A 72,089-nucleotide genomic window follows, 5' to 3' on the forward strand; every position below is an offset into this window, starting at 1 on the left:
AATAAAGTTTTATTAAATTTAAAAATATATAATAATGACATGGATATTAAATTTGTCCACATGAATGTTGCCACATCATTAGTTACAAGGCCACATCAACAAAATTAACCCTAAAATAGGATGGGGGATCAAAACTAAAAAAAATGAAAATAGGGGGACTAAAAAACTGGTTTTTAAAATTGGGGGACCAAAACTTCATTTTTTTGAAAATAGGGGACCAAAAGTGCATTTAAGCCTATTTTCTTTTATTGTGTTTGTTCTTTTTCATTCCTAGGTCAATCCAGTCTGATTTATTTCCAATTTTTTTCCTGATCTGTGTTGCTGCATTATACAGTCAGAATTACACAATGAAGTGTACGATTTCAATAAAGTTGTTTCTGTTTGCACTTTAAAGAAAATAATAGATAATAATGGTGGTGATTAGGAGTGATCGTATCCGAACAAATCCAAAAGTCAAACCGCAAACTGATTCAAACCAACCGCAAAACCGCATTTGTTTTGGTTGGATGAATTCAGATGATTTTTTTACTTAATCGCACAGTTTGTTTTGATTTGCAGTTTTCATTTCAAAAAAACGAATCAAACTACAATGTGTTATATTTTGAAATTATAATTTCTAAGTTTTTTTGGTACCGTAATGTTATTTTTGGTGTTGTAATGTTATTTTAGATAAATTTGTATCAGTACTGCAATGTTATACTGTAATGTTATTTTGGAACTTAGACTATCTCCAATGGTAGTACCTAATAAGTACCATAAGTACTTAATAGGTACTACCATTGGAGTACCACTCATTTGAGTATCTATTAAGTACCACTTCTAAAATAAGAACACTCTCTCCTCTTTGACCCATCTTATTTTTTATTAAAATATTATTTTCATGGGACCCACTATATTTTATATATTCAATTTGAATTAATGGATATTTACACAATAACACAATTTTTTTTTTGTACATCACAAAAGCACAATTTTTGAATAGGCAAGCTCATCTTCAACTTCTACTTTGTCGAGCATATTTGGCAACATTTTGGGCAAGATGGTCAACAAAATTAATTGTTTTTAAAATTATGTAATGTTATTTTAAATTATTTTTTAATTATGTAATTCTTAGGGTTTCGGGGAGTGAGTCAGTGTGTCTGTCCGTGACAGGAATCGAAAGTATATATAATTTTACTCAATTTGGATAGTGGCCGGACGGGTTAGGCCCAAAATATTCGATATTAAGGCCTAAAGTGTATATACCTCATACGTATGTCAATCTAAGGTTTCAAAAAGGTTTCAAAAAAAAAATAAAAAAATCTTATGTTAATTTTGATTATGATACCTCCAAAATATGTTGAAAAATATTCTTCAAAGATTAAGTTTGTTTGGTTTATTAAAAAAAAAATTGTTTGGTTATGCATTGCGGCATGGCAAAATCGTTGTGAAGATCTGCAGTGAAGAAGTTACGTATTGGAGCTTCTGATTTTCACGATGAAAATTGTATCAAGTGCGGAATTGATTTGACAGAAGAAGTTCTAAACATTTGTTTTTTGCCTAATAAGTCAGTAAAATACAATCTTCTATATGCATACCATAAATGAAGATTTTGACATTGATTAAAATAAGCTACAGTAATAGTTAAAGAGAGCAACTATATATGTATTTGCAATAAAATATTAACGAAAAAGAAAGCACGAAATAATAAGACTTAAATATAAGGAAGAAGAAGAAGAAAGATAAGTTAACGTTGATAATATCATCATCATCGATAATGTCTTAATTTTTTAAAGTAGAAAGTTTCAAAATCATAGTCTATGAACAACAACTGAATTAGGAACAAAGATGGTGGGTCGAGTTTCCTCGAAGGAAGATTGGTTGTCCTCAGTAGAAACAATTAAAAAATTGTCGCAACATGAAACCAGTATTAGAGCGGTATACAAAAGTAAACAATTTATCATTATATCTTTCCAAATCATCATTATTGGTCAACACCATGTCATTGTCTGTTTTAAAAAGTTAATTTGTTTAGTGAAATTCTGAGTCTAAAATTATGAAAAAAGTTGGTATTTCTATCATTATATAGATGCGAAATCAACTTGGACTTTTCTTGCCAAAATACTCCTTATAGATGCGAAATTTGGACTTTTCTTGCCAAAATACTCCTTCACTATGAAGTATAGATGGAGAATTAGGGTTTTAGTAGACCTAGACAAGTGTAAGCTGATAATCTGTATGGTGCAAGATCCTCTTAATCTATGCTGATAGTTTGTAAACTCAATTTTGAAAAGTACAAAACACTCAATTTTTCATTAAATCTAAATCCCAATTCTCTCTTTTGCTTTTAGTCAGCCCATTAGTTGTTTGCATTGGCCGCGCCTGACATCATTGTTGCCTAGATGAACATCCATGGCATGTAAACTCAAAGCAATATATTCGAAGAAGCAAATACAAATATACATGATTTTTTTTATCTATTTCGGTTACTTTTATAGGGCAATCATTCCCTCCTTGCGATTAGGAGAGCAAAAGGATGTTTCATCATTCATGGCTAAGGTCGTTCAAGAAAGACGAAAGAAGATGTGAGGGAGGTCGATTGGTCAGCGACGAAGAAGACTGTGTAGATCAGACAACAATTCTGCTGACCAACAGAAAAAAGTAAAGAGAAAATTGGAGTTTATTATTGTAATAAATTTAATTATAATTATATCCCTTCGATTTGATTTTTCTAAGAAGGTAAAATTGGGTGTTTTGTACTTTTCAAAAGAGTGTAGCTTACTATACCTTCTAATTTTTTAGTGGTGTCTACTAGCAAAACCATATATACCAACAAAACAAAACACAAAAGTAGTTTATATCAACGCAACAACATATTTATAAGGTAATTTCGTTTTTTTCTTTGTTTTGTTTTACAATTCAAAGGAATGTGATCAAAGTATTGGCTTAGTTTTCCCAAGATGATTGATGATAGTATTACGGATGTCTCCCTTTCTCTTTATTCTTCTTTGTTCTCCTATTGTTTATACACAGTTTCATAACAATAAGAAAATTATTACATAAGTTCTAATTGAATGTCTAGAATAGTACATTCTGTTTATGTGTTGTAGTATGTTTTCATTGGATAGACACATATGATACACGGGTACTCCATTTTAAACAGAGTATTGGTACCGGATATCGGTAGGCGTACGGTACTCCCCATATATCTATATATGTTTGAATTTAAAAGTGAGTTGAATAATATATTTGAATTTAAAAGTAATAATTTACTATATATCAAAAAGCTAACAATTTTATAAATAGTGTGTATGTTGGCAAATCAAAAACTCGTTGGCATATATATGGTGAAAAAGTAAAACATAAAACATGTTGGTGTTAATCGGAGCGAAACTGCTCAATTCCTTGCACTTCACGGTTGGTGTTAATCAGAGAATAGAACCCTATTTTCTTCTTAGAATACTTTATTATCATAGGGAACAACCGGATATTAGTATATATAATTACATATTTAATTCAGAGGAATGCGATCAAAGTAAATATTTTTTACTTGGGTATTGACTTAGTTTTCCCAAGATGACTGATGATAGTATTAGGGATGTCAACCTGATTGATATTTTCGCACTATGAAACTTGATTTGGGTGATTGAATATTCTTCAAATAAAACAAATCTGCTCAAAAAACCCTCTCATTACTCTCCCATCCAAGGTTTTAAATTGCGGTTGCGGTCGTGGATGCGGTTGCGGTTGCAGGTATTGCGATTGCGGCTAATGCGGACACTGCGATGCAATTGCGGCCGTTGCGACGTGAAATAATTTTTTATCCGCACAAACACAGAAAAAATACTATAATTATTGTAATTCCTTATATATCTTTTACTTATAATTCTATATAAATTTTAATTCATTTTTAAGTCATCGAGACATAAGAAGACAGAAACTCTAAAATGAAAGGACATAAAGGAAAAAATAAAGGTGAGATTCTCTGAATTTTTACGAAAAGGAATATTGGATTGAACCGTTGCGGCCGTTGCAGTCAAAACTCTGTTGTGTTGCGGTGAAATGCTGTTGCGTTGCGGTTGCGTTGCGGCATCACGTGTGATTTGAGTTCACACCGCAATTGCGGTCCGATGCGGTTGCAGTGCCTACCGCATCCGCAATATTGCGGCCGCATCAGGTGATGCGGTCCGCAATTTAAAACCTTGCTCCCATCCTTCCAACTTCGCAAACAAAGTCTAAGGATAATAATAACTTGACATTTGATTTCATTAAATTTTATATTTTATGTTTAGATTTAAAATAGAATTCAATAAATATAATTAATTACCATTTAAGGTACATTTAGACAGACTTATTTTTTTAACTTATAACTTATGCAAATAAATAACCTTTTAGATATTACTAATAAGCTCGTGGTAATTTATAAATAATCTGGAAGCAAATTTGGAGGCTTAAGGTTCCGGAACGAGTTCGTCATTTTATGTGGTTGTTGTTTCATGACAGGTTGTTAACTAATTTTAAAAAGAGTAAAATGGGACTTGGTAGTTCCATGTGTGGCTACTGCGGAAGTATATGGAAGATATTTTGCATGCTTTGAGAGATTGTCCATTAGTGAATGATGCCTCTTTGGTTAAATTCGGTGCACGTCACTTCGAGGTCTGACTTTTTCTCTAGTAATTTGAATCAGTGGATTAAATAAAATATAAGTGGTATTGTGGGGTGGAAAGGGGTGGACAACGGGCCGGTTTGGGTCGGTATGGGTCCAAAACCAGCAACCGGTCCAATCTACAGGTGAAAACTAGTGACCCAAATCAACCCCTTTTTGGGCCTCGGTTTAAGCGGGTTCGGGTCCAACGGGTGACGGGTCAAACGGGTAACTTATTACGGGTTTGCCAGGTCTGACCCAATTTGTTTTTTTGCATTTTTGTTGGCCCTTTTTTTAAAAAATATATATTCTATTAAAACTGGGCTACTTTATTCGATTTTATCCAGATTTTTTGTGTTATGCTTATTGGCCTTTTTTTATGTCCTCTTTTAATTTTGGCCCAATTGATTCAACATATACATTTTATTTTTTATTATTTTTATAATATACATTTAAAATTTTAGTTTCAGTGAAATATAGTAGAGACACACTAAACACCTACTATTTTTTTCAATTAAATATTACAATCCATTGTTTCTTTTGATTTTTTTCAATTAACTACATAAAATGAAAAAAGTAACTACATTAAATGAAAAATCTGAATCTCCATCAATTGACTTTCACAATGCTCCTTGAACATTAAGAATTGTCACCTGCATAATAAAAAATACATGGGAAAGAGACAAGGAAAGAAAAACTCATACAAAAACTAAAAAATACAAAGGAAAATACTAACACAAGAATTCACTAATCAAGAATTTAAGAACAATCTTTTTTTTTCTATCCTCTAATCATGAAGCTTCTTACATGCCTTCTTGCATACCTGCATTCAATAAACATCAATGTTTTAAAAGTTAGAGTTTTTCTAGAACATGTTCAAACCAAAAATTCACTAAAAACTTAATTTGTCCATTCTAATAATTTACCTATGAAAACCAAAAATCCAGTCAAGGTCATAAGATTAATATGAGTTCAGATAAGTTAATTGTATCATATTCTAGTATTTTTTCAAAACAACCTCAACAACAACAGCAACTACAAAAATCAAATCAAATAATAAGAAAAGCAACAACTTCTTGAACTACATATCAAAATTAGAGATTTAGAGGGCTTACCTTTCAACTTTCACGGCAGATCTGGAAAATGAAACTAAAACCCTAAATCAAGAACAAAAAAAATTATTAGTAAAATACAAACATAAATAACCCTAACTTGAATAGGAAACCAAAATAACATACTTTAATCCAAAAAAGCCCTAAAATTAGAAAAGTTTAGAAACTATAAAATATTTCAATAGATTCAAGATAATCTGAAAACAAACAAAACAAATTGTTAGGAAATTGAAAACTAACAACAAGAATAAGAATAAGCGAATTGGAACAATCAAACCATTACCTTTGTTTTGTTGAACTGGAGAGTAACGTTCATATGCTAAACAAAAAAACGAAACAAGGGTGAGAAATGATCGATTAATATTTGTGGGTGGTGCTGAGGCGAGGAAGACAGGGGGTTTATGGTGGTGGTGGTGGTCTCGGCGGCGGCAAATCCATTAGATTAGGGTTTGAGTTTTGTATGTTATTTGAGAGTGAAAGAAGAAAGAAAAGAAATGGCTGAATGAGAGAGAGATAGAGGAGTAAGTGTGTAGTGTAACTGAGATCTAACCCTAAAAAAAAGGCAAAACGCTGCGTTTTTAATTTACAATATTAAAATATTATTTTATTATATCTATTTCGGTTCGGGTATCCGTGGTTTCATTTTAGTGAACCGAACCCGACCATATGTAGTCACAAGAACCCGTAAAACAGACCCGCGGGTCTAGAAAACCGCCCAGATCCGTACCATGTCGGTTTTTTTTTGCGGTTTTAGTGGGTTGGGCCGGTTTTGCGGGCCTTGTCCACCCCATGTTGATGGTGATTGGAAGAATTTTTGGGCTATGGCATGTAATTGCTTGTGGTGTTGGCGGAATAAAGAAATGGACAAAACTTACATGCATTTCCATACATGCATTTCTTACTTTTCCACTCACAAAGAGGTGGTTATTTGTGTTTTTTCATTTTGAAAAAATAAAATAAAATTATTTTTTAATAAAAAAAACTACCTCTTTGTGAGAGGAAAAGTAAGAAATGCATGTATGGAAATGCATGTAAGTTTTGTCCTAAAGAAATTCATGATGACAATTTTCGTAGACCTCCTCAACCGGTGTCTTTGGTGGCGAAGTTTGTTCGTGATTATATGCATGCTGATCTTATTTTTAGTAAGGTTTTTCGTCACAATAAAGAATTGATTTTAATCGGTTGGAAGCCGCTGTAACGACCCATTTTTCGTATTTATATTTCTTAAATGTTATTTGATTTATTAATTGGCTCTTAATTATTTTAGTATTCGACGAATAATTAGTAAGCGCGAAACTTTAGTTTTGGGCCAAGATTGGGGCGTGGAAAGGCAATGGGCCTAAGCCATTGGGCTTGGTTCAAGACCCATAGAGAGTAGTATAAGTAGCAAGTCAAACCCATGAATAGTATCACAACTTATTTTCTTTGAGTTAGAAGTTTGTAAGCTAGAGCAAAGCAAAAACCTTAGGCAAGAACAAGGAGAGAATCACGAGCAAGAGAGAAGAGGAAAGGCTTGGATCATCAACTTTGCTAAGTTAAGAGATTAGAATTCATGATTCTTGAGTGGCAAGGAGAGGGGAGATTGTCTATGTCCCCATTCCCGAACTCTCCCACTCAATTTCTTTTTAGACTTTTGATTAAGCTTTTGTATGTGAGTGTGATGTTCTTCATCATCACTTTGTATGTGTTAATCACTAGCTTGATTCCATGAAAAATATGTATGTGTTTGAATCATGTTTGAAAAGTTTATGAAAGTTGCTTAAAATCCAAGAAAAGGGCATGATCATGATTTTGTGAGGTATTTGGAGGTTTGTAAGGGATGATTAATGTTCCTCGATACCATATATGCTTGAAATTGCTGTTTAAGAGAATTTATAACATGTTTGAATGAATTTTTGAGCTGATCCAATGTTAAACCGCCTTAGAAAAACTCAAGAACAGATATTTTTCTGGTGTAGTTCGCTAAGCGACCAGGAGATTCGCTACGCGAACCTGCTCGCCACAAACTCGCTACCTGTTCGCCATGCACCTGTAATCCTCTGACGTAGTTCGCTGCAGCGAACTGAGCTTCGCTTAGCGAATAGTTCGCTACTGCTTCGCTTAGCGAACAGTACTGAACCTGCAACTTTTTGTTAATGGTTGTAAGTGTAATTAGGCACTTGTAACATGTTTTAAGGGTATCCTTACATGATTGTTGATACATGTTGATGCTTATTGTTAATCGTTATATGATTTGTACGTGTATGCAATAAGTTGCAGTTTAAAGTGAGTAATGTGATGTTTTGACATTAATTTGTAATGTTAAGTGAATGTGTTAGGATTGTGCTCCCGTATTCATAAAAGAGTAGCTTCGAGCTAAAGAATATCATATGGTTGATATGTGCATACATACATGCATTCATGATTGTATGTGAACATTGGAAACTTGGGTTCCAATAACGAAAATGGATTATGTGTCCATAATGAAGCCGAGGATCGGATTAGATGAATCCATGAGTCCAGAGCTGCTATCCAACATGATATAAAACTGTGTTGGCTTATCCAAGGGAGATAAGATGGTTCGGTAAGTTCCGACATATCCAGCAAGATATAAAACTGTTCTTGGTCCACCGTTGGTGAGACGCCTTGGTACCACATGCATTTAGTCATGTCTAGGGATGGCATGACAGTGAATTAATTGGCATTAGATTGCATTAGGGTATATGCACATTTACTTGGTAATTGTTATGTGACATTACTTGACTGGTTTTGACGTGTTTGCTGTAAGTAGTATACTAGGTAAATTCCTATGTATTTAATACTATAATTGTATGGCGTGAGTTAGATTATGTATGATAGTTCGAAAGTGTAAGGCCTTTCTTATACTCGTATGATATGCGATTATGTTTTCTAACTCTCTGCTTTGTGTTATTTGCTGGACCTTTGGGGGTTCAGATATTCAGGCTGAGGACTGTGCCGACGTTTAGACTGCTGTTTTTAGTTTGCTGTTGAAGTATCTTTTGGTGAGGAGACTTAGCATAGATTTCTCCTTTTAGTGCTAGCTTTTGGGTAGAGTTTGTAAATAGTAATTGCTCTGGTAATGTAACATCGAGTCGGGGATTACGCTTGGCTTTCATCGTATATCGGTGTTACCTTTTGTTATGCTAGTTCTTGTATAAGTGACATCCTTAGGGATGAATATGGCTTATGTATATATATCTATATGCATGCTTGGTTTTTATTGAATCCGCTGTTGCTTTTCATGTTAAACTTCATGACGCTCTGTGTGTATGCTTGTGCTTTAATTACCGCGTGGCACTCTGCCTTTACACTTGTTAAAAAGTTTTTAATATTACGTTTTTAAGGGTAGTATGGGTTAGGGTGTTACAGCCGCCGCCTGTTGGTTGGGTTAAATTGAATTCAGATGGAGCTTGTAAGCATGATGGGAGCGCTGGTTGTGGTAGAATTATAAGAGGCAGTGATGGTGAGTGGTTGGGAGGTTTTGCTAAGAATCTTGGAATTTGTAGCGCGTATGTGGCGGAGCAATGGGGAGTTTATGCAGGGTTTCGTCTTGCTAGAAGGCTGGGTTTTAAAGCTGTTGAGTTAAATGTTGACTCTTTATTAGTGGCTAATGTTCTAAATAGTAACCAATGTAGTAGTCGTGCGTTGGTAGCTAAAATTAGATCTTTGATAGCAATGGATTGGGAGGTGGTAGTGAAGCATTCTTACAGGGAAGCTAACCGGTGCGCTGATGCATTAGCTAGCTATGGGGCTACCTTGGAGGATGGATTTTGTTTCTATGAGACTTGTCCGGCTCATCTTAGTCAATTGCTTGTAGCTGATGTTATGGGGATTTCTGTGCCCCGGTTAGTTATTGTGTAGTTTCTCCATTTCTCGAGCTTTTGCCCTCTTTGTAATAATAAAAAAATATATTAAATTTAAGTGGTTAATGATAAAAACCAAAAAGAAAAATTTATCGCTTGTATTGTATGACATCACCATCTTTTTAGCAAAACTTGGTGACATTTCAAATCTAAGTATAGAAAAATGGAAAAGCTAACATGTGCCCTTAAAGCCCTTGTTAGTGTATAAAAATAGAAGTTTTGTATTGAAAATTGTGCATTTTATCACTTTAAAAGTCAAATATTGTTTTATCCAAGACTTAATTACTATCTCAAGTATACTTAATGTGTGCCCTTAGGACACATGTTAGCATGACGCTGAAAAAATTTGGTGATCCTAAACGAAAACGGCTATTATAGGGCTAGGTGTTAGTAGCGCTTCTTCAAATAAGAAAATATTAAAAGGTCCACATAACACATTCAAATTCAATCACAAGTTACTAGAATACAATGAATATTATAAAAAATAAGGGGGTTACTTTTGCCGCCCTACTGGTTACTCAAACAATGTCCGCTACTTAAGTAGCGGACGGCTTTTTTTCCCAAAATTTCTGATTTTTACACATCCGTTACTTAAGTAGCGGATGTGTAAAAATAGGGCGCGTGAGTAACGGATGGAAGTTCTTCTTCTTGGTTGTGCTGGGTAGTGGAGTGAATGCAGAATGATAACTACCCTCTCCATTCCCAGCCATTTTCATACAGCCCAAGCTAATGGTATCTTAATATTACAATTACAAGGCACATTTAATCACAGAAATTGAAGTTTGAATCTATACTAGATGCTGCAGTTCTTATAATCAGTGTACTGTTTATTTATTCAAGTTTGGTTAAGTCAAGTTGTAAGTAGTAGCTTGTAAATAAAAAAAAAAAATAGGCGTGTTTCCAAATCTTGCTACTGTACCTGAATGAAAGATCCTTGCGTGGCAGCATCTTTCTTTCCAACGGCAAAACAGAGTTAGGGAGACGGAGGTGATGTGAGAGCGAGGGAGACAGGTGTTGAGAGCAATAATTTAGGCGTCTTCCTGGGTTGGGGGTTTTAGGGATTTTACTAGGTCGAAACACGAGGAAGATGGAGGTGGTGTGAACGAAGAGAGTTTGGTGACAAGGTTAAGAGTTTACACTGAAACTATCAAAATGCCATATTTATTTCTCAAACATGTTTTCAAGTTAAAGAAGTGTTTCAATAATAAAATTGAAAGATGCAGCAACATGATGATTCCCATTATGGTTTACCCAAACAAAATAAAAAACATTCCTAGTGTTATAGTTACCTTACTTCAACACAGTCAAAGAAACTAAGTTGCAAGGGCCTTGAAATCATGCCCTGATACAACAATCAGAAGTTCACCTTGCCTGCATATTCAACATGTCTCTATTTTCCTATTTAAATATGAAGATCTTATGAAATTGTAAAAATTAAAAACATCCAGAATCTACCAAGAATCATAAAACTGAACTAACATATTCAAACATGAAAAGAGAAACCTTTAAGAAACATGATATGAAAAAATCTTAAACAAAGATGTTTGGACTCCTTTAGGAACCAGTAAAGAAACAATCTCTAGTTGTTGATTAAGTGTCAGTCCCTAAAATCATCATTGGTTATTTTTGGAGGCAAACCCTTACCTTGTTTTCATGAGCCCCTAGAACCACATTGAAATCACCTACAAAACTTTGTTTGATGACAAAACTATGCTTCAAAAAATGACAAGCATATTTGTCATCAATTATCCAATCAACTACTAGTTTTGAAAGACATTGTTGATTTTTTTCGAATTAGTGGACTAAAAATGAAGTATCCAATCAACGTCTCAGATGGTGCACGTGCACCTAACAATGAGTATATCCAACAGTTAATTGAGAAAATGGGAAAAAAAATATATGAATGAAAAGAAAAAACAGTTGTTATTATATATTTACAAAATTGAGAATCTTCAGCTTAAAGGGAACAGATTGTAATAAGTGGTGGATGCATTTCTGGATTACAAATGAAAACGCAAGCTTATTACAAGACTATTATTGGCTAGGGAGTTGCAGCGAAAAATGAGAACCCTGAACTACAAATACAGGAGGAACTTACAAACAAGATTTGGAAGGGTAGAAGAAAAACAAAACTGGGTTTATACACAACTCTAGACATGAAACTGCAAATATTCTCCAGGATTCAAAGGTACAACAGTATCTGGAAAATCGGATCTTTGGCCAGCAAGAGAGTAGTATGCAAGAATATGAGCTGGATGATCAACAACAACCATAGGCTCATTGATATTATTATTGATAGCAACGCATCTAGAAGGAATCAACTCAATATTCCAAAAGGGGCGAGCCATCGCCAAAAGATCACGTCCAGATGGAGATGCACCATACCCTTGAACCCACAAGTACCTAAGAGAAGACAATTGTGTTGCAGCAACAGCGAGTGCATGCTCACTGAAAAAGGAACACCCTCTCATTTCAAGTTTCTGAAGATTAGGACAGCCCTTTGCGAATTCCAAAAGACCTGCATCAGTTTGCCCCACGTAACCTAATAGCATCCACCTCACATTTTGACTGTATTGCCCAATGTAACCAAGACCAACATCAGTCAAACCACCACGCCGCAGATATAGTGCAAACCTTTTAAGCTTGTCACACCCTGTCAGCAAAGCCCTCACCCCGTTATCAAGCGGCAGATCAGATATTTTCTCTTCATGATCAAGCAATACAAGACGAAAATCACAAAGATTCTTCAAGTGAGTGCCAATATGTTCCAGAGATGCATTTGTAATATCGGACACGTAAACAGCCATATATTCAAGTTCTGTACAGCCCTGTGATAAAGCAATTAGTCCTCTGTGGGAAACAGAACCATCTACATCCTCCATTCCTTGATCATCATCACCTCGTTCAATCCTAAGTCTTTTTAACTTCTTACAACAGTTACCAAGAACCGTCAATCCTCTATCTCCAATTACATTCCTTGTCTGTTCATAAAGGAAGATATTAGTTCATAGTAAGAGACTAAGTATATATTAATGTATCCAATCATGAATAAAACTCAACCATATATACAAGACATGAATGATCAATATTTTGAAATTTACCTCAAGGACTTCTAAATTTGGGCACTTTTGGATCAACATACAATGATCCTCTGTATCTAGCAAAGCATAGAGGAGATCCAATTTTTTCAGTGCAGCTGCATACGTGAACGCTATTGGCAACTCATTCTTCCCAATATACGTTAGACCCAATCGACATAACTTTGCTGGTAAAGATACAGCAGTGTATCTTTCAGATTCCTCATTGTAGGTGCCTCCAGAAAATTCTTCCAGAGCAGTTGCATTGCGGAAAAAGTTCACAAGATCCAAGATTTCACAATCAGTAATTTTCACAGACACCAAGTTTGGGCAATTTTTGGCTAAGAGCTCGAGGTCCTGAACTTTGACATGAACAATATCAGTCAAGTAAAAATTTAGAGACTCAAGAACCGTATTATTCAAAGCAAGCTCATGTAGCCATTCGCCATCGTTTTCCACAATTGTACTTTCCTCCAGAAGAAAAACTTTTAAGTTCCTGCCAAAAACCAAAATTTTACGGTTACAGCCACAATAACCGATAACTGCAGACATAAACTTACGTAAAACAATGTCTCAGATCAATGTACTTAAAAAGATTATACTACATAAGAATTTGTTTACCATACCAAATTTTATTCATAAAACACGGGAAAAGGATGATGAAAAGTTATAGGTATATTTATCCCTTGTGAATCATAAAGTATGGGAATTATTCTATTTATTATAGATAAAAAAAATTACAATGAATTATGTGATTATGTTCCTCACAACCAAATACTGCCTTATGATATGTTAAAATATTGTATCCTACATGTCAAAAGAAATTGGTCAACAAGGTTTTAGTGAATAAATGTATAAACTTGCTCCATAATGATCAATCATTACAAAGTTTGGAAGTGGTTATGTAGTTGAATGAAGGGGTTCAGGTATTCTCTAAATCAAGGGATTTCATTTGCAGGCAACAGCAGGGAATGTATCATCAAGGAATACTTCCTTTGATTAAGTTGTATCTGAGCTAGCTGGGAGCACATGTCTCTTGTTTAATTGCAGGTCACTTTCTGGATGTCGAAGGAGTTTTGGTGGCTTGGAGCGAGATCCTAATAGGTCGTAAGTTCTGCTCCTTCTGAACTAGCTTGTTATATATCATGGTGAAAATTCTTATCAGCTACTGAATGGTTGGGTTTGTTCTATATTGTACCTTTCAGTTAGCTGTATACTCAGATCATGTAAGTCATTTAGTGTGTGTGATCAGGGTGGAATTTTTCTGTATCTTGATTGTTTTGGCCTATCTTATGCCTCTTAAATTTAATAAATTCTTTTGACCTTTTTCAAAAAATAAACTACAAAGTTTATCAATATATGGCAAATTTCTTAACCAAGAAACAAGCCTACCCTGTAATGAAATATTTTGAAAAACCATCAGAAAAATAACAATAACATACTCCCTCCTGTTTCATGTATAAGTCAAAATTGACTTTTTAGATTCATCGAAAAAGTAATGTATCAGATGTGACTAGATATATTATTGTTTCAGGATAATTATTTTTTCAATGAATCTAAAAAGTCAATTTTAGATTATATAAGACCGGAGGAAGTACATTAGAACTATAATTAGAAATAGCAAAGTACGTAGTTAAAAAAAGAAAAAGAAAAAAGGAACTACAACAGGAAAACAAGACACAACACTTGGCATTAAACATTGAAAACTCAAAAAGCAGTTCAATTTTTGAAAACATTCAGTTCAATTATACCTGCAAAAGCGAGCAATAAAGCCAAGACCATGAGTAGAAAAGCCAGAACACTTATCAAGCTTAAGAGACTGAAGCACATGACCACGTGTATGAGCAAGAATCTTAAGATCGGAATCTTGAACAATCATACGACGAAAGTGAAGATTCTTTAAACAATCAAAATACTGAGAAATTTCTTTAATCCAAGGCGTAACATGACCACCCCAATCTTCAGGAATCAAATTGAACATCGCAGCTCTAGGTTTCCCCTTCAGTTTCAGCGATTCAAGATGCGGAAACCTACGCCGGAGACGCCACGGCGTCGTGGTGTAACACAGAGCAATCGTCACGTGTTTCCGAGTTGATGAGTCGAGTTCGTACCATCGCCGACACACTTGAGAAACCGCGTCACGGTCTTTTGGATCGTCGATGTATGGTATTACACAGTCTAAGACTACATCCACGACGCGGTTTTGTTTCACGCTCCGATCTTCTTCCGTCATGGATCTGCCGGAAAATTTAAAAAGTAGATGAATTTGAGAGAGTTAGTTGCGTTAGTGTGTGATGTAAGAAAATTGGACGGTTATGATTGAAGAGTGAAGTATGAAAGAAAATTGGACGGTGACGATGGAGATGATAGTGGAAGGGATTAAGATTTAGATTGGATGAGGAAGAGATGAGACGGTTGGAAAGGATAGAGGCGCGGAAAAGGTGCGGAGTAATTGGTGAAGTAGCGGAGAAAGGAAAGGGAAAAAGGATGAGGATTGAAGATGAAGATGAAGATGAAGATAGTGTAGTGTGTGATATTTTTGTTTTGTTTTGTTTTGGTTGGGGAGAGAAAATGGTGGGGACGATGAAAAGAAAGGAAAGAGAATGGTGGAAACGACAAAACTTGTCCCGGACTTTATTGGTTAATGGTTACGTGGACTGATGTGACACGTCACCTTTTCTGTTATTTAATACTGGTGGTAAGTATTACAGTCGTATTTATTCGAGATTCAACGCCTTTGGTGATAACTGGTAATGTGTGCGATGAAAATGAAAAGAAAAAAAAAATAAAATTGATTTTGAGATACTTGATTTATGTTTGAATACAATAATGCAGAATTGATTGTTGTCAATTTATGTTGTTTGAATAATTTTGAATAAAATTGTTTTTGAGTGTATAATTACTAAAATGGGCATAGATAAAAATTATACATCATTATAATACTTGTTAAAACATAAATTAAATTGGCATAATACTAAATATGAATTTAAAGTGCAATATTATAGTACTAAAATATTATTATGACGCTAATTTATGAAGAAAAAAAATCAGTAGAGGATAGTGAAGGGTTCTCGATAGAAAAACTGAAAGACATGAGTATTGATGTTGATGAGATACAAAACAGAGTGTTGATAAAAAAAAATCAAAGAGGGCAGTTAAGGAAATAATAAAGGAGTTTGTATGTCATAAATGTAGAATTGATTCTCCCCACCATAAAAACTAGAAATTGTGACTTCAACTAGAATTGATTTTACTCACCTTAGAATGGATTTTGGAGAATAGCCAAACACTTTTTTTTTTTTTTTTCATTTTCAAGGTAGAATGGATTCTAGGGTGTGTAGAATGGAAACCAAACACACGGCTTTTATTTATCTTCTTTTTTTTTCTCGCTAAACCGGAGGTCGTTAGACCGGATTACATAAGGATTATGCGGTTAAAATGAATACTAGCTAAGTCTTGCCATAAGAGGTTAACACAACCCGGTGGCGGACTACTAAGATAATGAATACACGTAGGTAGTTTAATAGCATAACATGTCAACCAGTTCGCAACTTAGTTAGCCTACCTATTGATATGAGATATCAAAACATGTCATTCTCTCATCTTAAGGCGATTGATGAGAGTGACAATAGAGTAGCAAGGATTAGTAGGAGGACACCCTTTTACAACCAACGACACGGCTAACATCGAATCGCTTTTTATTTATCTTCTATACCTATATATAAAGATGATATAAAAAATTTTGGTGTAGACTTTAAACTTTTCATAATATCAACAATATCCTTGACCTTTTTTTTAAGTAGCAAAATTTTTTTATTAACAAACTCACCATAAGTTTTTCATAAGGCATGTCTTTTTTTTAACATAAGTTTGCATAATAGACACAGATAGGCGTGGAACGCGCCTTATCTGACTGCTAGTTTTTATAATAGTTAGTAGCTTATACGGTAAAAGAATTTATTACAGCTATTAAAAATTGAGTAAATTACCCTTCGATCCTATATATAAGAAAAAAGAAAAAAAAATTAGTTTTTAAATTCATTATAGAATTGGATGTATTTAGATAATATTATAGTATAAATACATCATTTCTATAATAAATCTAAAAAGTAAAATTCTTTTATATATAAGACTAGAGAGAATATAAATATATAATTTATAGTTGAAGTCTTTTTAATGGCTATTTATATTATATTGTAGTTGATTATAGTTGAAGTATTTGATAAAATTACCGATTTAAGTAATTAGTTGATAAATATAAAATAATTTAAAAAAATATTTTTAATTCATGATAACATTTATGGTCATATTAATTAGTGTTTGTTCATGATAACATTTAAAGTTTGTTTTTTAAATTTATTTATAGAATGATAAGATGTGGGAAAATGTCATTGATTCTGACCAAACTGTGGTTGAACGTGCTAAACATTTAATCACGTCTTGGCGAAATGCACAACAGATCCGTCAATCAGTCAATATAACTCAGCCGAGTCCTCAACAAACGGTCTAGACCAAGCCAAGACATGAAAGGTACAAGTGTAATGTAGATGCTTCCTTTTTGCTAGATCGCAACAAGGTGGGACTTGGTATGTGTTTAAGGGATGATCATGGTAGGTTTGTGGCTGCGAGAACAAAGTGGATAGAACATATAGTCAACGTGGAGATTGGTGAAGCCATAGGCTTGCTGCATGCTCTCAAGTGGGTAGAAGAAATGCAGTTATATGACACTGACTTTGAAATGAAATTGCAAAAAGATAATCGATAGTCTTTACAGCAAAAGAACCTACCTCTCTGATCTTGGTGCTATTTTAAATGATTGTAGAAATATTCTAGCTTCTAATCTTGTGAACTCTGATGTTAAATTCATTAGGAGATAAGCAAATGAAGTTGCTCATAGGCTTGCCGGGGCGGCTATATCTCTAGCTAGTTTTCATAATTTTATCGCTATACCATCTTGTATTTACAACATTATTATTAATGAAATGAGATGACATGTATAATTGGATAAAACTTAATGTGGTTGTTAATCATGACCCTCCTTTCTCATTATTTGTTGTTGGATGATTTAGAAATCTCGTAACGAAAAATCCTTCAAAGACAACAGTCACTCACCTTAGAAAATGCTTAGAAGTATAACTATGAACTTTTACACTCTATCAAGAAGGCTTTTGGTGGTTCTAATAAGATATCAATCCATATACTTATTTTTTTGCCCCTTCCCCCAAGAATGTGATAAAAAGTCAAAGTTGGCAATTCACTCTCATTTTGCTTTAGTGGTCTTATAAGAAACGCTTCCGGAGGTTGGATCACATATTTTGCTTGAAGTTGTAGTTCCACTTCTAATATTAAAGTGGAACTTCAAGCCATTTGTCGTGGTCTTGATATTGCTTGAAATCATGGTTTCATAAGTGTAATTTGTTGGTCTGATTCTCAAACTGCTCTGAAATTTATATAAAAGGGTGTGCAGTCTATTCATCCTTATGCGCCTTTAGTGGGTTATATTTAATCTCTTAATCTAGTATACATAGAGTGACAGGTTGTCCTTGTTCACACCTTATGCGAATGGAGTACTAATGTTGATTGACTGTTGTAGAATTTCTAGTATATATATATATATATATATATATATATATATATATATATATATATATATATATATATATATTCGAAATGATGCAATGGTTAATTTTAAATTGACTGTCGGATTAGTCTTAGAATCATTTTATGAACAATAGTGAATCATAAGCAATTTTTCGTATTAACATTACAAAAAACTTTTCTGCTTTCATTCATCAAGTGGTATGAATTTCTTATAAATAGGTTCACTCTAAAGACAACAACAACATACAAAAATCATGTTTATGTGATGCTAAACTTGTCTAGATTATTTCGAAATATTTTCTTATTTTCCCTAGTGTAGAGAGTAATTGAAGAAATTTTATTCTGTAAAATATCATTGATTGATATGCTTAATATAAATGTGCAAATTCATATCATGGTTTGTAAAGTATCATGAAGGAGATTCGCAGACCAGTTTATGTAAGAAATAAATGAAAGTATTCTAATGTCACATATTAGAATATATATATATATATATAGCATATATATATAGCGGAAATTATAAACAGTATATCATGTCATGATCAATTAGCCTTGGATCTAGTTGCATGAATTTAGGACACCATATATATAATAATAAGAAAAAGAGTGATAAAATTTATATCTTGAAGTCATTATCTTCAAATTGCTTTGATGTCTCGTAATGTCTCTAGTCGATGATTATAAGATAAAATATTCATCTCTTTCTTTCTCAAGTCTCATTGGGTAGGTATACAATGACTTCTCTCGCAAGAAGAGTTACTAACGTTATTATTGTCATTTAAAAGTCATTAGAGTCATATCAAGTCATTGTCCATATGTACACACAACTTAAAAATTTATGTGCAATTATCATATTCATTTCTTCTAGTTGAAGTTAATTATTTGCAACAGTCTCTCAACAGAACATCTAACATTAACTTGCTAAATTGGGAGTGTTGTTCAATTGGAATGTCTAAAAATATTTTCAATTTGTCATGAAGTATGAGATGTGAAGTTAATGTGTGGCAGTACAGTCTATGTTCCAACCCATTTGGTGCCACCAGAGTAACAGCTAAGCGGAGGGTATCACAGCGACAAAGACCTCAATGATGAATATAAGTGGTCCTCCATATGGGACACACTAACACCAATTATTTAAATCTATATTAATGTTACTGTTAATTACTTTACCTTTCAGTGGATTAAGAGTTAAGGCATCATAATTCATAACGTGTAGTCTTATCCTCCTCTCATATTATATTCATGTTTCTTTTATCTAGAAGGCCAACTTGTCCAAAAATATAATCATTTTTTATTGGGGGAGGGAGATACTATTCTTTTGTCCTAAGTAAATAATTATATTGTTTTGTGCAGGAGCATTATTTATTGAGTGGCAAAATTTTAAACAGATACAGACATTAGAACTTGCAACCTTTTCATATTTTATTCAGATTTTTTAATCTAGAAAGCTACTTTGCACAAACTATATTCCAATGCTCTACCTCTACCCACCACATTCTTTAGCCCAATGTAAAATATAATTGTATTTTATGCAGGAACATCTTTTGTTGTGAGAGAAAAACTTGGTTTTGTAGTGGCCAAGATCTGAGAAAAAACAACAATAATGGTTGATCTTTCCCAAGACATTTAAGGATCAATGCTTCATGATATGCAGGGGGCACCATAATCTTCACCGCAGAAGCCTAGTGAAAACTGCTCCTAAGTATTTTGATCATATGATCAAGAAAAAGCATAAGATCTTCTTAGGGCCGGTTATTGGGGAGTGTAAAGTGGCCAATAGCACATTGTCTCAAAATTTTGATAGTCCTTTTTGGTGCTTTATATTTAGTAAAAATAAAATATTTTGAAATAATTTTTACAACATATATATTATATAAGAGGTACAATTTTTAAAATTACAATAGAACCGTCAAATTGTCTGAAACAATCCTAAATGCTCTCAATTTCTCAAAAGAAATAGATTATTCAATTTGGAGAGAGATAGAGAAATATATATATATATATATATACAAAAGTTAGATAATGGATCACACATTATCAAATGAGTTCCACATAATTTATTTTAGAATGATTTTTTTTAACTACTCCTTAGAATGATGTCTCTTGTGATATATAATTTCGTTTCACAAACATAAACCTAAATTGAACCTTTCGATTGCTGATACAATAAAAAAAACATGGATAGTTGGATATTTATGACTAAGATAAGTAAATACTATTTTGATAATCAGTTAAACCACTATTTTGATGTTCGGCGAGCGTAACTCGGTGTCACATTGTCTTTTAGTATATCGGAATTATAAATATAACTAAAAATGTCTATTTTATTAATCATGTTTTGTCATTAAATTTGTTTTTAGGTAATCAATTTAATTCTCAAACATGTTTTTTGTTTATCAATTTAATCCATAAAATTATTAAAATTATGCATTTGCAATTTAAACACATTCATAAATTAATACATGTTACACTTTTAGAGACCGAAATAGGTGTTTGTCCATTAATAATTCTTTCTCTTTACTTTTTTTTTTTTGTTGTGATAAAGTTCTTTCTCTTTACTCTATGACTTAATAACATTGCAATTTGTTTATTTTGCAGTTTGGTGCTGCATATGGAGTTTGACTTTACTAGTATATGATATGAGTTTGCCAATGAGTTTACTAGTACTTGAAGAGGCAAAGAGAACTCACACACCAAGCCTATGAGTTTGCCAATGACAGCATGACTAGGCCAATACAGCAATATGATAATGTTGCATACTTGCATTACCAAAAACCAGCCACTATGCACAACCAATACTAAGCAACATAGACTACTCCATTAGTAAATGCTGATTCACAGCCATAACCATGTAGAAAACAAGGCTTTTAGCAGCTACATCATGAAAATATATCCTGTCCTTACAGAAGTGTAGTGACCCTGGCAGAGGGTAATCTAGCAAGTATCAACTTCAAGTTTAATAAGAGAGTAGTTTATTTTGCAGTTTGTTACTTCAATGATGAACACTTTCACTTGCATAACAATTCACATATTCAGGACCCAAAGTTCACCTGCAATTCAAAATTAACAAACCAAATAAATATACTCTTTCCGTCCCAAAATATAAGCAAAAGTGAGTCGACCAATACATTCACTTTTGTCGACTCACTTTTGCTTATATTTTGGGACGGAGGAAGTATGTTAAAAGTTATCACAAACATATAGCAAAAACAGTTTAAAACTCTTACCCCCTAATAATTTAAGTAGATGAGTTAGCTTCTTCCTCGCTTGTTTTCAGCTTGCGCGCAACTTCTTCGATTATATATGACCAGGTTCTTTACATATTTGACAATTGCGTCTTTTTCCTGCGAGTCATTCATGGACAACTCTAGACTACTTTTGATTCTTCCAGATTTGGGAAGTTTGGCATCATCCTTTTGTCTTCCTTTGGTTTGTGAGTTTACTGGATCTCTAATAGTTAATTCAACCTCTTCGTTTGCTTGCTCTGGGAATAACATATTTAGACAACTTGTCTCAGAAAGAAGTCCATCCTTACTAGTTTGCATTTCAGAATTCATCTTTATTGCCTCTTTGTATAATTTTTCCAACCCTGATGATATAAAATTGTAAACTCTCTCTGATTTTGCAGCAAGATAGGGAAACCTGCTTACTTGATTGATTATGCACGTGCATACTGCGCAAGGCTGCTGAATTACCATTATCACATACCAAATTTGTTTCACGAACACTAAATCCTAAGCTCCTATTGGCATCCTTTGACCAACGATGTAAAATGAATTTCAAGAATATTTTTTGCTTGAAAAATTACCAAGATGTGCCTACATAATATCCCCATAATTCAAAAAGTAGACTCAAAATCTTTTTTCTTCTTTTTCGTAGCGACTATTGACAGCTTTATCAAATTTCACTACAAAATCTTGCAATGTAGTTGAAGAATTTACAAAAGAATAAAAAAAAAAAGCATTGATGCTCTCGCTCCTCTGTGTAGTAATCATTCCAGCAAAAACAGTATTTCTATTATAAACTGGAATTCATGATTCTCTTATACTGTATAAACCCTGAAGCCATTCGTTTTTCACCAAATCATACTCAACCATTATACGATGCCAATAGTCTTCAAAGTCTTTTATACATGATGAATCATGTATATGTATACACCTTTTTAGATCACGCTTAAAAGTTGAAATTTTAGGGTAAATGTGTGAAAGCTTCTCAGGAAATTTCTTCCTAATGTGCCATAAACATAACTGATGCAGAGTTTGTGGAAATACCTTGGATATTGCGACTTTCATTGCCAAATCTTGATCGGTAATTATTGATACAGGACTCTTTCCACCCATTGCTTTAAGCCAATTTTCAAACAACCATGTAAATGATTTCTCTGTTTCATCTTGCAACAAAGCACAGCCAAATAAAATAGACTGGTGATGATGATTCAACGCGGCAAAAGGTGCAAATGGCATACTATACTTGTTGGTCTTATAACATCACCAAATATTTTATAGGCTAACCTTGATCTTGCGTCTACCCAAAAAAAGTTAATCATTCGTGTCATTATCACATTGTATTGCATAAAAGAAATTTGGATGCGTGATCACACTATTAAAAGCAAACACACCACGCAGAACCAAAATTTAGTGAATGTTCCAACATGATTTTTAAATCATGCAAGCAAATTGAAGGAGGTGTTAACTTGTCCATTATTTCCAGCTAAATCAGTCATATTTTGGTCACTTGGAAGTGAAACATTTCTGAATAATGATCAAATCAATGGGTTGGAACTCACTGGTTTTACCATTCATTTTGGTTCTAAATTTTCCATCCAATATGTGTACCAAAACTGAATTGAAAGAGTGAAAGATAGATGAATGATGCACACTAGTTGGTTTCAACAACAGCTTATCATGAAACACAAGTGTTAATGTTATGTTTGTCATGGTGGATTTAGTTATGTGATTTAAACTATAGTCAATGATTGTTAACTTGTGTCGTTACCTTTCAAAGGTGACCAGTGTTTCAATTCAAAGCTGAACCGAACAACATACCATGACAACAATCGCTAGCAGCACCCATCGGCCATCTCCAACACCACAAACAACAACCAAACAAAATTTTCATAATAGGAGCTTTCAAACAATAATTTCATCTCATACATGCCTATGAATTTAGTAGATACCCGAGTAACCTGTCTGATTAATAAACCATGCTGAAACATGATATCTGAACCAGACATTCCTTGCACATAACCAACTCCAGAGTTTCAATTTAACTTACCTCAAAAATAAACAAAACTTGTAAAGGGACATATTTAAATACCTTTTGGATGCGTGATTACCCATTAGTCGATGTTAGAAATAATATAAAACCATTGATATAGCTTCATCCTAACAGCTTAAGCTTTTGGGATAATCAGTTATTTGACATGGTATCAGAGCCTCTATGACTAAGAGGTCTTCAGTTCGATCCCCGCTCCCCTCACTTTCTAATTAAAAAGTGGAATTTAAGCATATGATAGGTGGACCTATGCATTATCCACGCTCTTGCGTGAGGGGGCGTGTTAGAAATAATATAAAACCATTGATATAGCTTCATCCTAACTGCTTAAGCTTTTGGGATTATCGGATATTTGACAGTCGAGATAACAACAAACCATATAGATCGCCGAGCATCCCGATACTCATCCCTAAAGTGAACAACATCAATAAGTTGGTTCACAATTTTAGAGAGCATGGTAGACCGATGGATACTCCCATTTGAAAACACCTCATGTTGATTTCATTGAATAAGTGCCTCTCGGATCGACTAATCATTTCAACCGGTCCCAACCTCCAAAACTACTTTAGTAAGCAACACGTTCATTAAAGTAAATCATACGCCCACTGAATTAATTCCCTCGGCTACTTCTTCACCCAAAGCCATTTCCCCTGCTTCCATTCATCCAAATCTGCCACCATTTCATATGGATCAGCAACAACCCTATACATCCCATTCAACCTTTTGCATTATTTTAGTCATTTGATGAACTGCAATTAAACAGTATAAAACAAATTAGGGGTGAATTTAGGCATTTTCTTAAAATACTTCCATCGTACTCATCAACATGTGCTATAAGCATGAAAACATACATATTGTTGATGTTTAACCTCTATTTACTATCTCAAGCCTCTCTCCCAACTTCAATTTAGAGCCAATGTCTTCCAAACAAGCACTTAACTCAATCAAATAAGAGTTTTGTTACTTTTACTATGTTGTTTAATCATACACTAAATTATTCTTCCTTAAGAGTTTGTGGTTGAGATTGTTGCCCTTTTTAGGACAGAACAAAAACAAACTAGAATTAATATTGTAAGAATGCACCTTTTTGTATTACTCTCCTTCTGCAAAGCACTCAATTTGTAACACACCTTGCCTACCTACACAGCTGGTTTCCCGAAGTATCATCATCCTATACTAGTTGATTCTTCACCCTCAAGCTAAGAGTCTTCTCTTGCTTAGTCATATAGATTCTATATTACCAACTAGAACTTCCCCTTCTTCTCAAGTCTTTTTCTCTTCTATACCTTGATACTTTAGGTCAATTTACCCTAGACAAACCAGTATAGTTAAGCAATTAAGCCATGTCTCAATCAAACAATTCTGAATAGAAAGATGTTATGCACATTTTGAGAACAACTCAGCAACTATTAAAGTGAAATAGTCATATAGTAATTTCTGTCTACTAAATAGGAACACATTCAGTGGTACTGATAATAGTATAAAGGCTTAACTACACATTTGGTCCCTTACGTTTATTTTAGGTTTCAATTTGGTCCCTTACGTTTAAAAAGTATCAATTTGGTCCCTTACGTTTATTTTATGTTTCAATTTGGTCCTTTCCGTCAATTTTGTCACTAACACCGTTTAAACAGTACACGTGTCAGTGTGTCCAAGTGCCACGTGTCAGTCCACATGTGCAAATTGACTGCCACATGTGACAAAATTGACGGAAAGGACTAACTTGAAACCTAAAATAAACGTAAGGGACCAAATTGATACTTTTTAAACGTAAGGGACCAAATTGAAACCTAAAATAAACGTAAGGGACCAAATGTGTAGTTAAGCCTAGTATAAACAACATTTCCTACTATTTTTTATATGTTACGACCTCCGTCAAGCAAATAGCACCTGGTTTCAACATCTGATTAACAAATAAGACTGATAATAGCACCCTTCTCGAATTATTTGAAGAGTTGATACAATAACATTTATCACTTTACTGTAATATTATAAGATGTACTTTGTGTACCTGCAATTTTCTCAAGTTAAATTGGATAATCTGACATCACTCCAATAGCACCAAACTTCGAAATCCATATCCTAAATTATGTTGTTATGAAAGAGAACATCAAATATAACAAAGACATCATATATTTTTAAAACCATTTGTTTAGCTATGGTAGAAGTTTGAAACAGGGGTCATCTCAAATTACATTTAAAGTTATGAGTAAACAATTTATAATAAAATTGCAATTAGGCCACCAATTAAGACTAAGAAGGCTCAAATACCAAATTTTTGCATTCAAAGTCATCAAAGACATATGTTCAATTTATACATCTAAGGTTGCCAAGGCACACTAGTTCACTACCATCATCCGAATTTATGAAAAATAAACATACAACCATCTTAAATTATTAATAAACATCAATAATTAAATTGCATTTAGGCCAACAAGTGGTTATCAAAAGCTCATTATCAAGGGTGATCTTGACTTTCATTTGAAGTTATGAATAATACCATCATATTCAAATTGCATTTAGATCATAAAATAAGAATTCATATTGTAAACCACATTTTTCGTAAAAAATTCATCTCGATGGGGTCATCTCCAAACACATCATCTGAATCCTTGTCTTAAGAATTCTTTTAGCCATTATACAATTTCTTTCCAAACTATCTTTCTTAGGTTTGCATAATCAAGATTCACCAATTTAGCACATTGTTGGACAATCAAGATTAAGCATTCACATTTAAATTGCATTCCGACCATAGGAACATATATTCAATTTACGGACATTGAGGGACATATATTCAATTTTGCATCTAAGGCGTCAAGGGTCTTCTCTACTTACATTGGTGGCTATGGATAACCATTCACATTGAAATTGCATCCAGACCATCGATTTTAGGGACGTCAACAGACATACCATCATTTTAGGGACATATACTCACCAAGAGGTCCACCAACATCCACTCCACAAAGAAGGGCAATCCATCTCGTCTTTGAAAACACAAATTGACCAAGTTCGTCATGGATGCATATTCCAATTCCAACTCTATTTAAATGCAACGCAAAGAATGCATCAATATTACATTTGAATCGCCCCAGAGTTAGACTTTTCCAATTAACAACCGCCGAATATGTCTGTGCCGCATCAGACTCAGCTGCTTTAGCATTCTGCAAAGCACCAGCCCTTATCAGACCTGAAGCAGTCACAGGTTCTACCTGCATACGACTGGAAACAAAACACAATCGCTGCGCTAAATTCCAACATTAAAGTCACTGATGAACACAATTTTCAACTATAAAGCTTGAGTCTAACACTTGTTCTCATATGTTGTTCCCATAAACTTCATAATAGACAACAAACAGAGCAGGATTATGCACATCTAATTTAGGGACATCGATGGACATATATTCAATTTTGCATCGAACGCACCAACGGCATTCTCCACTTACATTTTGAAGTTATAAAGCATTCACATTGAAATCGCATTCAGACCATCAATTTTAGGGACATCGAGGAACCCACTCTCAATTTAGGAACATTGAGATACATAAACTTGCTTTAGGGACACCGAGGCACATGAACTCAATATAGGGACATCGAGGGACATATACTCAATTTCGGATCGAAGGCACCACAACACACAACCATCTTCCTTATTTACTGTTATGAGAAAATAATTATTAAGAGTCATCCCGACTTGCATTTCAAGTTATGAATAAAACGTTCATATTCAAATTGCATTTTGACCATACAATATTATTTAATATTGTAAACCACATTTTTTGTTAAAAAAATAATATCGATAGGGTCATGCAAATACATCATCATCTCAATAATTAACTTTAGCCATTATACAATTTCTTATTTTCCAAAACAGCACATTGTTGGATAATCAAGATTAAGCATTCACATTTAAATTACATTCAGACCATCCATAGGGACATCGAGGAACATATATTTAATTTACCGACATCGAGGGACATATATTCAATTTTTGCATTTAAGGCGCCAAGGGTATTCTCCACTTACATTTGTAGTTGTGACTAAGCAATCATATTGAAATTTCATTCAGACCATGAAAAATAGGGACATCGAGGGACATAAACTCAATTTAGGGACATCGAGAGAGATATACTCTATTTTGCATCGAAGGCATCAAGGCACACACAAAACCATCTCTGTTAATTACTGTTATGACCAGAATTAGGGACATCAAGAGACATATAATCAATTGTTCTCATACGCTGTTCCCATAAACTTCATAATAGGCAACAAAACAGAGCATAATTATGAACATCTAACTTAGGGACATTGAGGTACATATATTCAATTTAGGGGCATCAAGGGAAGTATATTCAATTTAGGGACATCGATGGACATATATTCAATTTTGCATCAAAGGTGCCAAGGGACTTCTCCACTTACATTTGCCGCTTACATTCACATTGAAATTGCATTCAGACCATCAAATTTAGGGACATCCAGAGACATACTTAATTTTGCATCAAAGGCACCGAGGGACATCCAGAGACACATACTCAATTTAGGGATATTGAGATGCTTATAATTTAGGGACATTGAGATGCGTATATTCAATTTAGGGATATCGAGGGACATATACAATTTTGCATCAAAGATGCCAAGGGACTTCTCCACTTACATTGAAATTGCATTCAGACCATCAAATCTAGGGACATGAACTCAATTTAGGGACATTGAGAGACATATACTCTGTTTTGCATCAAAGGCACCAAGGCACACACAAAACAATCTTTCTTAATTATCGTTATGAGCAGAATTAGGGACATCAAGGGACATATATTCAATTGTTCTCATACGTTGTTCCCGTCAACTTCATAATAGGCAACAAAACAGAGCAGAATTATGAACATCTAATTTAGGGACATTGAGGTACATATATTCAATTTAGGGACATCAAGGGGCATATAATCAAATTAGGGACATCAAGGGAAAAATATTCAATTTAGGGACATCCAAGGACATATATTCAATTTTGCATCAAAGGTACCAAGGGACTACTCCACTTACATTTGCAGCTTTCATTCACATTGAAATTGCATTCAGACTATCAAGTTTTTTGTATTTATACCACTAGTATTCGAATTTCAAATTCAATATTTTATTGACATGTAGGTCACATATAACAACTTCATGAACAGTCTCATAGATAATGAATTTTATGTATTCAAAAATCCATACATAACGAAGATATTATTTATAATTACTCCAGCCGATCCATGTATCAATTTTAGCCTACTAATGATAGCGATAAATGATAAATTAGTAATTAATATAATTAATAATAAACATATAATGGTTACATACCTCTCTTCCGAAGTAACGCTTTATCAATGTTTCATTCCAATCAAGTTTGTCCTGACAAATAATAATCGACAAAAATGTGACAAAAATCATCAATGTGGTCCAGTAATAGCTATACAATGTGGCAAAAATCATCAATGTGATACAAGTAGTACAATGGATATTTCATTAAGTTTTTTCAAAACTAGGTCCACACACATACTCCAAATATCAAGAAGAAGATTCTGCAACACATGCTACTTATTTGACAACTAGATCACAAACAGGTCTGGCTTCAATCATAGGTCCTTCATACAAGACTAAATCAAAAGTGCATCAGATCATATACAATAAATGAAATAAATGAGAAAAGCTATTACCTTCACTACTTGGACAATATCAGCATTATGACCATAAGATGCAGTTTCTTCTGCGTAACTTTGGTCCTCCGCAATTTTCTGCAGTAGCCACTGCAATATGATGGATGGAAGCTATGATTGTCAAGAGCGCTAAATCTCAATCAAATCAAATAACGTATTAAATTTCTTCTTACTCAAAAGGTGTATAAATTGTGTAAACTATAAGAATCAGTATCTGGATCAAACAAGTAAATCAAAACTTACACTGCGATAATGAAAGCAACAATTATCAGAAACGTGCAGTGCAGCCCAACTTCTGTATTGCTTCATTTCATATAGCACCCAAATAAGCATATCTTTAATTTAGACTTCATGAGAACCATTAAGCAAATCATTGACAAGTCATTTCATTTGGAGTGAATAAGAATCGTATATTTAATTACTTGACTTAATTCCCTTTTTATTTTCACTATAATTTTATATAATTCACTATGAAGCACGAACACCGACACATACACCGAACATGACATGGACACTGACACGTCAACACTGGTAATAATTTAAGAAAATGACATAATTCAATGTGATCATATGTGTCAGCATTGCGACAGTGTCACCGAAACATGCCTAATCTGATGACTGTCTATGCTTCATATTAATTCATAATGAAGAATAGTTTATGATCTTTTTGGTTAAATAGAAATTACTATGTTACTACAGATTTAAGATAACATGCACAACACCACAACCTTTTCACAATTTATTGCTAGTGGATTTCATTATTTTTCTATGTAATTTAATCCAGAATTATGTTGCGATGCGTACAAGTTACAATTTGCAAAAACAAAAATACCATAGATCAATACCTGTTCGTTAGTCGTGTATGAGATTAACCAGCAACGATGATTCCATGCACGATAATTCATCTTTGATCTCTGAAAATGAAAGGGGCAAAAAATGAGGAATAATGGGTGTTTACTCAAAATATGCTGGTTTGTTTGTTTTGTATGTAAGTCCCTTATATCTATCAGAAAAAGGTGAAGCATTACATAAATCAAGTAAAATAAACAGTAGATGTCTTGTTTTTTGGCCCTCTATCTTTTCCCTTCAGTGCGATGATGTTTTGTAGACTATTTACTGTTTTCAATGCAAAATAAAATGGATGGACATATCAAAGGTTGTTAAATAAAAAATGTAAAATGATATATATGCCAATACTATATATATAGTAACTAACAATTATCCTTCACTTGGGTAAGAAAACCAATCAAGTAAACGAACATTAGAAAACATTTCCAATTTGAATAGTAATGCAATTCTGAACTGAATTTAGACCTCACCTATTTTTTCCACCAGCTCAGATTCTTTTCCTAAAATCTCTTTGAAATTTGAACAGTTTGCGGAGATTGACTTGATCACCCATCACCTAGATAAAATACTTGTATGCATTAGTTGGTTATTAATGTTCCAAAACCTTAGGATCAATCAGTATTCAAAACATTTGTCAAAAGAAAATTCTGTATTCAAAATTCGAGCGTATTATTAGTACTCCTCTGAAAAATATTTATCCTGCATAATACCTATGACTCCAAGCTTGTTCACTTTTGGGTGAGCATGAGAGCACAAGTTCTGACAGTAGATGTTCGTCTACAAACATTGAGATTTGCTTCTTCTTGGACACTAATAACTTTCTGCAACATGCACACACCGAAACAGAGGAATTTAATAAATATCAACTTGATATTTTCCATTAGTGTAATTTATTTGGAGATAATGTGATCTTGTAAACAAAATATAAAGTTACAAAAATCACAAGATCTCCAAATAAATCACACTAATGATTTCTCAAAACCAATAAAGCAAAGAAAATCATGAAATAAGATCAATTCAGAAAAGCCTAAAGAGATATTTTATTCACTTCTGATCCACAACAAAAAAAACAAAATCATTAGAATTAACTATCATTTTCATGAACCAGTCCAGAATTTCTAATATGTGGTGAAATATACTTATTGAGGTACGGACAGAGCTAAAGAGAGCAAGGCATAAGATGACAATTGAACGAGGGACATATATTCACTTTTGCATCAAAGGCACCAAGGCACACACACAACCATCTTTCTTATTTAACGTTATGAGCAGAATTAAGGACATTAAGGACATCAAATTGTTCTCATACGTTGTTCCCATAAACTTCATAATAGGCAACAAAACAGAGCAGAATTACGAACATCTAATTTAGGGACATTAAGGTACATATATTCAATTTATGGACTTCGAGGGACATATATTCAATTTAGGGATATCGAGGGACATATATTCAATTTTTGCATCTAAGGCGCCAAATGTATTCTCCACTAATACTTGCCTAGCTTACAGTCTTACACGCATTCCTCCAAAAGTACACTTTAATTTGCCTTGCACAATTAAATATGCGGAATTACACAACTTCTCATGCAAACCTTGCACAGTTACATAGGTGGAGAGAGACACGTTTTCTACTTCCAGGTTCCGGCACATAAGAGAATAGAGATAATTAGATTCCAAATACTATCATTTGCGGTCGGTCTTGGTCACCGTCGAAACACTTTAGATAGGACAGAACCGAACCCACCCATTCTTAATTGTTCCAAACCAATTTTGTTTATTTAATAAACTGATTACCAACCCAAAACAACCCATTTGCACAATTTTAGATTCGGATATACCAGTTTATGGTCGGGTGACTGGTTGCTGCTCACCCCTACACACAACCATCTTCCTTATTTGCCGTTATGAGCAAACTTAGGGATATCGAAGCACATATACTCAATTGTTCTCATACGGTATTCCCATAAAATTCATAATAGGCAACAAAACAGAGCAGAATTAGGAACATCTAATTTAGGGACATTGTGAGGTACATATATTCAATTTAGGGACATTTTTCGATTTTGCATCAAAGGTGCAAAGGTACTTCTCCAATTACATTTGAAGCATTCACATCGAAATTGCATTCACACCATCAAATTTAGGGACATCCAGGGATATAAACTCAAATAAGGGACATCGAGAGAATATGAACATCTAATTTAGGGACATTGAGATGCTTATAATTTAGGAACATTGAGGTACATATATTCAATTTAGGGACATCAAGGGAAGTATATTCAATTTAGGGACATCGAGGGACATATATTCAATTTTGCATCAAAGGTGCCTTGGGACTTCTACACTTACATTTGCAGCTTTCATTCACATTGAAATTGCATTCAAATCATCACACATTTAGGGACATCCAGAGACACATACTCAATTTTAAATCAAAGGCACCAAGGGACATCCAGAGACGCATACTCAATTTAGGGACATTGAGATGCGTATATTAAATTTAGGGATATCGAGGGACATATATTCAATTTTGCATCAAAGATGCCAAGGGACTTCTCCACTTACATTTGAAGCATTCACCATGAAATTGCATTCAGACCATCAAATCTAGGGACATAACCTCTATTTAGGGACATCGAGAAACATATACATTATTTTGCATCGAAGGAACCAAGGCACACACAAAACCATCTTTCTTAATTACTGTTATTAGCAGAATTAGGCACATCAAGGGACTTATATTCAATTTTGCATCAAAGATGCCACGAGACTTCTCCACTTACATTTGAAGCATTCACATTGAAATTGCATTCAGACCATCAAATCTAGGGACATGAACTCAATTTCGGGACATCGAGAGACATATACTTTATTTTGCATCGAAGGCACCAAGGCACACACAAAACCATCTTTCTTAATTACCGTTATGAGCAGAATTAGGGACATCAAGGGACATATACTCAATTGTTCTCATACGTTGTTCCCGTAAACTTTCACACTGAAATTGCATTCAGACCATCAAATCTAGGGGCATAAACTCAATTTAGGGACATCGAGAGACATATACTGTATTTTTCATCTAAGGCACCAAGGCACACACAAAACCATCTTTCTTAATTACCGTTATGAGCAAAATTAGGGACATCAAGGGAGATATACTCAATTGTTCTCGTATGTTGTTCCCGTAAACTTTCACATTGAAATTGCATTTTCAGACCATCAAATCTAGGGACATAAACTCAATTTAGGGACATCGAGAGACATATACTCTATTTTGCATCGAAGGCATCAAGGCACACACAAAACCATCTCTGTTGATTACTGTTATGACCAGAATTAGGGACATCAAGGGACATATAATCAGTTGTTCTCATACGCTGTTCCCATAAACTTCATAATAGGCAACAAAACAGAGCATAATTATGAACATCTAACTTAGGGACATTGAGGTACATATATTCAATTTAGGGACATCAAGGGGCATATAATCAAATTAGGGACATCAAGGGGCATATAATCAAATTAGGGACATCAAGGGAAAAATATTCAATTTAGGGACAACAAGAGAAAAATTTCAATTTAGGGACATCGAAGGACATATATTCAATTTTGCATCAAAGTTGCCAAGGGACTTCTCCACATACATTAGCAGCTTTCATTCACATTGAAATTGCATTCAGACCATCAAGTTTTTTGTATTTATACCACTAGTATTCGAACTTCAAATTCAATATTTTATTGACACGTAGGTCACATACAACAATTTCATGAACAATCTCATAGATAATGAATTTTATGTATTAAAAAAGCCTTACATAATGAAGATATTATTGATAATTACTCCAGCCGATCCATGTATCAATTTTAGCCTACTAATGATAGCGATAAATGATAAATTAGTAATTAATAATTATTAATAAACATACAATGGTTACCTACCTCGCTTCCGACGTAATGTTTCATTCCAATCACGTTCGTCCAGACTAATTATAACTGACATAGTTAACTACAAGAACCAAAATTACATATACAAGTAATAGCTATACAATGTGGCAAAAATCATCAATGTGGTACAGTAACATCAAACTCCAAGTAGGCAATGGATACTAGTACAATGGATATTTCATTAAGTTTTTTCAAAACTAAGTCCACACAAACTCCAAATATCAAAAAGATTCTGCAACACAAGCTACTTATTTGACAACTAGATCACAAACAAAGGTCTGGCTTCAATCATAGGTCCTTCATACAAGACTAAATCAAAAGTGCATCAGATCATATACAATAAATGAAATAAATGAGTAAAGCTATTACCTTCGCTACTTGGACAATATCAGCATTATGACCATAAGATGCAGTTTCTTCTGCGTAACTTTGGTCCTCCACAATTTTCTGCAGTAGCCGCTGCAATATGAAGGATGGAAGCTATGATTGCCAAGAGAGCTAAATCTCAATCACAACAAATAACGTCTTTCTTAATTATGAAACTCTATTTTGCATCAAAGGCACCAAGGCACACACAAAACCATCTTTCTTAATTACCATTATGAGCAGAATTAGGGACATCAAGGGACATATACTCAATTGTTCTCATACGTTGTTCCCATAAACTTTCACATTAAAATTGCATTCATACCATCAAATCTAGGGACATAAACTCAATTTAGGGACATCGAGAGACATATACTCTATTTTGAATCAAACGCACCAAGGCACACACAAAACCAATTTTCTTAATTACCGTTATGAGCAGAATAAGGGACATCAAGCGACATATACTCAATTGTTCTCATACGTTGTTCTCGTAAACTTCATAATAGGCAACAAAACAGAGCAGAATTATGAACATCTAATTTAGGGACATTGAGGTACATATATTCAATTTAGGGACATCAAGGGGCATATAATCAAATTAGGGACATCAAGGGAAAAATATTCAATTTAGGGACAGCGAAGGAGATATATTCAATTTTGCATCAAAGTTGCAAATGGACTTCTCTACTTACATTTGCAGCTTTCATTCACATTGAAATTGCATTCAGCATCAAGTTTTTTGTATTTATACTACTAGTATTCGAATTTCAAATTCAATATTTTATTGACAAGTAGGTCACATACAACAATTTCATGAACAGTTTCATAGATAAGGAATTTTATGTATTCAAAAATGATAAATTACTCCAGCCGATCCATGTATCAATTTTAGCCTACTAATGATAGCGATAAATGATAAATTAGTAATTAATAATTAATAATTATAATTAATAATAAACATACAATGGTTTACTACCTCTCTTCCGACGTAACGCTTTATCAATGTTTCATTCCAATCAAGTTCATCCTGACAAATTATAACTCTGACATAGTTAATTACAAGAACCAAAATTATGTATACAAGTAATAGCTATACAATGTGGCAAAAATCAATAATGTGGTAGGTACAGTAACATCAATCTGTAGAGTTCTTATTTCCCTTTCTAAGTTTCTGTGGAGGATACAAGTAATACAATGGATATTTCATTAAGTTTTTCAAAACTAGTGCACACAAACCCCAAATATCGAGAAGAAGATTCTGCAACACACGCTACTTATTTGAGAACTAGATCACAAACAAAGGTCTGACTTCAATCATAGGTCCTTCATACAAGACTAAATCAAAAGTGCATCAGATCATATAAAATAAATGAAATAAATGAGTAAAGCTATTACCTTCACTACTTGGACAATATCAGCATTATGACCATAAGATGCAGTTTCTTCTGCGTAACTTTCGTCCTCCGCAATTTTCTGCAGTAGCCGCTGCAATATGAAGGATGGAAGCTATGATTGTCAAGAGAGCTAAATCTCAATCACAACAAATAACGTATTAAATGTCTTCTTACTCAAAAGGTGTATAAATTGTGTAAACTATAAGAATCAGTATTGGTGTGAATGAGAATCGTATATTTAATTATTTGACTTAATTCCATTTTTATTTTCGCTATAATTTTATATAATTCACTATGAAGCACGAATACCGATACATACACCGAATATGAAATGGACACTGACACGTCAACACTGGTAATAATTTGAGAAAATGACATAATTCAATGTGATCATATGTGTCAGTATTGTGATGGTGTCACTGGAACACGCTAATCTGATTACTGTCTGTGCTTCATATTAATACATAATGAAAAATAGTTTATGATCTTTTTGGTTAAATAGCTCAGCTTAACTCGATTTTGGCTAACTAAAGTTACTGGTCAGGTAGGGGTAAGCCCAGGTCAGTCCAACACACAATTTGACCTCAACAGAGATTTTGGACTGAACAAGTAATCAAATGGGGGCTGAGCCATTTTTTCACGTTTTTGGTGAAAGGGGAAGTAGAATGTGCTACTGATGATATCACGATGCCAACTGGCTCCAACAACTATGGTAAACCAACAATTACACAAGACAGAATGGAACAAAATATTTTCAAAAAATAAAACAAAAAATAACTGTTACTACAGATTTAAGACAACATGCACAACACCACAACCTTTTCACAACTTATTGCTAGTGGAGTTCATTATTTTCCTATGTAATTTAATCCAGAATTATGTTGCAATGCATACAAGTTACAATTTGCAAAAACAAAAATACCATAGATCAATACCTGTTCGCTAGTCAGGTATGAGATTAACCAGCAACGATAATTCCATGCACATACAAAGCTTGCCTGTTGAAACAGCAACCAGTTCCCACATAGACTGGACCCTGAATACCATCATGACCTTTCATGTTGATCTGACGAATGAAAAATGTGAAGTTTAGCCAAAGCAGTGGAGAGTAATGCAGGGAAAGAAAATAATTTCTTGGTTAAAAATTGGAAAATTACAAAAGAATAAAGACGTACATCGAAGAAGACAATATTGTGATTGGCATATAGATCGTGCAAATCAATGCCATCAAATCTCTGAGGAAATTGCACATAGCATGTCTTCTTTCCATTGCTTCTTTAAGAGCTTTGCAATTATTGAAATAGTGATCACAATCAACATTCAAAAGATATGCACCATTGGTCAATACAGCAGAAACTCGAATCTACATTGCACAAGATAAACCAAGGTTAGATAAGTTCAATTCAAACCTATCTTTATAATAAATAAAAAAGCACAACCATCCTACTCCTACCCAACCATCGACTAGCAACATCATTTTCACATCTTAGAGAAGCTTATCTTTCTAATAAATAAAAAAAAAAAAAAGCACAACCATCATACACAATCATCGACTAGCAACATCATTCACATCCTAAAGAAGAAAAATAAACCACTTTGTACGTTAAACATTGTTTATCATTGTACTATGTTGACTCACAGCACCACTTTGTAAGTTATTTTTCATATAGATTCAGCTTGTTGACATCATCTTTCAATAGGAACAAAACAAGACACGGGACAAGACACAGCGATTAAGAAGACCATAAACAAGACAATGCCCTCAAACACATAAAATAAGAAGCTTCAGTGTGACAAACCATTCATAGCTCCAGCCTTCTTGTGATGTTGGAAACCTGGTCGCTTTTCACGAGAAACATAAACAAGCCTAGGAAGCTCATTACCATCTGTATCAAGTCCTCCACTATGACCTAAAAACACCTGCATACCACAAAATAAATATAACTAAACTGAAAATATCAATAATGGCATAGGTTATGTGCATTATAGAGAAAATTGTAATACCTGAATCATTCCACGATGATCCCTAGAATTATTTCCAGGCCAAGGAGTTCCATCCTGCATTGTCCAACCTTCCTGTGGCGTTTTCTGAGCTTTGGCCACATAACTATTGATCCTTACTTTGAATTCTTCATATTCTCTCTGTTATGCACAAATATCCATATTTAATATTTCTACATGTCTAGATATAAATATTGAGCTGGAAATTGAAACATCATTGATGCCTCAAGAACAACCTTCATTGCCAAAACAGAAACAACGGACCATTTTAACATGAGATGAAATTCAATCCGAGTAAATATTTAAAGTAAACTCAACAGAAAATTTATCCGCATCCCAAAACATGTCATAATTAGAATCATACATAATATTATTAGGTTTGCTATAATTCAAACGTAACAAAACCAAAAGTCCACCAAAGAAAATACTCCAAGCCTAGATTTTAGATAAAATCCCTAATGCGCCAATCAGGATAGTCATCCTCCGTAACATTGACATTTGCATCTTTTCCATTTCAAATCAAGCAAGGGCAGAAAAAAAACATGAAACCCTAAACAAGAATCTTAGAATTATTTTCGATTTCAATTCAAGCAAAGGCAGCAGAAACATGAAACCCTAAACAAGAATCTTAGAATTCTTTTCCATTTCAAATCAAGCAATGGCAGCAGAAACATGAAACCCTAAACAAGAATCTTACATTCTTTTCCATTTCAAATCAAGCAAGGGCAGCAGAAACGTGAATCCCTTACGCTTCAACCTAAGCCACAAAAATCAACAAAAAATTGAATTAAAAACCTAATCGAAATATTCAGATCTAAACCCTAAAAATCAAAATCAGAAAATTGCAAACGGATAGAAACGATTTACCGCGGTTATCAACGACTTTGGAATCAGCTTTAGCCATCGGCATGATAAAAACAATCGAAAACGAAGAGAACGAGACTCGGAGCGAGTTACACGAACGTGTTGCATTGTGTCGTGAGGTTTATGAGCGAGATAATCAAGATTGACGGAGAACGTAAGAGTGTCGCAAACAGAAAACAAATTATGAATTGATTGTTGACTAGAATGAAATTAAATTGAATTTAGGGTTAGAAAGATTGATAATTGATAATGAAATTGTAGTAACAAGAAACTATCTCTTTCACAGATAAAGAAAGCGTTTGATGGAAAAACAAAGAAAAGTATGCGTTTTTTCTAACGGGTCTCTTTTGAAATAGTTAGCTTCCAATCTTCTTATTCAAAAAAGAAAGAAAAGAAGGGAAAAAAAATACGATTTTTTTTACAAAAATACAAATTTGATCTAGCCTTCTAACTGGTCGTATTTACTACTCCAGTATTTTTTTATTGGCTTAAATGCAGTTTTGCCCCCCTGTTTTGATTAAATCGAAATTTTACCCCCCCTGTTTTAAAACGCGGACTTTTACCCCCCCTATTTTATAATTTGTTGGATTTTGCCCCCCCTAAAATTCTGCTTTCGAGTCACAACTTTAAAGCTTCGCACACAACTCAATTTTGATCAATAATTTACCAAAAGGATACCGAAATGACCGTAATCGAGTTATCTTTCCACATAATCAAACCCCACTGAATTTGGAGTTACAAAGAGAGATTAATTACCGTTTTAGTGAAGGTATGTCCCCCAAAATTCTGCAAAAAAATTGTTTTCGAGTCACAACTTCAAAGCTTCGCATACAACTCAATTTGGATCCATAATTCACCAAACGGCTACCGAAATGACCGTAATCGAGTTATCTTTCCACATAATCAAACCCCACTGAATTTGGAGTTACAAAGAGAGATTAATTACCGTTTTAGTGAAGGTTTGTCCCCAAAATTCTGCAAAAAATCTGCTTTCGAGTCACAACTTCAAAGCTTCGCATACAACTCAATTTGGATCCATAATTCACCAAATGGCTACCGAAATGACTGTAATCGAGTTAGCTTTCCACAGAATCAAACCCCACTAAATTTGGAGTTACAGAGAGAGATTAATTACCATTTTAGTGAAGGTCTGTCCAATTACTAATTCTGCAGAAATCTACTTGTGATCTTCAAATTCAACATCGTCTACCGAACACATCGTAACTCCAAATTCGACGAAATTGAAATGCCAACAAGGGTAATTTCGTTAGATTTCCATACATGTAAATAGTATTAAAAAATGAGCTACAGGGTGAGAGGAATGACGAGAATACCAGTAGTAGTTTCATACGATAATTAATTTGAACAGACCTTCACTAAAACAGTAATTAATCTCTCTCTGTAACTCCAAATTTAGTGGAGTTTGATTCTGTGGAAAACTAACTCGATTGCGGTCGTTTCGGTACCAGTTTGGTGAATTATTGATCCAAATTGAGTTCTGTGCGTAGCTTTGAACTTGAGGCTCAGAAGCAGTTTTGTGCAAAATTTTGGTGGGGGGGCAAAATCTAGAGCCGGGTATACGGACCAAGGTCCGCGGGCCGACCCGTTTAACCCGCAGCCCGCACGGACTTAAGACCAATTTTTTTTGGCCCGTTTACATTTTTGCCCGTGTGGGTTGGACCGTTAAAACCGCGGGTTATGCGGGTTAAATCCGCGGGTTCGCGGGTTAGCCCGTGGCCCGCCTTCTTTTTTATATATAATTAATTACAAAATTTATTAAATATAAATAACTTGATCCATGTCCAAATTCAACTTTTTTAACCACAAAAAAAAAAAAACTTAGTCTAAACCCTAATTATAAAAAGCAACAACACACTCCAATTTTAATCAAGTAGACAACAACACAAAACATCAGGATTCAGACATGTTCTTCTACTTATAATCTTTTGTTCTTTTTCACTATCTTTTACTTTGTCTTAGCTTTATATACATTTGCTAGTATTTAAAAAATGCATGTCCAAATGGGTAGTTATTTTTCTTGGGGGTATTTTCCGCTATTATGTTTTGAATAATTTGGTTACCTTGATGTGATTTAGTTAAGTTGAATCTGTTAATCTTTTTATGTTTTTTTGGGTACATGTAGAAAGTTTTTCTTACTAAAATGGACGGTACAAATATGACGATAAGAATCGGTTGAATTTGATTTTAGTTGCATTACTTACAAAGAGAAGATAGATAAACTCAATGATATCACAAACTTTATTTATTTTTATTTGTTAGTTACAATTTATATGTTATAACATATAAATATTTTACTAATATATTTATTAACAATATATTTTTAATATATTTTTTTAAGCTTTCATTATATCAATATTTTACTAATTTAGTTTATTTTTTGAAAAAAATGATTTTTTTTTTTTTTTGTAATAGTCCGCGGGTTAACCGTTTAACCCGCGGACTTATGCGGACCGGACTCGGGCTTAATATTATAACTCGTTTATATTTGCCGACGGGCTTGTTCGCCCCGTTTAATATGCGGGTTTATGCGGGGCGGGTTAAACGGGGCGGGCTAGCCCGCATACCCAGCTCTAGCAAAATCCAACAAATTATAAAATAGGGGGGGTAAAATTCCGCATTTTAAAATAGGGGGGGTAAAATTCCGCATTTTTCAAAATAGGGGGGGTAAAACTGCATTTAAGCCTTTTTTATTTTTTTTTATAAGCTACTACTCCAGTATTTATTTGTTTTTTATAATATTTACTTATCCGATTTATTTTTTTAATGAAACAACGGATTTATTTATCCTAAGTAAAAAACAAAAAACGAATTGTTGGAAGAGGTCAACCCCTCAAAAAGATAATGGTCAAAAATATTAACATAAGAACAAACCATTATTTTGGTCTTTGAAAATATATCTCGATTTTGCATTTGTTTTTGAAACGGTTAAATATGTTTTTGTCCCTATAGTTTTTTATAATTTTCGTTTTAGTTCCTGAAGATTTTTTCACTTCACACTTTTTAGTCCTGATGTTTTTTCTATCAAGATTTTTAGTTCCTACTTTTTTGGTACAATAGCAAAAAGAGGAAAAAAATAATAAAATAAAATAAAATCAGGAACGAGGGTGAAGCACCCTTAAAGCATCGGACTGAAGGATGCTCTCCATCTCCACAGGCGGAGATTCCCAAAAGGTCAATTTATCATCATTAGCCGATCCTATCTTCGCCAAAAAATCAGCACCAGCGTTACCTTCCCTAAGAGAATGAGAAAGGCGGACTTCCCAATCCAACTGAAGAAGGTCCTTGATGCTTGCTATGACCGCCGCATAACGGTGGAAAGAGTTCAGATCCTTTGAAATCGCATCAACCACAGTTTGAGAATCAGAGTAACAATGAATACGTCTGTAACCACGTTCCCTTGCAATCTTAAGACCGTGGAATACTGCCATAAGCTCAGCAAAAGTATTATTGGAAATACCCAAAAAACCACTAAAGCCAATAATCCAACTACCGTCTCCTTCCCTTATCAAACCGCCAAAATCGGCCCTACCAGAATCCCCAAGGCAACTACCATCCACATTAAGGACAAAACCAACATATCTAGAGGGGTGACAAGTAACCCATCTGGGAGGTTTAAGGGCTGAAGGCACAATGGAAAAACAAGACAAAATAAGAGAAGCAAGTTTTCGTACCTCAATAAGAATTTGATACATATGGATAGACTCATTTCCCACATAAACAATATTCCTTGCCCTCCAATTCCACCATAAACCAGCAAGGAAAAGATTGGCAGCAGGGCCATAAGAATGAATTTTTAGCCAACTCTCCAAATTATTGGAACTAAAGAAGCTAATATTTGAATAACCCAAGGCCTCCCAAATTCTCTTAGCAGTAGTACAATCTCTGAGACAGTGAATGACAGTTTCCTCATTATTTGAACACCTGGTACATATGTTAGAAGATGTCATGTTCCTATGATGCAACATATACATGGTAGGGATGGAATGATGACAAGCACACCAGATAAGAAATTTTATTTTTTCAGGCGCCTGAAGTTTCCAAATCCAATTCCAAGACTGAATAGAAGGAACATTATATTTCTGTTGTAACAACCATTTATAACCTGAAGAGGCATTATATATACCATCTATATTCCCCTGCCAAATGAAACAATCTATCGTACCATTATTAAGAATAAACTTAGTGCTGGTAATGCGCTCCTTCATCTCAGAAGATAAAGGAGTATAAAGTAAATTTAGGTGCCAAGAGTCGTTGAAATATATGTCTTTGATTCGAATTTGGTTGTCTTGTATTGCAACGTAGTCCACTTCAGTGTCAAGCAACTTATGAGAGAGCCATGGAGAGTACCAAAATAAGGAACTTCCATCACTAACACGATATTTAAACCCATCAGCCAAGATCATTTTCGCCTTAGAAATAGAATTCCAAATTGGAGAGCCAGGTTGAGTAGGAGCATTGATGAAGGGCTGGTGCTGGAGATATTTCGATCGAAGCATGAGTACCCATGGCTTAGGAGAATTTTGTTGAATGTCCCAAACCAATTTCCCAAGCATGGCTGTGTTAGCTTCCCTTGCAAGGCGGATTCCAAGTCCTCCATCACTCTTAGTTTGAGTAATAGAGCTCCAACCAACAAGATGAATACCTTTGTTCGACGAGCCTTTCCAAATAAAATTTCTAGTCATCTGATCTATCTGGTAGCAAATAGATGAGGGAAGCCAACTAATTTGCATGTAATAAGTAGGAATAGAGTTAAGTACTGACTTTGCCAGTGTCACTATACCTGGCTTGTTTAACAACTTATTCTTCCAAGAGGCTAGACGACTATTTAATTTGTCTAGGATGAAGTTAAAATCTTCCTTTCTAACTCGGCCAGAGATCATAGGAAAACCCAGATAGTTTCCAAAAGAATTAGTGCTCCGGATAGATGATAAAGACGTTAGTTTCTCCCTTTTCCCTCTAGTCACACCAGCAGAAAAAAAATGCTAGATTTTGTACAATTAATCTTCAAACTAGAGGCCTTACTGAAGTTATTGAACAAATTGGCCATGAGCCTCCCTTGAGAACAAGTAGCCTTTGAGAATAGGAGAACATCATCTGCAAAAAAAAGGTGAGAAAAACAAGGACCATTTTTAGAAACTCTGATAGGTTTCCAACAATTGTCCTGCACAGCCTCAACAATAGCAAGAGAGAGTTTTTCCATACAGATGACAAAAAGATAAGGGGAAAGAGGATCCCCTTGCCTTAAGCCTCTAGTCGGAGAGAAATTAGGGAGTCTATTGCCATTCCAAATCAGGGATAAGGAAGAAGAGCTCACACAATGCATAATCAGCTTAATGGTAATAGGAGGGAACCCAAAATCACGGAGGCAGGACCTCAGATAACTCCAATCAACATTATCGTATGCCTTTTCAAGATCAATCTTGTAAGCAACATCACCTTTCTTGGACTTTGACTTCCGCATGCTATGAATAATCTCTTGAAGAATTATTGCATTGTCACAGGTTCCCCGACCAGGAAGGAAGCTACTCTGGAAAGGTCCAATGATACTGTCAAGCATAGGCCTTAATCTATTTACCAGCACCTTTGTAATAAGCTTATAGAGGGTATTACACAAGCTTATTGGTCTAAACTCCTTAAAATTATTGGGACAGTCCACTTTAGGAATTAAACAAATAAGTGTTTCAACCAAAGAAGGATTAAAGTGACCTGTACTAAAGGCTTGATTAATCATAGTGTAGATATCTTCACCCATAATATGCCAATATCTTCTTAAAAACACCCCTTGGAACCCATCTGGACCGGGAGATTTAAGAGGATGCATCTGATTGAGAGCTTGGTAAACTTCCTCTTTAGTAACTTCCTGAGTTAAGGCAGAGGCTTGAACTGAATCAAACTTCGGAGTATATTTGACATCAAAAGAGTGACTATGAGAGCTTCAAGTAGCAGGGGAAAACAAATTTTTAAAGAACTTGAGAGTCTCTTCTTGCAAAATAGAATCCTCTGTACACCAAGAACCACAAGGCAAGGTAAGGCCATGAATTTTATTCCTTTTTCTTCTAATGATAGTTTGAGCATGAAAAAATTTAGTATTTTTATCACCAAATTTAATCCACTTTTCTCTTGATTTTTGGTACCAAAGCATTTCCTTCTGATAAAGAACTTGATCTAACTCTTGTTGTAATTGTTGTTCAAGAAGGATAAGTCTCACAGAATCCACTCTTTCCATTGTTTGTTGAATGCCTTTGAGTCTGTCCTCTAAATTCCTTTTCTTCTTGAAAATGTTTCCAAAGACCTCTTTATTAAAAATAATGGAGTCCTCTTTTATAGTGTGTAGGGCTGAAATAGGGCAACCTCTTTCTTTAGTCCAAGCACTTTCCACCACATTTTCATAATCTGAATGACTCATCCAAGCAGCCTCAAATCTAAAGGGTCTAGTACCTCTTGCTATAGGAAGGCCACCACATCTCAAAATGATAGGATTGTGGTCCGAATTGGACCTACAAAGAGTTTCTAGATAGGCTTCCGGAAAAATAAGTCTCCATTGAAGATTAGTCATCCCTCTATCCAATTTATTTGCAATGCTTCTTTCACCTCTACAATTCCTGTGCCATGTGAATTTGCCTCCAACACTGTTCAGATCAACAAGATCGCAATTATCCATAACAGAGATCAAACCATCAGCTCTACTTTGAGTAAAAATTCCTCCTCGCTGTTCACTAGGAGCAATAATCTCATTAAAATCACCTATGAGAAACCAAGGACCAGAGATAGTTTCTTTCAAGTTACAAAGATAGTGCCAAAAATTTGCCCGAATTGTTGGAGTTGGGCTTGCATATAACCCAGTACAGTACGACCACTTATTTACTCCCAAAGCAATGCTAAAAGTTATAGCATTATTATGGATATCTTCCCACTGCACAACCAAATTATTACCATCCTGTTTAAGAATCCAAACACCACCAGAGTGACCTTGAGCCTCTACAATAGCTACTTTTATATAACCATGGACTTCAAAGAAAGATTTCATGTTATCAAAAGGAGAGTGAGTTTCCATAATAACTAGAAAGGTGGGGTGATATTTATTCATCAATTCTTTTAGATACCTCTTGGTCTTAGGGTTATTGGCTCCCCTCACATTCCAAGAGAGCACACTAACATCATTGAAAATAATCATAAAAAACAAAGGGGAAAAGAGAACCTGGTTACTCGAAGGCTAAGTAACCATATTTTCATCCTCCAAGTTCTGAGTTTCTAGAGCCACTTCATCTTCCTCACCATGAATTGTTGAGCAAACATTCTCTTCCTTTCCATTTGCTTCTAGAGGACGATTAGGACTACCCAGAATTTGAGGTGAGTCTGAAGCACCCATCGTCGGAGCTGGAGGCCAGAGAATCGTCGAAACGCCGCCCATAAACGGAGAAGCAGGGTGGAGCACTGTCGGTTCAGTAGGTTGCATCACTGCTGGAAAAATGTTCACCACCTCCCTATTTTCCTGTAGCATCGTGAGTTGAATTGAAGGATCAATATATTTTCTTTGTGTTGGCTTTTGCTGAGTTGTATCCCTTATCTCTAAAGTTTGGCCCATATCTTGTTTTCTTTTTTTTTTCCTTCAATTTTTTGGTGAACTATGTTCAAGGCCCAAGTGTAGTTGAGTGGACCCATCCATAGTAGGCCCAACAACTATTTCTTTTCCTTTATTTTGATTTTCCCCCATGTTATTCAAAGGGTCAGCAACGAAATTTTCCTTTGGTGGAGGGGCCACTTGTTGTTTTTTTTTTATTTTTTTTCTTCCTTGTAACCACCATCCATTCCCCGTGTGTTTTCGTTTGCACATTATAGTCTTTAATTGTGCAATCATTTTGCTTTGAATGCACAATATTATTATTATTAAAAATTTTCCCTAAAACGGTGATCTTCTCCACCATGTTTGCGACCACATTAACTGCGCCATTTATTGCTCCAACTGATCTCTCATGGTTGACCCTTTCTTCCACCTGCGGCTGAATGGGGCTGTTTGTGCAATTTCTTGCATGATGACTATATTTTCCACATGAAGAACAAATAATGTGAAGTCCCTCATACTGAACCTTGTACCAATAGCCCTTGAGCCAAACCTTACCGACAACAGGTTCGTTCAAGTCTATCTCCACACATATTCTCGCGAACCTACCACGTTCAACATTTAACGTGTTAGTATCGACTTTGATAGGTTTTCCCACCGCTGATGCCATTGCTAATAAGAAACTTTCATCATAAAAGACTAGATTTAATCCAGGAAAACGAATCCACACTAACGTTTGATTGACTTTTGCTGCTGGAGATATGAACTCTGGACTCCAATGAGACACCGCCAAATAACGGTCATATATCATCCAAGGACCTTGAGATATCACCTTTTCTTTGTCGACAACCATATCAAACTTGACCATGTAGAAGCCGTTATCAACATCTCGAATATCAAAGCCTCCTGTGAGTTTCCAACATTTTTTGAGTCGATCCTTCATGACTTGATAGCCTAGAGTTTTCCCTAGTAATGTCACAACTAGGGCATCATTCCAAGAAGAACACATTCCTTCAAAGACTCCATCATCAAGATAGACTTTCGGAAGAAGACGGTTGCCATTTTCATGCTCAATCCGAACTAAATTCTTTTGTATGAGATCCACTTTTTCTCGTGGCTTGGGAACATGTTGGTTTTCCCCAATCAATTTATCACGGAACGACACAGATACGACCGTGTCTTTCTTTTGTGCCTCTAAATCTGGTGGTTTACGTGGGATGGCTTGCTGATCATTGTTTACTCCTGCGGAGAAAATCATGCTCTCAACCATTGAATACCTTCTACAGTCACAATTTTGTATGTAGTTCCTACTTTTAATCAAACTATTGTATACTTTCACATTTTTTAATGATCTTTTATATTCGTGTTTATAACATTATAAGAACATCTCCGATTAAAATTTAGATTTTTTTAACATAAGATGAATTATTTATAAATTTTTATGTGCAAAAAACTAAAAAATTCATATTTAATTCATCTCTTGTTAAAAAAAATTAAACTTTTGTAAGAGAGATTCATATAATGTACTAAACATGACCACAGAAAAAAAAAATTAAAATTTCGAATGATATGCACGAATTGAATGAAAAGTATGAACTAAAAACCTTGACAGAAAAAACTTCAGGGACTAAAAAGTGTGAAAAAAAATCTTCAGGAACTAAAACGAAAATTCTGGGAAACTATAGGGACCAAAATCATATTTAACCCTTTTTGAAATATATTGAAATTGCAATTATATTCATGTGTTTCTTCTAGAGTTTAAAGATGATAAGCAGTCAGTGTAATGAAAGTTTACACAAACACCGAATGAGAAACTATCACTCTTCCATGTCATGTAAGTAGTTTCAAAATAACCATACATGAGTGGGGTGATGTGGCAGAAAGATGAAACATTATTAGTTGTTTGCGTAACATTGTTTTACTCTATCTGCTTATAGTTTTGGTTCTCAAATATGTTTTTAAAGGATAATTGGTACTCAAATGCATTTTTCGTTAGTCAATTTAATGATAAAAATACTAACAAAAGAGACACTAAAAATTCATTTGCAATTTTCCTATATTTAAAACTAATATGACAATAAGTTAGACATCAAGGGTGTGGCATATGACCTTATGCCAGAGTACACCATGTGACCACTATTGCCAATAGACGTGGACAATACGAGGATGAGACTAGAACTTTTAGCCTCGTTTGGACTATCAACTGATCGAATGGACAGACATAGTTGTTACATTTTTTAAACTTTTTACATTCATTTTTTTACTACCATAATTTTATTCTAGCAATTGTTTTTACAAGAGCAATTACTCCCTCCGTTCCTTTTTACTTGTTATTTTAGAAAAAAAAATGTTTCAAATTACTTGTTTTTGATGATTTGAACTTAGTTTGTAATATAAATTATAAAACACCGTTCGCTACTTAAGTAGCGGATGAATAAAAATAGGGCACCCAAGAAACTCGTAGGTAGCAGATGAGTAAAAATAGGTTACGTGCTAGAAACTCGTAGGTAGTTGATGAATAAAAATAGGGCGTGCGAGAAACTTGTACGTAGCAGATTTGTAAAAATAGGGCGCGCAAGAAACTCATAAGTAGCGGATGACTAAAAATAGGGCGCGCGAGAAAGTCTTAGGTAGCGGATGAGTAAAAATATGACGCATGAGAAACTCGTAAGTAGCGGATGCGTAAAAATAGGGCGCGAGAAAGTCGTAGGTAGTGGATGAGTAAAAATAGGGTGCGCGAGAAACTCGTAGATAGCGGATGAGTAAAATTACGGCGCGCGAGAATATATATATGGGGAGGGATCTAATTACACCGGTGTAACATTTGAGTAATGTTACACCGCTCAATAACGCTTCAACGAATATAAATTTTACAAAATCCACCGTTGGATTGAAAATTTATATCATATAGATCATTCATGTTCAATTCTATAAAAATCTAAAATCATTTGATATGTTATTGAGATTGATCAAACTTAACGGTATTCAATAAAAACACATAAAGCGTTAATCTTGATCGGTCTCAATAACATATCAAACGATTTTAGATTTTTGTAAAATTGAACATGATCTAAATGATATAAACTTTCAATCCAACGGTGGATTTTGTAAAATTTGTATTCGTTGAAGCGTTATTGAGCGGTGTAACATTATTCAAATGTTACACCGGTGTAATTTGATCCCTATATATATATATATATATATATATATATATATATATATATATATATATATATATAGGGAGTGTATCCGGTGAGAACTGATAATTATTGTGAGAAACGATAACTATTATTAATAATAGTCATCAGATTCAATTAACGTATCAGATTAAAATCTACACACTCACTTAAAATCTCATGTGATTCTATTTTTGCAAATTGAAAAATCTTCCTATATGTAATTTTTCCTAATTTATCGCAACTCCTTCAAAACTTGCCGAAATAATTTTTTCCCTCTCTCTTCAATAAAAAATGAAGAAAAAAAAACCATGAAGGGTGACTCCTAGCATTGGATGTACATGAGTTGAGGTGGTCTCATTCGGTTTGGACTCTAAAATGCATCATCGAACATTGTTATTAACATGATTCATTGCTATATATATATATAGGGGGCTGCTAACTTAGACCCAGTTGGGTCTAAGTTAGCAAGATGCACCTTTTCAGTTGGACAAAAATACCCATTCTTTTTAATTAATTAACCAAATTACCATCAATGGACGCGGATCCAGTGTCGCGCGCGTACCGCAGGACCATGGTTACAAACCGTTGATTTCCATCAGACAGCCAAGATCTGATCTCATCAAGACTGTCTGATCAATCAGACAGCCCAGATCATCCGAATCCATCAGATTCCAGCGCGTGCACCACACTGGATTACACCCTGGAGAGAGAAGAATCTACTTTTTAAAAGCAGGACACGTGTCGCTGTCTGATCGGCTGGGCGTGATTTTTTTCCATTTAATACTTTGAACTCAATTATTTCGTTGTAAATTAATTTTTTTTTTTTTTTTATACCAAAATTCATAATTTTTTTTTCCCTACAAATAGAGACTTGGTTCGTTTGATTTGGACACAGAAAAAAAAAACCCAATTTTTCACTACCTTAATCTCATTTTTCACTACCTTACATCAACTCACTGAAACCATTCTACCAGCAAAATGGTTTCAGATGACAACTCTCTGAAACCATTGTACCAGATAAATGGTTTCAGAAGCAAACACAATTAATAAATTACTCACTGAAACCATTCTACCAGTAAAATGGTTTCAGAATACAACTATGTGCAACCATTCTACAAGCTAAATGGTTTCAGAAGCAAATAACTAATAATCAACTTACTGAAACCATTCTACCAGCAAAATGGTTTCAGATTACAACTCTCTGAAACCATTGTACCAGATAAATGGTTTCAGAAGCAAACACAATTAATAAATTACTCATTGAAACCATTCTACCAGTAAAATGGTTTCAGAATACAACTATGTGCAACCATTCTACCAGTAAAATGGTTTCAGAAGCAAACACTTGTTTTTAATTACCGTTTTATCTCATTTAATTAACTAAAAATAGTTTCAGGTCTCCAAAAATTTCATAAAATATACCAAAAGTTCCAGAATATTATCTACTATTTTCCTGGTATAATGGTTTCAGTGAGTTGGTTGAGTGGTGCGTGTTAAATTACAACACACAAGTAACATATTTAGTAGACAAAAAATGAGATTAAGGTAGTGAAAAATTGCATTTTTTTTTCGGTGTCCAAATCAAACGAACCAAGTCTCTATTTGTAGAAAAAAAAAATTATGAATTTTGGTATAAAAAAAAAAATAAAAAATTAATTTACAACGAAATAATTGAGTTCAAAGTATTAAATGAACAAAAATCACGTCCAGCCAACCATTGTGTGACACGTGTCCTACTTTTAAAAAGCAAATTTTTCTCTCTCCAGGGTGTAATCCAGTGTGGCGCACGCTCTGGAATCTGATGGATCAGGATGATCTGGGCTGTCGGATTGATCAGACAGTCTTGATGAGATCAGATCTTGGCTGTCTGATGGAAATCAACGGTCTGTAACCATGGTCCTTCGGTACGCGCGCGACACTGGATCCGCGTCCATTGATGGGTATTTTGGTTAATTAATTAAAAAGAATGGGTATTTTGGTCCAATTGAAAAGGTGCACCTTGCTAACTTAGACCTAACTAGGGTCTAAGTTAGAAAACCCCATATATATATATATATATATATATATATATATATATATATATATATATATATATATATATATATGATGATATGATATTATGATGTTGTTGTCTCTGTATATACCTCATCTTAACTATGTTTTACTACTGTATCATATGATTTGAATTCTCACACCTTCTATATGCATATTTAGTTCAAGCATTAACATAAACGCATGATAAATTATTGTTTGTTCTTCAGTTTTTTATTCGATCTTCACTCTCTTCAATTAGAAAACAAGAGGAGACCATTGACGAAGAACAAATAACCTGTAGAAATACATACAAATACAATAACATACTATATATATGCATAGCGAGAGAGAATGAAAAATTGAAGAGATAGGTAAAAATCTATTCCTATAAGTTTTGGAGGAAGCTGCGATAAATTAGGAAAGATTATATATATATAGAGAGATTTTTCAATCTGTACAAACAAAATCACATGAGATTTTAAGTGAGTGTGCAGATTTTAATCTGATACGTCAATTAAATTTGATGGTTATTATTAATAGTTATCGTCGCGCGAGAATTATTATATAAATATATATATATATATATATATAATATAAGTAGCGGATGAGTAAAACTAAGACGCGCGAGAATTATTAATCCTATTTATAATGTTGAGTTTGAGCACTAAAAGTAAAATAAAAATTAAACTGGGCCGGCACGATAGCCCGACAACCCGTACCGGGCCGGGCTCGTGTACTAATTTTAGTAACCTGTTTTTAGTTCGGACTTTTTAGCCCGGCCCGACGAAGCCCGAAGCCCAACCGGGCCGGCCCGAAATGAGCCGGACCGCCCGTTTTGACAGCTCTACATAATATATTAAATTTATTGGAAAGAAAAAGTGTGCGAAAAAATATATTTATCGGTGAATTAAAATAAGGGTATAATAGGAAGATAGACTGCAAAAATACACTTTCTTAATTTATTTTTTTTCCTAATTTTTTTTATTATCATATATGAAGTTTACAGTTTGCACTATTGTGGGAATTAAATTTGACCACTTATTAAAAAAATATAAACAAAATACAAATAGAAAGAGATCTTAAATTTTATTAGAATAAAATATACAGTTTTATAAATTAAAGTATAATTGATAAAAAAAATTACATTGCAGCTATATGTAACCATTTCCTTCTCAAATTCTCAGACTCAATCATACTCGGATTGGTTCAACTATATGCTCAACAATTCGGATCAATATTGCATGCAAATTATCACAACTATCACCTACAGTATTTGGTTTGCTCGAAACAATAAAATTTTTCAACATAATGACGCACCTGTGATTGTGGCTATTGAGCGAGCTTTGAAAATACTCCATGAGTATCAGCGCAATATCCATGAAAACCGCCTCACGACCACGGCCCCCGAATCTTCGATTGTTGGTAACAATAAAAGTTGGAGTCCACCTCCTAAGGACTGCCTAAAGCTTAATGTGGATGCTCACCTGTCGGGTGATGGCCATTGGGGTTTAGGTCTGGTACTGCGGAGGGAGGATGGCCACTGCATTGGAGCTGCAACGAAGATGATTCAAGGGAAGGACGATGTGTGTATGGCGGAGGTGATGGGTTGCTGCGAAGCTTTAGAGCTTATTTGGAAACTTCAACTCCCACAGGTCGTTATTGAGATGGATTCAGCTACGGTGGTGCGAGCGATTCAGAAGCAAGATTTCCCTCGAAGCCATTGGGGTCAAGCGGCTCGTCGTTGTGCTAGGGCACTCTCTCAAGACAGTCAATCTCGTTTATCTGTTCGTTGGATTGCAAGGGATGGGAATAGAGCTGCACATGCTCTGGCTCGATGGGCCTTAATTAAGCCCAATAAGCTTTGGACCAATGAATTCCCTAATTGTCTTATTCACCATATCCAAAAAGATATGGAATTTGTACCCTAATTTTGTTTCAATAAAAGTTTGTTTGCATTAAAAAAAAAAAAAACTAACACCCCATCTATTTTCTCACCAGACACAAATCACCCTTACTGCCCTACTAATGTACCGTCAAGTTGCACTTAAAACAAATAGAAATATAATCAGGCATGTCTTTTCTCCTTCTTTTCCTCTTAACATTCCTCCAAATACATTCTTATTTATTTTTTGAAACATCCTTATATGCTAATAAGGGTCATGCTAACTAGTGCCCCCGGAGCACTAGTTAAGGAACTAAAAAGAGAAAGAAAAGAAAAAAATTGCATTGAAAAAACAAAAATTTAAACTTTTAAGATGTTGACTTCACAAGTTTCAAGATAATATTACTATCTTTAGTTACCTTAATCAGTGCCCCGGGGGCACCGATTAGCATTTCCTTTTAAGAATTATTTTATTCGATTTAAGGATTGGTTAATCTAAGAGATAGTAGATTCATGATTTACTAGCGGAAGTCCCAACTGAAGCAAGAGTTTTTGTTTTGTATGGTGTGACGCAACACACAATGATGTGACATCGAAAGCATTCAGACCTAAGACATTAAAAATAGCACACTTTAAAGTCTAAAATTTTCACCATTAAACCAATCATGTACGTTTTCAGGTCAAACTATTAAGTTATCTATACCTATATATTGAAAACTTGAGGGAGAACGATGAAAAAACACTGTAGCAATCCCTAAATCACAAAATTGGGGGCTGTAATCTCATATCGGCAACCGCTTCGGCCGGCAACTCACTGGTTTTTCTCCAGTCACCGTTTCCAATCGCGGTTGTTTGACGGTGGTGAATCCGGGCTTCGTGTTGGCTTTTTGCTTTAGCACGCCGTTTCAGTTTGTCGACGGCGGTGGAAGGGGTTTTTGTTGGTTTTGCTCCTCTGCTCTTTTCGATCCTCTGCTTCGCCGAGTTATTGAGGTGAGTCGCTCGAGCACCGTTTAGTTGTCGTCTCAAAGTAAGCTCTCTATCAGACTGTGGTTTTCATTCCTCTAGGTTGTAGTCAGTTTTGTGTGGTGGAGGTAGTGAATCTCTGTGTGTTGCTGTTTTGATTTCATGGCTCCTGCCGATCATTCAAAGGGTTCTTTGACGGCAACAAAGTCATTTGCACAGGCTCTGTCCAATTCGTGCAATATCCCAATCTCAAATCTAGCCAAACCTTGTCTGAAAGGTGAGCAAATTTCAATAAAAATCACTGAGGTTGAATATTTGGCCGGTGTCCTTGACTGTCAAAATGTCCTTCACGGACGGTTTACTCTCCCGAAGGGTTCATCACCTATCCGTATGCAAGATTTGAAAGAAAGAATCCTGAAGTTCTGGAAAACTAATGAGCAGTGGTCCATGGTGTCCTTAGGTAAAGGTTATTTTGAATTTATTTTTTCATCCTTGGATGATTTAAGTGTAGTAAGATCCATAGGTTTTTGGAATCTCTCATCGGGTCTACTTAGAACCTTTGCTTGGTCTGCTGATTTTAATCCTTTTACTGTGCAACCAACTAATGCGCAAATATGGATTCGCATTCATGGGCTTGCCCGTGAATATTGGAGGCCTTATATTCTGTTTGAAATTGTTGGGGCTGTAGGTACTCCTTTGGCTCTCGATGAGGCAACTAAGAAGAGAACTTTTGGTCACTTTGCTAGAATTTTAATAGACGTTGATTTGAATTCAAACTTGCGTGAAAGAATCCTTATTGAAAGGAATGATTTTGATTTTTATGTGGATGTTGAGTATGAGAATATTCCCCCATTTTGCAATGCTTGTCAAATAATTGGGCATTCTTTGAAGAATTGCAAGTATCAGAATCCTCCAAAAGCCACTACGAGTTTAGTGAACAAGAGAAAAATGGAGACTGTTACTATGTCTTCTGCTTCAGAACCGTTGGTAATTGCATCCAATCAAGGTGTGGCAGATGTAGATCCGCTTATTGAAGATCTTACAAGAGACAAAGAGGTAAGACCTGGTGTGCTTTTGGGAGATGTTCTAAATTTTGAAGAATAGATTTTTTCTAGCATTTCTGTAGAAGCGGTTCCCGCACGGTCGGTGCAGGTTGAGGAGGCTCATGCTATTGATCTTGCTAAGAAACCAAGAGTCGATCCACTGAGTATCACTCCGGACTTGCGGATTGTTGGTTCCTGGAGTGACGCAGTGACAGACTTGGACTACATTCAAGATCCCCCATCTTGGTGCAGTACTTCTTCCAACGTCACTGCCTCTGATGTTGGTCTAAATCCCCATGTAGCTCATGACTTGGAGATTTTGAGAAATTGGAAAGATTATGAGGCTAGCGACATTGGGCATAGGGTGTATACTGATGAGGAAGAGACCGCAACAACTATTAATTATTTGAAGAACCGCTCTGCTGCTGTGGAAGAACCTTTTACTGATGTGGTGTCTAAGGCTAAGAAAAAGAAATCGCAGAAGGGATTTCCGGTTCGTTATACCCGTTCTATGAGAAGTAAGTAGTACGTGTCCCTTCGTTTTCTTTTGTTGCGTTTGTTTTTATTTCCTTTGTTTTGTTTTTGCAGCTTTTTTTGTTGCTCTTTTTGCTTGAGAAGATTTTGGTCTATGTCCCCCTTCTCTTTTGTATTTCCTACTTTTTATTTATCTATCTAGGGTGTTGCGATTGGTTCTCCATCTGCACTCCTTTTTGCCTAAAAAAAAAAGATGATATAAAAGTTTTGGTGTGGACTTTTCATAATACCAACAATACCTTTGTTTTTTTTATTAGCAAAATTTATTTATTAACAAACTTACCATAAACATTGCGTCAAAAAAAAAACTCACCATAAACATGTCTTTTTTTAGTAGCAAAAATCTTTTATTAACAAACTCACCATAACATAAGACATGCCTTTTTATATTTTTTTAGACACAGACAGGCGCGGAACGCGCTCTGTCTGACTGCTAGTAGCCTATAATTAAAATAGAGTTGTTTGGTACAATCATTCTTTTTAATTTTGTTATGATTTTTATCCTTTTTTTTAAAAAAAAATTGTTATGATTTTTTTTTTATATAATTGATTTTTATTCTTGTTATCTATTACTGATATATTAAAATCGATTACCATCAAAGTTCATAAATTATCCTTATTGCTTTTAACCATGTTGCAAATTTTATATCCCTCATTGTAATTTCACTAAAATAAAAAAATTATATAGAAAGAATATAAGATAAATACAAAAAACAAACAAATATATAGAAAAAATATATAAGATACATATAAAAAAACAAATATAAAGAAAAGATATAAGATAAATACAAAAAAAATGATATACTTAAAAATAGGAACAAAACAAATTTTATGGATAGAAACAAAACACGACAAACATTACTAAAAAAAGAAAAAAAAAATTAAAAACATTATAGAAAGTTTAGTTAATAAAAAAAATTATAGAAAAAATAAGAAGAAACCGCATAGAAATAAGAATATATAAATAATTATTAAAAAAACAATACTTTATAAAAAAAAAAGAAGAAACATAAACAATATTTTTCATAAAAAAAAAAAACATAAATAAGATTACTATAATAAAGTTATATAGTTTTTTTAGAGGTATAAAGTTAAATAGTATCAAACTTACTAAATTATCCTAACTATTCCTAATAAAATTTGTATTTTTTTTTAAATATACACGGGACCATTATTTATCACTGAAACATAAAAAATTGAATAAATAAATTTACAAAAAAAACACAATAATTCCACTTATATTTTAACAATATTATATAATAATTTTTTAAATATTTAATTCTATATAATTACATCGATAAGTCTGAGAAAATTACTATATAAATTAAAAATAACAAGTGCTATAGCTAAGTCTGAAAAAAATACTAAATAAATTAAAAAAAGATACTAAATAAATTATTATGTCATCGATAAGTCTGAGAAAATTTAAAGAATTTATAATATAAGTGAGAGATTAGATTTCGTTAAAAAAAACAGTGAGATACGGTATATTTGTTTTTTTTTTTTAAAGAAAGAAATAACTATCATATATAGGGATAGAATCTACCAAATCAAAGTTAACTTAGAAAATTCAGCAACTGATTCTTCAATCTCAACTTCTTCCGTAATTCCACTTTTTCTCAGGTTCAAAATTTCACTCTCTTTCTTTCTTTCTTTCTTTAATCTCCCATGTTAGTTACTAATCACTTTTCTTTGATTAAAATCAAAATCCTTTTTTTTTTTCTCTTTTTCTTGTTTATAGATTTATGCGTGAATTCTTTTCTTCAAATTCCACCATGAATGCGATTGTGAACGCTCTTCCAAAAAAGAAAAGACAGCAAACAATAGAAAGTATTTTTCATAATTACTCTTCCAGCAGCATTACACGACGTGTAGATGCACAATTTCCAAGAATAATATTTCAAACCAAGAACAAAAACGTAATCACTCAAGATTTCAAAATTGGTTTGCATGTGATAATTCACAGAGCAGAAGGACTCGATCAATTCGCGGATGATCCGAGCGTCAAGAACAGAGATTACAATGTTGTGTATTGGATTAAACCTGATGAAGAAATTCACACTAAGGTTGTTGAAGGTTTTGTTACACCTGAATGGAACCAAGCTAATGATTTTATGTTAGAGAATCTTGATGATGATAGTTTTTTGAATGTTGAGGTACAAAGGTTTAATTCTTTGGATGATCCTGGTACATCTAGTGGTAATGTGGTTGTTGGGAGGGTGAAGATTCCGCTTCCGACGGTGTTTAATCGAAGGGAAGTCCGGTCGTTTCCTCTGCTTAGGAGTGATGAAAAGGGATGTAGGCTTGAAGGGAATATCTTGCTTTCTATGAGACTTAAGAAAATCGAGCCTTTTAGGTTTTATGATGATGATGATTTGATTTTTAATGAATAATGATGATGTTAAAGTTTGAGAGACAGTAGTTAAGATTTAAGACTTTGATTATGCTTATGAATGATACAATTAGTCCTTTCTTTTTCCGTTTATTTTTATAATTTCTTTTTCTGTTTATGATGATTCTGTTATGCAAGGTAGAATATTGAGATTGAATTAAAATAATTTGTGAATTGTGGAGATGCATTGATGTGTTGGTTTTGTTATTTTTGTTGATGTTGAATTTTGATTTTCGATTTTTGAAAACATGTGGTTAATTTAGTTTAACTAATATGGAAAAAATATGGAATTTGATCGTGGGATTTTATGATTAATATTTTATAATTTAGCAAACTAATACTGATCTTCTATGAATCATCCTAAAATTGTCAAAATTTTAAGTTTGTTTTTTTATGTTTAAACAAGTTTATTTGACCCTAGAGTTTTTTTTTTAGTTGCTCGTTAATTTTTGGTAAATCCTTGAATGTTTGGGTCAGCTATTCATGTTTTAGGGTCCGTTTGAATTTGACTTATTTTTAAGTTGATTAAAATAATTTATGCAAATAAATATTTTTTTGTTGTATATTTTTCAATGCTGCGAGGACGACAAATTGTTTTTTCATAAAATACCTTGAAAAACTTATAATAACATATATAAAAATTTATTTATTTGTATAAATTTTTTTGGATAACCTACAAAAAAAACCAATCCAAATAGTTTCTTAATTGATAGTTAGAAAGATATAACTCGAATTTATTTATTCATATGCTTTGTTTTGACGATAAAAAGTAGTATCCGGTAGAAAGTTTTATGAAAATATAGCCCGTCGATTTGATTCATTGATGATGAATTTGAGTAGTATGTATGAGGTTCTAAATTCAATCTTCACTTACTATATTGTAAAAAAAAATGAAAAAAAATATTTAGATATTTGTTTAATATTATTGTATTTGATTAAGATTCAATTCAAATTTAAATTTCTTCAAAAAAAAAATTCAAATTCAAATTTGTTTGTTTTGAGTAGAAACATATTTTGTTGAAGAAAAAAAATGTTTTTAAGATATAGTTTGTTAATTGCTTAAAAAAAATATTGTTTTTTTTTTGACATAAAAAAAATAAATTATTGTTTGTCATTTACTCCATCCGTTTTCTTATAAGTGTTCAGTTATATGATATTTAGTGTTTCTAATTAACTGTCTAATTTGTGTTTTAAGGATACAATTTTTCAATTATACCATTTGTCAATTATTGTTATATATACTAAAGTTTTTTTTTTTTTAAAAGAATGTTTGTTCCTTTTTTTTTTACGATAGGAAAGTTTGTTGCTTCTTTGCATCTTTCTTTTTACGATAGGAAAGTTTGTTGCTTCTTTGTTATAATAATGATTCATTGAAGGTTTAAATAAGATGAGTACTAGGTGCAAAAAAATAGAAATTTATTCGTGAATTAAGATGAGAGTATAATAGGAAGATAACATGCAAAAATTCACTTTCTTAATTTTGTGTTATCATTCTAACGAGACATTTATAAGAAAACGGAGGGAGTATTATTGTGTTAAATATACTAAAAAAAAAAATAGAGATATACTACATCCGTTCCTTTTTAAGTGTATTTTAATAGCGAATTTAACGTTCCTATTTAACTGTGTGATACGATTAGTCAATTATATCATGTGTCAATTACTCTTATTTTTATTTTTTTCGGTAAAACTAATTAATGTTATATATTTAGAAAATGAAAGTTTGTTTTTTGTTTGGTACATAACATATTAATTTTTTTATCTGGTACACTAGCGGTCAGACAGGGCGCATTCCGTGCATGTCTGTGTCTATTATTATGTAAATTTATGTAAAAAAATAAAAAATGCATTTAAGTGATTGTGTTAAATGTTTGTTTGTAAATTCTACATTTACTAATTTGAATTTTATATATACGACGTAATAAAAAACTCATGCATCACACGGATCAAAGTCTAGTTTGGTGAAAAAAAAGGGCAAAGCCCAAGAAAAATTACAAGACTAACATTCTTAGTCATGCAATCCCTCAATATATATCATCAAACATGAAATTTTGGAGTTCTTTCGACAAAGTTTACAAATTTCTTAAATCAAACGAACTTTGGATAAGGCTGAAATTAGCCAACCGGATTAAGTGCCACTTATACTTATGATTTTCATCATGCATATTGTTCCTTCATATTTTCCCGACCATGATTTGTTTAAAATACTATAAAATAAATTTTATAAAACTTCATAATTTTTTAAAATGTGAACAATTAATTATAATTTTTAAAAATTTTATAAAATAAAAAATAAAAGTAATAAAAATTTTGACTCAAAATTCAAATTTTGAATTATTTATTTTTGTTAAGAAGTTTTATTTATGCAAGCTCTTTAGCACTGCTCTGTTTGTTTTTTAAGGAATCTAATACTACTTACTATATTGCTTTAAGAAAACACACTTCATATAAATACAACTATTTTGCTAACCCATTACAAACAAGTTAGTACCAAACAGAAGAAAAGAGAAAAAGAAAAATGGCATCTTCCCGTCCACCACCATCAAAATCAGTAGATCTCGACCTGACCATCGTCTCCGCCAAACATCTCAAAAACGTCAACTGGAAAACCGGCGATCTCAAACCCTACGTCGTCTTCTGGCTCGATCCTGACCGTCGACTCGCCACCAAATCCGACGACTCCGGCAACACTTCCCCTGTCTGGAACGAACGTTTCACCCTCTCTCTTCCACTTCCTCTACAAGACTCAACCCTCACTCTCGAGATTTTCCATTCCAAACCCTCCGATACCCCAAAACCCCTCGTCGCCACCCTCCGTCTCCCCCTCAAAGACCTTCCTGAACTCAATCACTCGAACATCGTCAGGAAATTCCCCGTCGTTCGTCCCTCCGGTCGTCCCCAAGGTAAAATTCACCTCAAAATTGGACTCCTTGGTCGAACTCCTCCTCCGCCATTGCCACAAACCTTTGATTTCCTCAATCTCAACCCTATCCCCAACTATAACCCTAACCCTAATCCTAATTCCAACCCTTCCTTTGTTTATTACAGAGGAGGAGGATATTCCCCTGCACACTCATCTTCTCCACCACCTTCACCTTACAATTCTTACCCTGATTCTTACTATCCCGGGTACTATTCACTGGGTGCTGCTCCTTACCCTCCACCGCCTCCGAGGCCTTTCTTTGATCGTGCCAGCACTGCTGCTGGACCGAGTGGACCTTCTGCCCCGCTTGAATATTCAACCTCGATTGATCAGAGGCCTAAAGGCGGTAAGATGGGGTTAGGTGCTGGCCTTGCTGTTGGTGCTGCTGCTGGGGCACTGAGTGGAATTGCTCTTGAAGAGGGGATGAGGTATGAAGAACGCAAACTTGCGGAAATGGTTGAAAGTGATGTTGCTTCTGCTAGAGATGATTATGGAGAGGGGCGTTACCGAGATTATTGAGTTTGTTGCTACCGGTGTTTGCTAAGGTTTGAAGTATACAAAAAAAATATATGTATGATGTATATATTTCAATTTAGTGTTGGATTTGAATGCATCTGTGTTGCTTTATTTAATTTAATGCAAGATGATAATGAAGTAAGAATGCAAATGTTTATCATGTGATGTGATGATTTGGAATTGTTCATCCGGGTTTTAATTATTTATAAAAATTAAATAAAGTTGGTTTTTTTATAAGTGTGGCTAGTGTATTATGTGTTCTGTGTGGTTTTGTTCATGATTTCTCGTAGGTGTCTTTCCAGCATATGGGTTTTGTGGTTGCAAACTGAATTTCTCTTCATTTGTTATAGGTCTTCTTCATAGTTGTGTGATGTTTACCTTTAGGTATAATTATTCCATGTGTCATGTTATGTTGCGTTTTCATCAATTAACTTGGTGAAAGTGAAGCCACATTGCATTGTTTTCCTTTTAAAATGTGTGGCATATTGAGGGATTCCTTCTGATTTAAATTCTATTTTTAGGTGTGCTGCAGCTTATAATGTTTATGATGCTTTGTTTACCAAATGCTTCACCAGCTAGGTCCAATAATGACTTTTTAACATTGATAATTTGAATCCATTGCTTAATATGTATGCGGTTATATCAATTATCAAAGGTATATATAGGTTCTCACTCAGTTCTGCTTTCAAAACAGCAGTTATTATGTTAAAAAGCATACTTTTGGTCACTCCTGAGTTTATTTTTCCTTCACCCGGTTCTCTTTTCATATACTCTGTGAACAACAACATTGTCACTTTTAATCCACATATCCAGATGAATCTCAACCACAGAAACATAATTGAACTTGAGCTCTTTTGCATTTTGTGTTGAATCAGAGAGAGAGAGAGTGAAAATTAGGAAGCTCCAATTTGTAGCTACTGCTAAACACAGTGATAAGAGCATTCCATCATTTTACACACATAGTGGCTGTTGCAGTGTACTTATGTTTATCTTCTGATTTTAATGAATGTGTTATATCATGTTAAACTAAATTTTTCATACCATGTCTTTATTTTTCAGTGGAAAATATTCCTAAATTACTTTACTGGCCTGATGCATGCTAAAGCACAACAGAATATTTCTGTCAGTTGTGGGTTGTTCATACAAGTTGAAAACATATTTTCTGGTACATATTCAAATGTGATACTTAATTGTTCTCAAAAACCTTCAGCAGATAAAACCACTTCCCACTGAACTATGAAGGGATAGATATTTCAATTGTTTAAGATTTTATTTGCCATAAACCTGGAAAACATGGCACTGATATACAAAAATCAAAACTAGAGAAGTTCTCCTTTTGGTCAAACATTGTTCCTAAATGTGCCGTGAAATCATGATCTTTGTAGTGTTACACAAATGGTTCTTGTTGTGGTCAGTTCTATGTGTAGGGTTGTCTTTGGCATTGTGATATCCCTTGAGAATTACTCTCAAGTTAGATTATATCAAAATTTTGTAAGAGTTACACTGTTTTCTTCTCTACTCTAGTTAACTTATACATTGTTCAAGCGGAGTTGTAGGCTATATGGTTTGGCTTGAGGGAAAATGGAATCCCTATTTGCTCTTACTTTTATAGGAAGGTTTTGCTTATTTACACTCTTAAACTCAAGGTTGTCAGAACCGGACAGGTCATCGAACCGATGAGCTCACTGGTTCAAGGTTCAATTGGTCGAACCGGGTTCAATCGGGGTCGAACTGTTTTTAATTAAATATATATTTTAATTTATATATAAATAAATATATATGAATAATTACTCAATATTTCATAATTTTACACATTAAAAAGATAAAATATCACAAGTCAAAATAAAATTTATAATTCAAACCAAATGAAAAATAAATGAAAAACAAAAACATTTCCTATTCCAACGACGTCGTTGTTTTGTTTCAGATTTTTTTTTTAAAAAAAAATTAAAACGACGTCGTTTTGCCCTATTTTTTTATTTTTTTTAAAAAAAAATCTGCAAAACCGCTTGAACCGCCCGATCGGTTCAGATATAAGCTTAAAGTGCTACTGACCGGTGCGTTGAAACAAGGAACTTGAGGTCTCTTTATATAACATTGAACTCTGATGAATCCTCATCATGACATGTTATCTGAGCATATTTAAGGCAATTTTTAGGTAATAATGTAAAGAAGTTGATCATAATGAGTGAAAAAGGAGCCGAATCGAAGGTTGAGTGCTGAACGAGCAAAACAGGGAAAATTTGAATATTAGGCCGCGCCAGGGCGCAGGAGTGTGCGCATGGCGCAATTGAGCATGAATTGGAGGCTCAAGTTCTCTGTAGGCTGCGCCATGGCGCCACAGGGCTGCGCATGGCGCATTTAAGGATGTTTTTGATAGAGAACATCTCTGGTTTCTGCGCCATGGCGCAGAGAAGCTGCGCATGGCGCAATTAAAGCTGCTAAAGAGGTGTGAAACTTTGTAAGCTGCGCCATGGCACAGAGGAGCTGCGCATGGCGCATGATGAACATCTGGAAATTGAACCCAGAACTGGAGCTGCGCCACGGCGCAAGAGGCATGCGCCACGGCCACGGCGCAGCTGTAACTGATTCTTTGCGCCAGGGCGCAAGGGCCTGCGCATGGCGCAGGTTCGTGAAATTATAAATAGAAACAAAGTTTCCAGTGCAGGGGTTCGACTTTTGACATCCAAAACTCAGATTTTAGCTGAATCTCGCAACTCCTTCTGTTTTCTTAGCTGAAGATGATGAAGATAATGCAAGACCAAAGCAAGATGGTGAAGATGTGCAAGATCATGGCACACTAAGCACCAAGATTGGGAGTTCGAGGTGAAGATTATGGAGCACGCATTCGAGTGAACTTCTCACAAATTGTAATCGGTGTAATTAACTCAATTCATAACTTCTTTGATTGTAATGCTTTTGTGTTTTCTAGCTAATCACATGAATGATATTAGTAATTGAATGCATATGAGAATATGATTTAGTTATGGAAATAAGAAGTATGAGTAATCAATTTGTGTTTAAGAGATTAGATGTTGATTGATTATGTTAATTGAATCCTGTATTGAAAAACCTCAATGAATCACAAATCACTTAAGAGATTAAAGATTTGTGATTGATTGAGAGAATTGGATTGCAAGAGATTGAATCCAATTATTAACGATTCATCATTGAGTGAGTTAACCGATTCAATTGAGTGTGAGTTCACGTGTTGCTTGCGAAGTAGTCCGATCTGACAAACTCTCAATCATTCGAAAACCTTTTGAATCTACGAAATCGAAAGACCTTCTGAAATTAATCCCCAATCAAATGTGTAAAAATAGTGTTCTAAATACAATAACCGCGATACGAGTTTAATACAATCCCTGAGGAAACGATAAATCTTAAAGTACTACTCGACGACTTTCGTATACTTGCGAAAAGACCAACAAGTTTTTGGTGCCGTTGCTGGGGATTGTTGATCAATTCGGCGCGGAAATTGTATTCGTATCTTTACTTTTTCTGTCAATTTTTGTATACTCTGTTTTCCACAGTTTTACGCTTGGTGTGTTGTTTCTTTGTGCTTGCGACGTACAGGTACCGCTGATCTACCTACTATATATGCATCAAAGTTCAAGAAAAATACCCCGCATCGTGTTAAAAGAAACTTACTCATACCTTGAACCTTATGAGCTTTCCCGTCTCCAAGATGAACAACTCCACCTTCAACTAGCTCTAGGGATTCAAAAGTATTTTTTCTTCAAACATACTCCCTCCGTCCCAAATTATAAGGGAAAAAAGCCCATTTTTTTTGTCCCAAATTATAAGAGAAAAAATTATTTTCAAGAATGTTTTTTCCTTATTTTCATAAAATTAAATGCAAATTGCATTTAATTTCTTCTCTCTCTCATTTTTTCAAGAAATAACAACCAATAAAAATTGTTTTTACATGTTCCTATGCAACTTATTCCAAAGAAAACCCACAAAAACATACTTCAAATTCTCATGTTTTACTTTTTCTTAATAAGTGTGATTTTTTTTATTTTCGCTTATAATTTGGGACGGAGGGAGTATGTGATAAGAGCTTCAAAAGTCCATGACTCAACACTCCACCGATTTCCAACTTGCACTAGCACCTTCGAATCCTCATAATAAGTTGTTTCAGACGTAACCTGAGTATTATTAGCACCGCCTCTCCAGACTGATGTCAAATATTATTACCACCGCTTCTTCAGATTGATGTCGAGTATTATTACCACCGCCTCTCCAGGCTGACCTTGTGTAACCCTGATTGTATCAGCACATCCTTAACTTAATATTCCACAAGCCAAACATGATTCTTCCATCAATTTTCTCTAGCCTAAACTTCACAGCGGCCTCCCTACTCCTAATCAAATCAAGAGCTCTGATGCCAGTTGTTGGGAAAAACAGGCATAGAGAAAATAAAATAACGGAATCAACAACACAACCATATAACGTGGAAACTCCAAAACCGGAGAAAAAACCACGGTCGTTGTCAAAACCGACAACTAGAGAAAGCTTTAGTCATATATAAGCTTAAAGTGCCATTGACTGGTGCGTTGAAACAAGGATCTTGAGGTCTCTTTATATAGCATTGAGCTCCTCCACTTTTCACTTTTCTAAGCAATGTGTGACTTCTCAAATATAATTTCCTTGACCTTTTTCCTTCATTAACAATGTGAGACTTACATCGCAATCAACCCCAACATAAATAACCTACAAAGTTCTGATAAATAAGGTAAACTAACCGGGGGGTTACTTTTTAACATTTCCCTTTTAAAGTCTAAGTAAACTAACCGGGGGTTACTTTTTAACATTTCCCTTTTAAAGTCTAAGGACTAAGACTTATGAAAATAGATAGAGGCTTTTGATTTTTGAAACAATTTTTGAGTAGCAGTCTAGTAGAGAAACAGTTTTCTCAATAGATATTAAGCCATCATAATTTAGGGTAGCCTGATATAAGGGATTCTTACATTACCGTGATTTTAAATCAAATATGTTTCGTTTCGCCTCAAAGTGTGGAACCTTTTTCACCCGCATATAGCCATTGGCGACTTAAACACTTTAATGTGAAATACGTTTCCAATCTCCATATACAGTATATGGCTGAGGCTTTCTTTAGTAAAAAAAACTGCGGATAGTTGATAGTTAATTGAATGTGTATTGTTTAATAAAATTAGCGGCCGAACAAGCTTATAACTATGAAATGATATAAAAAAAATATGTTTAATTAATATTTAATAATTTTTTGGCAAAAGAAATTAATATTTAATTACTTAAGAGCGCTTAGATGAGATGATGCAGGTCTCTTATAGTTTAAATAAGGTTTTGAGTTCAATCCTTTACTTGGACATACAACAATTTATTGAAAAAAAAAAATAATATTCAATTTTGACAAAGATAAAATTCAAAGAAAAAAAATGATAAGCTATAATAAGATTTAAGCTATAAGCTTATTATATTAAGCTTGTCAAAATAAACTGTAAGCTAGGGAAAAAAAGTTATAAGCTTGTGAAAAAAATGTTTATCAAATCGGTTTTTTTTTTTTTTTTTTTTTTTTCTAAAATGAGCTTATAAGCTATAAGCCATAAACCATAAACTCAAAATTTGGTATTGTCAAACAAAGTCTAAGTAAGATTTCTATATAAGGAACATCTCTTCTATAAATAAAATAAACGTTGACTCTAATATTATTGTTGGATTATAAGAAAGATTAAAACATGGAAGATTGTTGAATTTTAAGTGTGATGATTAAGTTTCATATCGACTATATATGAATGACTAGAATATTGGATATACATTATAGGGGTGATCCATATTCCTAAATCCTAATGCTTAAGATTTTGGGTGGAGACATGACATCTCTATTTGTCTCTCTTTCGTGGTCTTGGAACATTGAGTCTGTTGTTGCTCTTGACGCTCCCACGGACTCCTCAACAAGTATTATTAGAACTCCGGTTAGGCATATGCCAAATGCGTTAAGATTTTAGATCAAAAAATTTAATGTCTCCCTCGTTTATGATCCTGAAATAATGACCCATTGTTTTTCTTGACGCTCCCCTGACTCTCCAATACATACAAACCCTTCACACCCACACAACTAAAAACTCTTTTGTAGTTGATAAATACTACTTAATTATTATTGATGACATTCAGTCATATGATTTTTTAGTATTTATTTTGTAATATTTTAGTAAGATTTAGGTAGAATTACATGGAAGAAATTGACCCAGAAAACAAAAGAAAAAAGAATTACATGGTAGAATTCAGAAATTTAGCTCAATTGAAGACAATACAAGAGTTTGAGATAAAAAAACACAAACAGGGTAACAACAATGAAAAATCAAAGAAAGATTATGATGAAATCACATCCCTATAAATTCCATAGGCACACGATGTAGGAGTGCATGAATTGAACGAAAACACTGACCAGTTGCTCGAATTTGGCCTCCTAAGTTTTACAATTGTTCAATTTTGTCTCCCAAAATTTCAATCGCTCGATTTTGACACCCTAAGTTTATCCCATTTTACGCAAATTAATCTGAGATTCCTCCCAAATTATTGTCTTTAATTCTAAGTTAATCTTAAATGGTTTTACTGAAAATTTACAATCCCTGTGAACAGTAGCGGAGATAGGGGTGGCCCGGCTAGGCCGCGGCCCACCTTCAAAAAAATAAATTTATATATAGAGGAATTTACTATTACACCCCTATGATTGAAAACTCTACTTTCCTTTCACCGAATCACCATCGCTCTCAACTCAAGTCTCAATCGTCTCGCTTTGTGCTTTCCCCTCTGAAACGCGATAAACTCCTTTCCCTCTAGGATCCAAGACAGAGACGGTCACCGGCGGCAACGACGACTCGTCAGTTCTTCAAATACTTCTTCATTACCTCCGCGAACGTTACTCTATTTTTCTTAAAGGTATTGTTACTTTGTTGATTTTGAATGAATGATTTTGTTGATTTTGAATGAATGATTTTGTTGTGTGTTGACTGTTGACAGTGTTGTGTTTGAGTTGTGGTTCTTGGTTATAACTTGCCTTGGATTAGGAATTAGGATTTATGATAGAGCTTGTTTGATTACTGATTTGTTTGTTACTGCTTTTTTAATGTTTTTTTTTTTAATGAAAAACAAGATGGTATTTATATAATAAAAAGTGATTTGTTTGATTACTGATTTGTTTGTGATTGTATTATTTTGTTGCTAAATATGGATTAGTTGATTGATTTATTGTTGATTTCTTTAAAACAGAAAAATAAAGATGAAGAATACAAAAATTTATCAATTTTTTAAGAGGAAAACTTGTGAGAATGCTTCTACATCCGAACCTGTTAAAGTTTCACGAATTGAAGTTCCAACAATTGAAGAAGTGATAACTTCTACGCCTCAACCGATTCCAGTTCCAACAATTGAAGAAGTGATAACTTCTACGCCTCAACCGGTTCAAGTTTCAAGAATTGAAGAAGTGACAACTTCTATGCCTCAACGAGTTGAAGTTGTAGATGATTTTTTGAATTCTTTAGAACGTGATCCTGGAAAGCGTTCCCCAATATGGTCATATTCACCAAATCATGTCGATCAAATACGAAGAGCTTATTTGAAATGGGGTTCATATCGAATCCTTTTAGAAGAATATCCTTTGTCCGGTAAAGAGAATCATCTAAGACGGTTTCAACACACTTGGTTCGACATCTTTCTTTTTTGGCTAGAATATTCACCTTCAAAGGATGCCGCATATTGCTTACCATGTTATCTTTTTAGCAAAGAACCAAGTGTCTTTATTACTACATGTTTTAAAGGTTGGAAAAGAGTGAGAGATGGAATTACTTGAAGGTAATAGTGGTTACAATTAATTGAAGGAATTCGATTTCATACTGATCTTGCATTTGATGAAAGAAATTAGGGGGATAACAGATGTGCTTTGTCAAACTTTGCAACAACAATCTCAAGATGCGGTTAATACTATGAATTTAGTTCGTGCAACAAAAACTCTTATTCAAGAACTGAGAGAAGATGGTTGGGATAAATTGTATACTAATGTGACGTCTTATTGTGTAAGACATATTATTGAGATTTATGATCTTAATTGTACTCATTCAACAACAAGATTAGGACGCTCTCGTTTTGAAGAGAATCAGGTCACAGTAGAGCATTACTTTAAAGTTGAGATATTTTTTGCTATCATTGACCAACAATTACAAGAGTTGAATAGCAGATTTAGTGAGGAAGTAATGGAGTTGTTAACTCTAAGTTGTGCTTTGAATCCCAAAGGTAAATAAGGCTTTTAACATTGATATTATATGCACTCTAGTTGAAAAATATTATCCTATGAATTTCAATGAGCAAGAGAAGATTACTTTGCAATTTCAACTTCGGCAATTTCTCGTTGTTGCTCGCCAATCAAAACATTTGAACAATTTATCAACTATTTAAGAGTTATGTTCATGTTTGGTTGCAACTGATAGGGCGACAATCTACTACTTGATTGATAGATTACTCCGTCTTATCATGACTCTTCCAGTTTCTACGACCACAACCGAGAGATGTTTTTCAGCAATGAAAATGATTAAGACTAGGTTGCGAAACAAGATGGAGGGTCGGTTTCTAGCCGATAGCATGACTGTTTACATTGAAAGGAAAATCGGTGCAAGTATTAGTTCAGATCTTATAATTGATGATTTCAAGGCACTCAATACGCGTAAATTATTATTTTAAGATATGTAGTTAAATTTACATATGATCAACTTTTTGTATGCACTATAATTTTCATAATTAATATATAAATATATTGTAGTTTATTTTAGTGGCCCACCCGAGTTCTTATTCCTGGCTCCGCCACTGCCTGTGAAGACAAATCTTTATAAATATTGTTACTTAATTACAGATTTAATATACTTGCTAAAAAATCATCAACTATCTTGCCTCGACTCAACTCAAATCACGATCCTCTCAATTTTTCTTCTCCATCCACTCATTGTTTAATTCCAAGTGTTTTTCTTTCTTTTATTTCTCTACAGTTTTTTCTTTATCGTTATTAATGTCATAGGGTGCGTTTGATCTGCTAAAAAACAAGGGACTGGACAGGACAACTCTAGTTGTACTGTGTTTGATTGTAAAACTGTTTTAGCGACCGGACAAATTTGGAGGCAAGGGACATCACAAAAACAGAATTTTTTGTTCCTCACTAAACCACAACACAACTTTTTGTCCCAAGTACAACTTGTCCAAAATACCAAAATATCATTTTGTTCACCAAATATCATATAAAACAAAAAATTGTTCAATATCATAAAAATTTGTTCTGTGTTGTTCTACCATGTGTTGTGCTGTTCTGTCTTGTGTTGTTCTGTCAAGTACTTAGTCTTTAACGGATCAAACGCACCCATAGGGTCTGTTTGATTTGCTAAAAAAATAAGGGACTGGACAGGACAACTCTAGTTGTACTGTGTTTGATTGTAAAACTTGTTCACGAACTGGACAAACTGGAAGACAATGGGCAGAACAAAAACATAAATTTTTGTCCCGCGCTAAATCACAACATAACTTTTTGTCCGCAGTACAAGTTTTCTAAAATAGCAAAATATCATTTTGTTAACCAAATATCGTACAAGACAAAAAATTATTCAATATCACGAAAGTTTGTTCTGTGCTGTTCTATTATTTGTTGTGTTGTTCTGTCCTATACTATTTTATCAAGTACTTATCTTTTAACAGATCAAACACACCATATCGTAACAGGTTGTTGGTTGTATTACAATATCATCCGCCATTTAACACTTTCAACTTTTAGTCATTCTTATATTCATTGAATGCATTCTTTCAATTGTTTAATTTTTGTTCACAGAATGCATGTGTCAACTTTTTTTTTTTTTTTGTAGTATTAATCATTAATCACTTTTTTTTTTCTTTCTTTCTTTTTGGTACAAATTAATCACATTTCATCTTTTTTTTTTTATAAACAAATTAATCACATTTCTTATTATAACCCTAATTAATAATGGGCGTAACATTGACCCATGCATATATATAGTACCATGAACAAAGTATTATGAATTTTTGTTAACTAAATATGGGTGTAACTAGAATAAATGTAAATCCATTTAAATCCAACTTCAAAATTATGATTGTAAAATGTCTTTTAAAAGAAATTCAAAATTCGGTACATTGCTTCAAATATTTCGATACATTGCTTCAAATATTTTAATATTGCAAATTTACTTTTTATACTAAAATAGTCTCTTTTTATACTAAAATAGTCTCTTAAAATTCTCAATTCAATACATTTTCCTAAAACTAATTTTTACCCTATCATCGGTAGTAATTACATGCGTTGAACAATCATCAAATAAATTTTATTTTATTTCATAGA

At 34.0% G+C, this 72,089-nt stretch overlaps 7 protein-coding genes, 1 long non-coding RNA gene and 1 pseudogene across 8 annotated transcripts; 5 read left to right on the forward strand and 4 right to left on the reverse strand.

Moving 5' to 3' along the window:
- Positions 1-5,143: 5,143 nt before the first annotated feature.
- On the reverse strand, positions 5,144-6,519 carry LOC123898174. Its single transcript, XR_006805278.1, has 3 exons — positions 6,020-6,519; positions 5,740-5,781; positions 5,144-5,447 (listed from the first exon to the last, which is right to left on the reverse strand). It is a non-coding gene; the product is annotated as an uncharacterized LOC123898174 (long non-coding RNA).
- Positions 6,520-11,503: 4,984 nt separating this feature from the next.
- On the reverse strand, positions 11,504-15,364 carry LOC123896819 (coronatine-insensitive protein 1-like). Its single transcript, XM_045947203.1, has 3 exons — positions 14,428-15,364; positions 12,701-13,172; positions 11,504-12,580 (listed from the first exon to the last, which is right to left on the reverse strand). Exons 1-3 carry the CDS (start codon positions 14,907-14,909, stop codon positions 11,750-11,752), a joined length of 1,785 nt encoding a protein of 594 aa, XP_045803159.1. The 5' UTR covers positions 14,910-15,364; the 3' UTR covers positions 11,504-11,749.
- Positions 15,365-25,639: 10,275 nt separating this feature from the next.
- LOC123899045 lies at positions 25,640-37,110 on the reverse strand. Its single transcript, XM_045950098.1, has 11 exons — positions 36,980-37,110; positions 36,740-36,870; positions 35,806-35,895; positions 35,387-35,437; positions 30,807-30,917; positions 30,567-30,652; positions 30,093-30,161; positions 29,491-29,568; positions 29,248-29,337; positions 28,892-28,942; positions 25,640-26,712 (listed from the first exon to the last, which is right to left on the reverse strand). Exons 7-11 carry the CDS (start codon positions 30,150-30,152, stop codon positions 26,464-26,466), a joined length of 528 nt encoding a protein of 175 aa, XP_045806054.1. The 5' UTR covers positions 30,153-30,161; positions 30,567-30,652; positions 30,807-30,917; positions 35,387-35,437; positions 35,806-35,895; positions 36,740-36,870; positions 36,980-37,110; the 3' UTR covers positions 25,640-26,463.
- Positions 37,111-44,596: 7,486 nt separating this feature from the next.
- Positions 44,597-46,249, reverse strand: LOC123898191. Its single transcript, XM_045949083.1, has one exon. The coding sequence runs from the start codon at positions 45,862-45,864 to the stop codon at positions 44,626-44,628; it is 1,239 nt and encodes a 412-aa protein (XP_045805039.1). The 5' UTR covers positions 45,865-46,249; the 3' UTR covers positions 44,597-44,625.
- A 6,429-nt stretch (positions 46,250-52,678) lies between these two features.
- LOC123895781 lies at positions 52,679-53,392 on the forward strand. The gene has a single exon (XM_045946266.1). It carries the CDS (start codon positions 52,679-52,681, stop codon positions 53,390-53,392), a length of 714 nt encoding a protein of 237 aa, XP_045802222.1.
- Positions 53,393-54,471: 1,079 nt separating this feature from the next.
- LOC123895782 lies at positions 54,472-55,966 on the forward strand. Its single transcript, XM_045946268.1, has 3 exons — positions 54,472-55,365; positions 55,462-55,870; positions 55,941-55,966. The coding sequence occupies exons 1-3, from the start codon at positions 54,472-54,474 to the stop codon at positions 55,964-55,966; spliced, it is 1,329 nt and encodes a 442-aa protein (XP_045802224.1).
- A 1,589-nt stretch (positions 55,967-57,555) lies between these two features.
- Positions 57,556-58,293, forward strand: LOC123898199. Its single transcript, XM_045949094.1, has one exon. The coding sequence runs from the start codon at positions 57,632-57,634 to the stop codon at positions 58,277-58,279; it is 648 nt and encodes a 215-aa protein (XP_045805050.1). The 5' UTR covers positions 57,556-57,631; the 3' UTR covers positions 58,280-58,293.
- Positions 58,294-60,682: 2,389 nt separating this feature from the next.
- On the forward strand, positions 60,683-61,954 carry LOC123898201 (formin-like protein 7). Its single transcript, XM_045949096.1, has one exon. It carries the CDS (start codon positions 60,797-60,799, stop codon positions 61,718-61,720), a length of 924 nt encoding a protein of 307 aa, XP_045805052.1. The 5' UTR covers positions 60,683-60,796; the 3' UTR covers positions 61,721-61,954.
- A 7,583-nt stretch (positions 61,955-69,537) lies between these two features.
- On the forward strand, positions 69,538-70,435 carry LOC123895783 (annotated as a pseudogene).
- The last annotated feature ends 1,654 nt before the right edge of the window (positions 70,436-72,089 follow it).

This window comes from Trifolium pratense, linkage group LG7, assembly GCF_020283565.1.
Source record: "Trifolium pratense cultivar HEN17-A07 linkage group LG7, ARS_RC_1.1, whole genome shotgun sequence".
Taxonomy (NCBI): Eukaryota; Viridiplantae; Streptophyta; class Magnoliopsida; order Fabales; family Fabaceae; genus Trifolium; species Trifolium pratense.

Coding starts and splice junctions, on each gene's coding strand:
- LOC123896819 (XM_045947203.1), bottom strand. CDS start 14,909: ATGACGGAAGAAGATCGGAGCGTGAAACAAAACCGCGTCGTGGATGTA. Junction 13,173..14,427: donor TTTATTGCTCGCTTTTGCAG/GTATAATTGAAC, acceptor GGTTTTTGGCAG/GAACTTAAAAGTTTTTCTTC. Junction 12,581..12,700: donor CAAATTTAGAAGTCCTTGAG/GTAAATTTCAAA, acceptor CTTTATGAACAG/ACAAGGAATGTAATTGGAGA.
- LOC123899045 (XM_045950098.1), bottom strand. CDS start 30,152: ATGAATTATCGTGCATGGAATCATCGTTGCTGGTTAATCTCATACACG. Junction 28,943..29,247: donor ATATTGTCCAAGTAGTGAAG/GTAATAGCTTTT, acceptor ATTATTTGTCAG/GACAAACTTGATTGGAATGA. Junction 26,713..28,891: donor AGCGTTACTTCGGAAGAGAG/GTATGTAACCAT, acceptor GGTGCTTTGCAG/AATGCTAAAGCAGCTGAGTC.
- LOC123898191 (XM_045949083.1), bottom strand. CDS start 45,864: ATGATTATTTTCAATGATGTTAGTGTGCTCTCTTGGAATGTGAGGGGA.
- LOC123895781 (XM_045946266.1), top strand. CDS start 52,679: ATGCTCAACAATTCGGATCAATATTGCATGCAAATTATCACAACTATC.
- LOC123895782 (XM_045946268.1), top strand. CDS start 54,472: ATGGCTCCTGCCGATCATTCAAAGGGTTCTTTGACGGCAACAAAGTCA. Junction 55,366..55,461: donor ATCTTACAAGAGACAAAGAG/GTAAGACCTGGT, acceptor CGGTCGGTGCAG/GTTGAGGAGGCTCATGCTAT. Junction 55,871..55,940: donor TTATACCCGTTCTATGAGAA/GTAAGTAGTACG, acceptor TTGTTTTTGCAG/CTTTTTTTGTTGCTCTTTTT.
- LOC123898199 (XM_045949094.1), top strand. CDS start 57,632: ATGCGTGAATTCTTTTCTTCAAATTCCACCATGAATGCGATTGTGAAC.
- LOC123898201 (XM_045949096.1), top strand. CDS start 60,797: ATGGCATCTTCCCGTCCACCACCATCAAAATCAGTAGATCTCGACCTG.